The sequence below is a fragment of the Lampetra planeri genome, chromosome 53 (genome assembly GCF_965212315.1).
Source record: "Lampetra planeri chromosome 53, kcLamPlan1.2.h2, whole genome shotgun sequence".
NCBI classification, from domain to species: Eukaryota; Metazoa; Chordata; class Hyperoartia; order Petromyzontiformes; family Petromyzontidae; genus Lampetra; species Lampetra planeri.
The window spans coordinates 6,826,189-6,897,138 of record NC_136159.1 but is presented as its reverse complement, the minus strand read 5'-3'; the positions used below and the strand labels follow the sequence as shown (position 1 = coordinate 6,897,138).

Here is a 70,950-nt window from a genome sequence, read left to right as displayed (position 1 = left end):
ACGATTTGATTCTCAAGAACAGTGTCATTAACACACTCTGTTGTGTGTGGCATTCATAGTGGTTGAAAACACGTTTCGACAATTAGACCAATAAAAAAGAGTGCAAAGGATTAAAGGGAAAACGGTGCAGCCCTTACGATTGCTCACCCCCCTCTCGTCACTGCTTGCGCGAGAGCCTCCACCGGGGAGCTCTAGACTAGGGGTGTCAAACTCAATTGGACAGCGGGGCAGGTTTGGATTCAAATGCACCTCCAGCGGGCCACAGAGTTTGGCCTATGAAAAGTAAAAGCATAGTGAAACGGGTCTTAACTTCTTCTTGGTTCTTTCGGTAAAGTCACGTAGAAGGGAAGTAATAAAATAATAAAAATGAAACATAATAAATATATTATTTTATTGTTTTATTTTTATTAAAAAATAATACAAATAAAACATAATACGTCACGTAGAAGGGAAGTAATAAAATAATAAATATAAAGCATAATAAATATATTATTTTATTATGTTTTATTTTTATTATTTTTAAATATTTTTCTCATTTTTTAATAAAAATAAAAACATAATAAATAATATATTTATTATGTTTTATTTTTATTATTTTATTACTTCCCTTCTACGTGACTTTACCGAAAGAACCGAGAAGATGAATCCCTGCAGTCACGAAAGCTTTAAATCGGGTCTTAACTTACCGATTCAAAATATGACCAGCGCGTGAAAAGAGAACCGACTTATTTTTGTTTAGCGGCAATGGTGTGCCAAATCTCCCGTTGCATTGCCCGATTTAAATTCAGGTTGAATTTAGGTAGAGGTTAAAAAATATATATATACGTTAAAAGTCGTAAAAAATTTTTACACGTGGCGGGCCAAAGGGGACCTGGTCCGGCCCGTGGGCCAGTACGTTTGATGTATTCTCTCCGCCTGATGAAGACCACTTGTGTTGCCCGCAAAACGTCGTGGGTTTTTTGCTTTTATTATTTTCAATTGAATATTTTCAATTTGTAATTTTATTATTTAAAATTTTCTATCTACGTGACTTTACCGAAAGAACCAAGAATATATTCGATACCCCTGGTATCGACGGTGTCTGGCCCAGTCTGCCACGCTAGTCAAACGTCCCAGAAGAGGGGAATGTGTCCAAACTTTGCTGCATGGTACGGAGATGGGTTGAATCGGCTGTACGTATGTTGTACGTACATTGAACTCCTTTGGCACAGTATGTAGCCATCCGTGCTAAACTATTCAACCATCTTAAAACTAAACTATTTTACATTTTACCAGGTAAAGGCCCACTGAGCTATATAGCTCTTTTTCAGAAGCGAACTGGCCACAAATGATAGCTCAACTAAGTGGCTTATCATGTGGAAATTTATAGCTGCCAAATACTCTAAATGCATTTTTTCTAAATGTGGAGGGATACATCGGTGGACCTGGAGAAAAATCCAAGCAACCACGGGGAGAAAACGCAAACTCCAAATATACATCTTCTTAGGTTTTTTCGGTAAAGTCACGTAGGTAAAACATCAAAATGAATGAAAATAAAATAAAATCAAAAATCACGACGTTTCGGAGGCAACACAAGTCTCCGTCATCAGGTGGGACCGTCACAGCCAGATTAGCTGCATCAAGTGAGGCAATGATTCAAGATGTAATCCCTTAAAAGCGAGTTGAGGGGGGGAGGAGAGGGAGGGGGGAGCTCATCAGACTATGGTAGCCAATGAATGGAACGTATCGGGAGGGAGGGGGGGCGAGGCCAAAAGGGTGGGCGACGGCGTGCAAGCGATTGTGCGCAAGCGGCTAATTACTGCACACGCCAACACAATGGAGCGATTATGCGCAAGCGGCCAACTGCCGCACACGCCAACACAATGGGCAGAGAGGGGGAGGGAAGCTCTAATACACATGATAGACAAAAGAACGAAAATGCCCATGTTAATACCAATGCTGGCTGAACAATGAAGAGAGTACTGTTAAAAAATAACTGGGGATGTTAACACTCGGTAAAGTAAAGTAAAATAGTGCCTGTCAGATAAGATGGTCCAAAAAATTGTAATTAAGTCTTTTTTGCGTGGTTGATAACATCTTTCCAATGATTACTAAGTTTGTACCCATCATCACGGTTGAAATTATGTCTGTGTTTGTATATTTGTATGGCTTCGTGTACAAACCTTTGATGGTAGCCGGGAGGTTTGCAGAGAACCTTGGTCTCGGAAAAGACAATTTCATGAGAGCCCACCGAGTTGTAGCAATGATCGGCAACGGCAGAAGAATCAGTTCTGCCGTGTTTCAGATCTGACTTGTGCTCGCGGACACGATCAGAAACATGACGTTTCGTTTCTCCAAAGAGTGATCAACAGCAGGCATCAGGGTCGGGATCGAACCCACGACCTCCTGTACACCAGGCGAGGTAGTTAACATCTCGCCACCACAGCGCCCGGAGATGCGGCTGTGTTGTCCACCCAGCGGTGTAAACTGGGCACTGAAGATCCAAGGATTTAAGGAATGTGCACCCCTGTGAACCGCCCCGCCCAAAAAAGTGCGTCGGTTTATGAAAGATTTAAAAACTTTCAAATTGTGTTTTAAATGCACCCATAGTTCCACCTTCATTATTCACAAAATAACTCACCTTACACGCAGGGGACCGTGGTCGAGACAACCAGTCCCTGGAGGAATGGGTCGCGGGAATTTTCCCCGACGTCACGCGGAATGAAAGTTCGCTCACCCGCTCATGAATGCCCCACTCGCGGCATGGAAACGACCCGATGCGTGGCTTCTCGTCAGGCACCGACTCTTTACATTCGTGCCGTCATGCAGGGTACCAGCACAACAGCTGGGAGCACGGTGTAGTGGCTTAACAGTCTGACCAGGAACGTCCAAACAGTTATTGTTTGGACGTTTCTTAATCAAAAACAATGCCAGTCGAGAGGTCAACTCCATCCCTTCAGAGGAAGATTAATGTGTGGGTGTTGAATTTCTTTCGCACCGTACGTAGCCAACTGCGCTAATCGGAGGTGCGGTGAAGTCAACAGTGGGCCGTCCTACGGAAGGTGCGATCCCTGCGAAATTAATGTGGAGTTTCCGTTCATGGCTTAGATTCGTCGACGGAGGAAGAGCACTGCACTGCACTCACGTGAGAGCAGTCGTTTCACTTGAACACTAACCCAGGACTCAAACCCAGGTCTTGGTCGTGTGCTGGTGCAGCGGACCCTGGAAGGGTTAAAGTCCTCCACGATGTCGACAGTAGAAATGGGACAATGAGTTGATCAACCCGATTATTCGATTATAATTCGTTATCGACCACTCGTGTGTGGCCTCTATAAAAATGGTCGCCGCCACGCCCCTCCCAGTCACCTCCCGTCCAGCCTGACACAGGCGGCAGCAGAAGCAGAGACGTTTCGTGCGGAAATATTTCCGTGATATCCAAGCAAACGAGTAATCGATCACCCGACCGGCGATAACGATTACTTGAATAATTGGGAGGATTCCGGTTGTATCGTACGAACTTCAACACCCGGTTTTGAATTGTCCTGGCAATCGTTAACCTCGTCGATGCTATCCTCGCTCCCAAAGAACTCGTCGCCATCCCACGCGGGGGAGGTGGGGCCTCGCTGGATGACGTTGTTGCTGCCCACTTGAACGTTCTGCACGCCGGTGATGTTGATGATGTTGATGTTCTGCGCTCCTCCGACACTCGCGTTTTGGGACGGAGAGCCCACGGGTGGAAAGTTGACCTGCAGTCGCGGCACAGAGAGAGAGAAAGGGGAGGTCAAAGAGTGATCAATGTGACCAATTGCACATCAGATCAATGCAAGAGTGGATCAATGTGATCAATTCAAAAGCAAATCTATACAGGAGTGGATTAATCAATGCCCTATGTGTAACTTTTTTGTGCATATGACCCAATCACCTCCCGCACCTCCGATTAGCACAATTGGCTACATCCAGTGCGAAAGAAGTTCAAAGTACAGGGACTCCTTACAGACAAATTAGGTTCCAGAGGTCTGTTCGGAAGTCGATTTGTTCGTAAGTACAACTTTACTCCTTGTTGTACGGCATGTAGCCTAAACCCGGGGAACGGCTTTAAAACTTGTATACTCTCCTGCAGATGTAGATGCCACCACCGCCATTTATTGCACGGCCGTTGAACTTACGACAGGTTTGTTCGAATCTCTGAAATTTCGTGAGTCGAATGTTGGTAAGTAGAGGAGTCCCTGTACATACATACCTCGGAATGCATTTGACCTGCGCTGAAGTCAGAAGCTAGGCAGGGTTGAGCCTGGGCCGCACCACCTTGCAGCCAGTAGAATGATTGGTATGCAAGAGAAGGGGCGATTCTGACAGGCACCGCCTCGCTGCCCGATAGGTTTGGGTGTATGCGTGCGCCTCCACCAAACCCAGAGGGAGCAGAATGAGTAATAGCAGCCAAGAACAAAATTTGCCAAAATCGAATAATTACCCAAAAATTTGTGGATTGAGGAAAAAAGATAACCATCGCAACGTTGCCACCCTACCGGCAGAATTTACTTATCAAACACAGGCCTGCATTGGTGACAGCCTTGCGCTGTAATATCGCCGCGGGTAACAACGCAGTGAACGGAACATGATGAACCCAACCTGCACGGTGTGTCCCTCCAAGTTCATGTTGCCGATACAGCCGCCGCCAGCGCCGCCGCCGCTGCCCTCAGCAGCACACCCGTGGTTCAATCCGCCCGGTGGTGGCGACCGACCGCCCTCCTGCGCTTCCATCCCGCCGAACCCATGAGCCTCTGGGCCACCGTCTTCCGGTTGGTGAGCGGCTACCGGAGGCATTGCGAGCAGAGCGGCCTCCAAATCCCACTGCTGCTGCTGCTGCCGCTGCTGCTGCTGCCGCTGCTGCTGCTGCCGCTGCTGCTGCTGCTGCCGCTGCTGCCGCTCTTTGATGACGCGAGCCCTCAACTCGCTCCTCAGGCGCTGCTTCTCCGCCTCCCACACCCTCTTCTGCTTGCTAACCTTCTTGCTGTTCAAGGTGAGGCACGCCTTCTTCGCGAAGGTTTTAAGCGCCATGTCCAGGGGGTTGATGGCCTGCAGAGCGAAGGGTATCTGGTTCTTCAGAAGGCGTTGCGTGCGCGGCAGCAGCGGGATGACCGTGTTGTACTTGTGTGTCTTGTTGATGGAGTTCATGAGCGTGGCGTGCGTGGTGAACTGCATCCAGGTGTGCACGAAATTGGAGGTCATCAACAGCAAGGTGTAGGCCGAGTTGTCAACCGCCTTTTCCACGCTCCCGATTTGATGCTCGCCGCCCACCTGGAGGTCCTCAAAGGTGGCGCCAGGCTTGATGTCGAGATTTTCCAGCTCAACCTTCACCTGCTCCGCGATATCGTTGTCTTCAGCGTCGTGCAGGATCACAAATGTGTAGAATTCCTCCTCCTCCTCGTCCACCTCCACCTCATCCTCCCCGTGCCCGTCGTTTGTTGGTTCTCCTCCCTGCGGGCTCACAGGGGAATTCACCAAACTGCCGGACAAACCCCCCGAAACTGGTGTCGCTGGCGTTGGCGGTGGCGATGGCGTCGCGCCGGGTGACGACGCCTTGCCCCGCAAAGGCTGCAGCACGATCGTGGGGCTCAAGTTGAGGTTGCCCATCTGCGAGACGAGTGAGGAGCCATCTTTGCCAGAATCGAAGACGGGACCCGTGGGTGAGAAGGAGCCCAGCGTCTCGTGCTGAATGCTGTGCCCGTCCGAAGCGTGGCGTCTGTCTGGTGCGCAGTGGTAACGGTTTGACTTCATGCTGTCGTAATTGCCCAGCGGGGGGTTTCCACCATAGGATCGGGCGGAGCCGAAGGATGGTGACGCAGCCTGATCATAGCACGAAGATTGACGCGCATAGTTGCAAATGATGGGCTCGTCAGGCACCGCATCCGGCGACAAGGAACTGTCGCCCTGCAGTGAGGGTTGGACACCCCTATACTGCCCAGGGTCAATGCTAGAACGTCGCATCCCATTCGATGGATGAGAGGCGTGCGACATTACGGCTGCAGGATGCTGAGAGGGCTGTGGTAAGACGTTACACACCAGAGTATTCTGCTGAACAGGCTGCTGTGGCTGTTGCTGCTGCTGTGGATGCCGTTGCTGCTGTTGCTCCTGCGGATGCTGTTCCTGCTGTGGATGCCGGTGCTGCTGCTGCTGATTGCAACCCAGTGCCACAGTGGGCAGGCTCTCGGTGCTGAACTTTATGTCGAGCGAATTTGGAAGGCAGCTTGCGGGCATCGTCTTCAGCGCCTGGGGCCTGCTGCCGCCGCTGCCATCGCTGCCAGCAGCGGAGCAGTCTTGCATCACTGGGTCCGCCTCGCGGTCGCTGCTCGCACGCACGTCAGTCGCAATCGACGGCCCCCTCCTTGGGTCACTGTATTGGAGCGCGGCCAGGCCGGACCTCAGCGGCCCGATGCTCTCTTGGGAGGAGCTGCCCTCGAGAGGGGCGCTGGGGTTTCGCTCAAAGTCCTGCAGGTACCTCATGATGAGTGTGCAGTCCCCTTCGAAGTGGGGAGCTGGGGAAGAGCGGAGACCCTGGTTCTGCACGTGATTAAGTGCATCGATCAGGAAGCGCCACTGGCCCGCTGGATGTTCCATTCCTCGCAAATGTGCTCGCATTTGCCTGAGATATCCGTCGCTCACACTTTTGAGGTAAGACAAGATTTTGGGGGTTGCGTCCGTCTCCATCGCCCCGTCGAGTCACCGCCGCCAAGACCCCTCTTTGAAAGTAATTATCCCTAAGATCCACGCTGGCTGGTGGGTTTACTCGATCACTGCGTGCATGCCCTCATCGTGTAAATATTCGGCCAGGGCTCCCCCCGTAAGTGCATGTGCGATAACGAAACTGATGTCGTAGAGACGGCGACACCAACGGTGTGTGAATCGGAAAGGAACTTGTGCAATGGGGTGAAGAAAGCCGATTCCAACAACGCTTGGGAGTGACGGAGGCAACGGTCAGTCAGCCGCCCTACCAAACGCACAGACGCAAAGAAAACCACACAACACTTTAGCGACCAAGTGATGTTATGTTAGCGAGCATCTATTCAGGCCAGCACGAAGAATGGTCCAACAACCTCAGAACAGTTTGGAAAGTCCTTCATCCAGCAATTTTGTTTCATACTTTTTGTCCCATGGCATCAAATTATGCGCGGACTCAATTAATTGCGATAGATGAACAATCAGCATCAACCGTGATTAATCCAACGAGGAATTGTCTTCCACAAGGCCTTGGCATCTCTTACGGCCTTGCGATGCAGCAATCTATCTCGCCTCCTGCAGACAAGCCGTTTCCCTCCATCTCTGTGGTGGATTAAACTGAGGCATATCCTTTCCCTGGGCTGCCACTCTGTGGTTAGTCTCGACTACAGGCCACGTGTCGCCATAACGTGTCCGTCCCACTCAACGTTAACTTAACAATCAATACGATGTCATTAACAGTGGGTTTTTTTTTACTCTGGACTTTGATGGCTAAATGAAAACAACTATTTGGTGGTGGTGCTCCTGCTGCATTGGCAATGATGCACAAGGACACATTAACAAACTCAACACAATCATTCATAATAACAAGTGTGTGGTATTAAAAGGGAAACAAACGAGAGGCTTGAGAAGTGGAGTAGAGAAGTAGAGTAAATAAGGAACAGTCATCCTTATCCACTCTACCTCCATAGCTTTTAGGTAATATGAAGGGTCATTGCCTGAAATGTCACCAATTATATATTTTTTCATCTTTAAGGCCACACCATTATTGAAGACTGTTACGTTGTTTTTAGCCAAATTTGAACTCTACTACCATCAGAGAAACCATTAACTTGAGAACGCAAGAAGCCAGTCAATAAAGTTGGTTGGAGTTCAGCAGAATTCTGCCTCGCGCATTCCCCGTGGATGTCATGCATTTCCCTGTGATTCTCACCCATTACCCGTGGGTCCCACACATTTACCCGTCGGTGCCACGCGCTATCCGCGAGTCTCACATTATATCTGTGGAGCTCACCCCTTGCTCATGAGTCTTAAGCGTTATCCGCGAGTTTCACCCATTACCCCGTGAATCTCACCCATTTCTACCCGTGGGTCCCACGCATTACCCCCGAGTCTCACGCGTTCCGTGTGGATCTCACGCATACCCCGTGATTCTCACCCATTACCCCTGGGTGTCACCCATTTACCCGTGGGTGTCACCCATGCCACGCGTTATCCGTGAGTCTCACCCATCACCCCGTGGATCTCATCCAATACCCGTGGGTCCCACGCGTTATCCGTGGGTATCACGAATTCTCCGTGAGTCTCACGGCGGCAGTAGCCGACTTACCACGAACTTCGACGATTCCTGCCTCTCCACGGTGACAAACCACCAAGTGGCTGTTTCGAAAAACAAAAGTCGGTTTATTTTTCGCCGCGTTTAAACCTCGACACAGCGATCTCTTAAGTTAGATCCCCCTTCCCTACCCCCGCCCTCCCAATCAGCTTGTAGCACACGCTCTTAAGTACATTTTGTATCATTTTAAAGGCGTCTTAAAGATCGTAACTTTAGCGAACTGTACCTTATGGGGGGGGGGGGGCAGTCTTCCGGGTCTCACCACGACCCTCCTTTGTACACGTCACTGGAGTTGCGTTGCGATTAAAGGCCGCGCTGATACGGACTAACTCTCGTCTGCGCGTGTAGATGTTTACATCTTGACGCGTTTTATTTAAAGTTAAAATTGTTGTGATAACCGCTACCCCCACTCTTAACTCCCGGCAAAAATTTAGTTTTGGACTTAGAATCGATTCGCCGGGGGAATCGGTACTTCCGCGTTCTCTACCGAATCGATTCGCCGGCGGGGGAGGGTGGATCGTCGTCTCCGCCTGCTCTACCGAATCGATTCACAGTGGGATCGTTGCTCCCCTGACCTAGCGAATCGATTCCCGGGGGTATGGCAGTGTTGCCATTGCAAAGGTTATCACCTCCGAGCCTCTAAAATGTTATGCTATTTAATTTAATTAAACTTTCTATAAAAGGGATTTTTTTTAATATGTGTGTCTGTGCGAAATGTTTAAAATACTTCCCGACATGCAACAAACTTGGAATGTGGCATGTGGGTTGCTTCCAGACTGTACACAATGCAAAAAGTATAAAAATAGACTTTTGTATTACTGGTAGGAACTTCCTGGTTCCACCAGCCCACAGGGGATTATTGTGTCCGTCCGTCGTGCATCCAAAAATGGGAGGGGTGGGGCTGGGTGGAGAGGGGATGGTGGGGAGGGTGGGGAGGGGCTGGGTGGGGGGTGGGAGGTGTGGGGCTGGGCTGGGTGGAGAGGGGAGGGTGGGGAGGGGCTGGGTGGGGAGGGGCTGGTCACCCCGTGGCGCCCTTATAAAACTCAACGTTTAACCTACTCACGCCGGCTTGTGCCCGCCTTCACAGTCGGGCATATTTGCGGAATACACCACGCCGCCGTTGACCCTGGCCATTGACCGAGCAACCCAACGTTCCTACCAGCTCCCTCCGCAGGAATGTGATTTTGGGGGGGGAGGGGGGGTTGGCGCAATAATGCATATATTTTGCACGCAAGTGAGCGGTGACGTCACATCTGTGATGTCACCCGCATGCGGCAGCGTCACGCAGTGTGCCTGCTGACGTCACGCATCCCCCCCCCCCAAACCCTCCGCGTAGACCGTGTATTAATCCAAGACAAGAATTCAAGTCTCGGGCGAAGCCGGGAAGTAGAGCTAGTGTTATTATATAATAAGCCAAACAACACCCCTCCTCCTTCACATGCATATCTGTCCGTCCACATAAAATATATATAAACGGCATGTTTACTTTCTTTACATCCAATCAGCCAAACGTGCTGTTGTGGTGCCACGACCGCAGAGCAATGCCGCAAGCGCCGCGACTCCCTCCCGGCCCCCGCAATAAACACGCCACCCGCATGCAGCGCACCCATGTAGTGTCCTGGCGGGGAGTTGCCTGGTACATTAGGTTTTAATCCGAAGAGCTCCTAGGTGGAGAGTCCCACTGTTTCCCGGTGCCAGGAGATTGGCCGACCCCCACAGGACAGGTTACATTGCGGCAGAGGTGGGACAAAGTCATTGTTATGCAAGTCCAAGTCGAGTCGCAAGTCATCAAATTCATGACTCGAGTCTGACTCGAGTCCAAGTCACATGACTCGAGTCCACATCTCATAGGTGGGACAAAGTCATTGTTATGCAAGTCCAAGTCGAGTCGCAAGTCATCAAATTCATGACTCGAGTCTGACTCGAGTCCAAGTCACATGACTCGAGTCCACATCTCATAGGTGGGACAAAGTCATTGTTATGCAAGTCCAAGTCGAGTCGCAAGTCATCAAATTCATGACTCGAGTCTGACTCGAGTCCAAGTCACATGACTCGAGTCCACACCTCTGCATTGCGGTGCCCCTAAATTGGCTTAAAATTGTATGGGCGCAAAAAGAAGAGGTTCCCTGGGCCAACCGCAATGAGTTACTCACAACATTGGGGGGAGGACGGAGGGTGGAATATTAGGTGTAAAGAGCAAAACCGAAGGCTCAAACTACTGGGCACGGGAGAACAATGGGTAAGGGGCAGAAAGAGCAAAAAAAAAGAAGGCACGAACTAAAAAAAACGATGGGTGGAGGCGTAACGGATGCTCCAGATGAGGGCGGGGCATCAGTTGTAAATCAAAAGGTAGGCGCGTGATTGGCCGCGCAACGCAACACCCCACCCCCCGGGCCTTTGAAGTTTAGAGGATAAAGGTGGGAGCCCCGGGACAATTGGGTCAGTTGTTTTCAACCTCCGGGCGATCCAGACCCACTCCCGGCCGTCCTGCCTAGAGCCGCTCGCAGAGCCGCTCGCAAAGCGGCTCGCAGCATTCGTGTGATGCCAGCGAGTGCTGCTACGAGGCAGTGATAGGCGAGGTTTTCACTCGTCCTTCTCCCTCCGACTCTCACAGCATCGGTGCGACGCCATGAGTACAGCTACGAGGTACGTGGTAGAACATTTGTGTAACTGGGTTCATAGGCAGAGTTACGCTAGGCTCACCTTGCGAAATATCCCTCCTCCGGGTAATGCGTTTTGGCGCAATTAATAAACTTTAGTTCAGAATATCGGTGTAGTGTGATTTCTGTGTGTGTGGGCAGAGCCTCGGTGTAGCGTCTGTGATCTGTGTGGCGCATCTGCGTGGAGAGACGGTGTGCCCGGCGTGAGAGTGAGCGCGGGGCTGCAGAGTGGCGGCGCGGGGTTGGTGTGTGAGGTGCGCATCTATTACCATCTATACGACCGCCACTGGTTACGCGGGTTTTCGCGCGGTGTGTATTAAACGTGCTCCTGCTGCGCCGTGTGAGTGATTAAGGTGGGGGTCAGAGTGCGCTAAATCCACTCCCCACCGTTTGCGCGTAGATTGCCATCTCTACAGCCTATGGTTTACGCGGGGTTTCGCGCGTGTGTAAGACGCACGTCTGCAACGTGGGGGTGCTGTGAGTGATTTGAGCGTGCGTGTGAGACGCGTGCACTGCAGTACACAGAGCCGCCGTCGTTAACGCGCGCTTGCGCTCGCTTGCGCATTTACATAGCGAGCTTTACGCAGCACATTCACACAGTAGAAATAGCGTTAACGGTGAGGCGTGCCCCATAGCCCTGTCCCAGCCGTTCCCCCCCATCAGCCTTAATCCGCTGTACAGCGGATTAAGGCTTATGAGGGGGGGGGGGTAGGTGTGCATATTCATACAGCCGCCGTTTCTTTTCAGTTTACATTAGCATTTGCATTGCGGGCACGCGGATTAGGGCTTAACCACCAGGAGAGGCACGTGCATATTCATACTGATATTTTTTGCGCTAGCCTTTGTGTGCAATGAGCGCCTGCAGGGGCGCGTGCGTGCACGCAGCCACCTCTGTATTAGTGGTGGTGTACGTGTGCGTGGGGGGGATAACCCCGGGCGGTGGTGAGCCAGCCGAGTAGCGATGTCCCTCGTAGAGGGCGCTGGCGTGGGGGGGCAGATTACCCGATCCGCGGGGACACGGCGAGAGACGGCCGAAGAGGAGAAGGGGGGAGTGGAGGGGGTGGACGTCGGCCCCCACACCGTTGAAAATGCAAAACATCCAGCAGCTTTGGTTCAATATTAGGAAAAATTGGGCCGGTTTCGACATTGCGCGTCTCATCAGCAGTCAGGCTTTCTTGAATCAATTGCTGGTGAACTGCCAGATGTTTTAGAGGTAAGGACCCCCTCTCTGTTGGATATGGGTCCGAGTTCAACACGAAACTATCAGAATTTGAATATTTAATTTACTAGCCTTTTGACCGTCCGCAACGTGATATTCATTGCATCCATTCGTGTGCAATTTATAAGGCTGCGGTGACACAGACTTATTTGATTTAAAGATTATAATCTCTTGTTCATCATGACGTCCTTTTAACTTCGATGTCTCAATAGCATTACGGAGATCATGTGACGTGAGGAGTCTGCCTTTCTAGTGAAGGTTGTAAGTTGACGCTGAGGAGGGGGGAGGAGGCGCCTCGCCCCCCCATGTGGAGTGACGTCAGTCGCTAATTATTATTAATGCGGGAGGGGGGGGGTGTCCATTTGAAGGATGTCACCTTACAATGATTATTAATGAGGGGGCTGTTCGATGTGGAGTGACGTCACCTGCACATCATTATTAATGAGGGGTGCTGGTCGATGTGGAGGGACGTCACAAGCGTCAAGGACAGACATTCCTGGGTGATTATAGTAGGTATAACTGCAGGATGAATCCGATGAGCTATAAAACAGGTGGACTTCTCCACAATTCTGGCTGTCGCCTGATGAAGCTAGTTATAATTACTGGCGAAACGTCGTACTCAGATTGTAAATGTTGTGGCTTGGCTCTCCAACACACCGGTGTGCTATACTAGTGACGAATTGGCACGTTCTGTTTACATGACAGCCCTTACTAGTTGGCTGTGTCAGGTGGAGGTGAGTTTAATGACAAATTTATATATTTACATGCTCTAACCAAAAAAAAAACCTCTATTATGGATGATATTGGTCGCAAAAGCCTACGCGTTAAACCAGATATAAAGCTCTTTGGTTCACAGATGCCTGGTCAGGGCATGGTTTAGTCCGCGGCAAGGTAAGGTAAAAGGTAAAAACGAGCCTACCTTTATCCTACATTTTACCTTACCACAATACAATCACTCTACCCTTACCTTTTACCCTTTAGCAAGGTAAGGGAAAAGGTCAAAGTTAAAAAGCAACGAGCCTACCTTTACCCTACTTTTTACCCTTATCCCATACAAATTACCCGATTACAGGGTAATTACTGGGATACTACACATGAAAAAGGTTTATAACAGGTAAATGCAAGATAGAGCACTTTATTCGGATAGAATACTCTCGAATCGGGCGTTGAGGCTGTCGATGACACCGTCCTCCATAACCTCCTCGTCCCAGTCGTCTTGCGATGACGATCTCATCAACAACCTGTTCAAGTTCGGCATTGCCGTCGTTCTCGGACGAACGACGGGCAATAAGATCCTGCGCTGCTCCAGCCCGGTTAGACGGGACCTTCAGGCAGCCGGCCGCGATCCAAGAGCACAAGCACATGGACTGGATGAACAGCGTCGACGACAGCGATTGGCGAACCCATGTGAACTCCCGCCCAGCTCCACTATTCTTTCGTTTGCAGGGAGTTGACGTCGCCGGCGCTCCCAAGTAGCCGCAGGCCATCTTGGAGTGGGCAGGGAGCAGCACTTTGTGGGGAGACCACCACTGCATTACACCAATGAAGGCGCTGGCGGTCATGACGCCCATGCTCAGAAAACGATCGACTTCATTGCCGTCATCGATGGAGCTGCCAACGTTGCTGAATATGGTGCTGAACAGCGACCCCTCCTCCATATGGGCAGCGACTGCCGTCGGCAGGATCGCGAACATGTCCGAGTAGTGATGCTGCAGGACGGAGCAGATCGTGGTCTTCAGTGTAGCTAGCTCGTCTTGGTTTGTCGTTTTCGGCAGCTGTGGATTCAAGTAGAATGCCACAATGGCGGGTTCCTGATCCAGGAAGTCGCAGTACCGTACCAGCTCGGCCTTCATCCCCGTCGCAGTCAAGAACTCATCGATCGCTCTAAGAGCGGCTTCACCGCGATCGCAATGATGGATCAGGTGCTCCATCGTCACCCGCACAAGATCCAATGTTGACTTGCGGTCCGCCGACAACGAGGTCATGACCTGGCGCAGCATTCACAGGACTGCTGTCATGCCCTCGATGTTTGCCCACTGCAGTTCAGAGAAAGCATCGATGCCGATCACATCCTGGAAGCGCGCCATGATAATGTCCAATGAGACACGCTTTTTGATGGCGTCGTCGCTTCTTGAGGTGGGCTTTTCACCCCGACATGTTCGTGTGGGAGGAAAACCACTTGCAGCAGTGCACGCACTGCCGCTTTCCTTGCTGCACACAGGGATCACCCTCCATTCAATCGTGCGTGTGCTCCCACGGGAATGCATGCCACTGCCTCTTTCGATTGCTGTTCGCAGCGACTCCAGAAATGCTGTTGCTGGCATCCTTGAGCTCATCCTCTACCTCAAGAACGTGGTCCGTCTCTATCTGGTCCGACATGAATGATTACAATTTAAAATGGAGGCCACGGACTGTGCCACGGAGCTTTTAGCGAGCGGTAAACGGGGTATTTACCGGTTAATACTTCGCGCTACCTTTACCCTATCGGGTAATTCTTCCACGCTGCCTTTACCCTACCATTTACCTTACCCCTTGACATGGTCGATACCTTTACCCTTTACCCTTTTACTCGGTTAAAAGGGTAAATTACCTTACCTTGCCGAGGCCTAGCATGGGTTGAGAACGTTAGAACAACAAACAGTGCAAAAACGCGACGGTAGTGCCAAGTACAACAAAGGTTAACAAAATCACCCAACGCATACAAATGCACGAACAACGCCTGGGAGTGACGGAGGCAAACAGTTTCCTTCCAGTCAGTCAGCCGCCATACCAAACACACAGACGCAAAGGGAACCACGCGCACGACTTTATAGAGACCAGGTGATGTTATATTAGCGAGTACCTATTAAGGCCAGCACGAAGTATGGGCCAACAACCTCAGAACGGTTTGGGAAGCCCACTTGAGGTGTTAACTTATTTTTTCAGAAGCGGCTTGGCCAAAAATGACAGGTCAACAAACTGGCCCATCACTTGGACATTTATAGTAGCAAAATAATCTAATCTCAATGCGAGTTTCTCAATGTGGAGGGGGGAAAAGCCGAAGGAGCCGGAGAAAAAAATCCATGCAATCACTGGGAGAGAGACACGCAAACTCCAAATCTACAGCAGGCATCAGGATCGGGATCGAACCACCAACCTCCTGCATACCAGGCGAGGTAGATAACATCACACCATCATGGTGGCCCTTAAATAAATAACAATAAACATAAATACAGAGTCATAACTTTCGTCGTTCATTTAGACAAACAGGACGAAGCTCTTTTTTTCTTACAGATGTCCAGTATGGGCGGGTCAGCGAGTTACAACAGAGAACATAACAACACAAGGATGGATGTGAGTGTTAAAGTGTAGAAAATGGTAAAAGCAGGTGACAAAAGGTAAAATAAGTAATTAAATATTTACAGTTTAACAAGTGATCTAACCCAAAAAAACCTGTACTAGCAGGAAGTACCCAACTTTGCCCGGGGGGGAAATATATTTCAAAACTTATCTTCTCTTAAAATGTTTTAACAAATACATACACAAATACTAATCTATTGTGATATCCCGGCGTTCCATTTGTCTGTCCATTTGTCTGTCAACAAACTTATAAGAGGCTTGCAGAAGTCCTAAATCAAAAAGTAATAGAAAGTGGGGGGTAAATAGTTAATCTAAAATGTGTCTACAGTAGTATCTACTGACTCTACAGCAGTGTCTATGTGGGGGCTAACGCCCCCCTCCTCCTCCTCTCCCCCCTCCTCCTCCACCCCTTCCCGTCAGGCTGCCACCGATCGAGTGATCGGCCTCCCCGCACATGGCTAGTGGCTGGCTCCCCACCGCCTGGGGTTATCCCACACACTCCCCACGTACACCACCACGAATGCGGAGGTGGCTGCGTGCACGCGCGTACCCGTGCAGGTTGCTCACCACGGCTCTCGCTAAAAATAGCTGCATGAATATGCACGCACCCCTCCCCCCCCTTATGGATCGTCCTTAATCCGCCGCGGCGGCTGTAGCGTAAGCACGCACACGGGCACAGGCACGCGGGCAAAACGACGGCCGTATTGATGACAATTTACGCACGCCCCACCGTTCGTCGCTACGTAAACACACTGCGTAAAACGCGTTGTGTAAACACGCACGCGAATGGGTTTTAACTCACCCCTCCCTCGTCCTATTAATCACGCGGCTCCACGGACACGGGAGCCGTTAATGAATTACTACCCGCGCTGCCTCACACACACGCTCGAATTACACACTACACCGACACTTTCCCCACATCCACAGAAATCACACCACACGGATCCTCTGTGCTAAAGTTTATTAATGGCGCCAATACGCATTACCCGGAGTAGGAATATTTCGCGAGGAGAGCCTAGCGTAACTCTGCCTATGAACCTAGTTACACAAACGTTCTACCACATACCCTGTAGCTGTACTCACGGCGTCGCACGGGCGCTGTGAGAGTCGGAGGGAGAAGGATGAGCGAAACACTTGCTTATCACTGCCTCGTAGCAGCACTTACGGGCATCACACGAATGCTGCGAGCGGCTCGAGGAGGTAGGACGGCCGGGAGTGGGTCTGGATCGCCCGGAGGTTGAAGACAACTCCCCTCACCGTCCCGGGGCACCTATCTTTCTTCTCTCAACTTCAAAGGCCCAGGGTTACGTCATACCGCGCAGCCAATTGGGCGCTTACCCGTGCCCCCCGTCATCATCCACCTCCATCGTCTCTACCGTGTCCTAATCCCCTCACTTCAAAGGCACAAGGTGGCATTGTACTGCGCAGCCAATCGCGTGCTCACCTGCGCTGTCTACATGGAGGGCCACGGGGTCTGCTGCTGCTCTTCTAGCCTAATATCCCACCCTCCGCCTCCGCCTCTCCCAGTGTCATGAGTAACTCATTGCGGTTGGCCCAGCGAACCTTTTCGTTCTGCACCCATACAATCTTAAGTCAATTTAGGGGCACCGCAATGTCACCTGTCCTGTGAGGGTCGGCCAATCTCCTGGCACCGGGAAACCGTGGGACTCTCCCTCTAGGGGCTCTTCGGATTAAAACCCGATGTGCCAGGCAAACCCCCCCCCCTCCGTCAGGACACGACGTGGGTGCACTTTGTGTGGGTGTGTGTTTAGTGTGGGGGCCGGGAGGGGAGTGCGGCATTTGCGGAGTTGCTCCGTGGTCGTGGCACCACATCCACTCACTGTAGTAGTATCTACTGACTGTAATAGTATCTATTGATTATAGTAGTATCTATTAGCTATAGTAGTATCTACTGCCTGTATAATAGTATATGTTGACTCTATAGCAGTATTTGCAGACTCTGTAGCAGTATCTGCTGACTCTATAGTCGTATCTACTGACTGCAGCAGTATATACTGACTGTAGTGGTGTCTCCTGACTGTAGTAGTATGTACTAACTATAGTAGAAACTACTGACTTTATTGTAGTATCTCCTGACTGCAGCAGTAGCTCCTGACTCTACAGTAGTATCTACTGACTCTACAGTAGTTTCTACTAACTCTATAGTAGTATCTACTAACTCTACAGTAGTATCTACCGATTCTAAAATATAATCTACTAACTCTACATGAGTATCTACCGACTCTACAGTCGTATGTGGTGACTATAGTAGTATCTACTTACTATAGTAGTATCTATGACCATAGTAGTATCTACTGAATAAACTGTAGTATCTACCGACTCTATAGTAGTATCGACTAACTGTATGGTAGTATCCACTGACTATAGTAGTAACTACTAACTCTATAGTAGTATCTGCTGACTCTACAGTAGTATCTGCTGACTCTATAGCAGTGTAGTGACATAGCGCTGACTGTTGTACAGCAGCTGCAACTGCAGGTGGGCACTTAGCGCACACGTTGCTGAGCATATACACGGTGTGTGTGCCAGCAGGGCAGAGGAACTGGGGCAAGGGTCATGGCAGACCTCGTGGGGAAGCCCCTGGAACCCTCTGGTGGGTTCGAGAAGGGAGGCGCAGCTAGGGCCGAGCCAAGCCGCGCCAAAGGGAATATAAGCAGCGGAGAGTGAGAGCTCCTGGCTGCCGGTCGTCGCTGTCGTCATCGCCGCCCTCATTGCTGCCCGCCTTCGCCCGATCATTACGCTTCCGAACAGTAGTTGGCTGTCCCGGTCAATGCCGTCAGTGCAATGCGGACAGGGTCGTGTCTGGGACGGGTCGTGCGGCAGCGTGGTCGTGATTGAAAGGGGGCCCGAGTGGTGGCGTGAACTCAACAACAATAAAAGGGGAGGACGGTGCCTCCTGCGACCACCTCGTCTCTGAGTGTGTGTGCGACGCACGCCATCCGTACACACACACAAGCCTCGAGAAAGAGAACGAAGAAGAGACGCACCGATACTACAGCAGTATCTACGGACTCTACAGTGCCATTTATGGGCTCTCCAGTAGTATCCACCGACTCTACAGTTGTATATACCGACTCTACAGTAGTATATATTGAATCTATAGTAGCATATATTGACTCTATAGTAGTATCCACTGACTATAGTAGTATTAACTTTATAGTAGTATCTTCTGCTATAGAGTTAGTAGAAATGTTGAATGTGTCCGAGGAATGTCAGTGAGTGGCACGTTGCGGCGACTAAGCACACGGGTACACAACATTAAACGCTTTACCAACGCCGCTTTGGCTGGATGTGTCGATGTGTGATTTCTGTCGTTTGTGGTCTTAGTAACCTGAAGGGCGGAGGCATGGGCATAAGTGGTTTTGATTGGTGGAGGGAGCGCAATGCGAGCATCACCGCATTGATTTTCCATAAAAATCCCAAATGTAGGACACTCTTGGAAAAGTCTTAAACTTCAGTGAGGCTTTCCTGTCTAAATGAACGCTATTGCCTGCATATTGTTGATACATTTATCAACAACCCAGTTTATGGTCAAACAAGGTATGGTCAAACAATCACCATGGCCGACACGGCGTGGGGTGCCTTTATTCAGCGGTGGAATGACAAGAGGGCTGTAAGTTATCATTTTAGAGTGTCAGTGAACAGGATCACTAATTAAAACATAACAAAAAAAACGTTGGCAATGTTTCAACTCAAAACACACCATATTAAGTTGATCTGATTGACAATTATTATTTGAATGTAAATTCCTCCCTCTTAAAAAAAAAACACCACTCAAATGCAATGCGTGTGCATTAACAACATATGCTCTGGATTGACTTAAAACACATATTTTTATTTATCGGTTGTCGTTATACAAACTTAATATCGATTTCCACTTTTATGTCGTCTTCCTACAAGTGCTGCACAATTATGATGATCATGATAGACAGTATTCACAATTAATCAAAAAGTCACATACATTATAAAGAGTACAGCACTGTATATATAGTATATGTACAAATCGCATCATGATTAACGATGGTCACTTCATCAGAGCGTGCAAAACTGAGTACCGCAGAGGCTCGCCGATGAAGAGTCGTCACATCGCAGGCCAACACACTTCAAGGTATCAAGTTGAATTCCCTCTGCTGTTTACACTGAGCCCTCACACACTACTGCGCTTTATCCGCCTGATTCTCTCTCTCCTTTTGTTATCACTGTTGCTAAGCACAGGAACGAAACACCAAGCGACCAGTAACAAACATCAATACTGATGATGCCACATATACAGGGAGTCATCTGCATAAGAACTAGTTAGGTTCCAGAGGTCTGTTCGTACGTCGATTTTTTTGTAAGTCCAACTTTACTCCTGTCGATTCCAAACATGTCGTAAAGCATGTACACTAAACACGAGGAATGGCTTTACAAGTTGTATAATCTCCTTTAGATGTAGATGCCACTGGTTCTTCACGTTCTGCAGATGTAGATGCCACCACCGCCATCTATTGCAAGCAGGTGAACTTACGACTCGGTCCGAACAGGCAACTGGACATGCGGACAGGTTTGTTCGTATCTCTGAAAGTTCGTAAGTAGCGGAGTCCCTGTATACAAATTAAAACGTTTCTTGAACCGAGCGAGGTGACTGTAGGTGCTTGGGGAGAGAGAGGCCAGCAGTGATTTCCAATGAGAAAGGGAAGTGATTTGACGTGCGGTGTGGTGGATTAGATCAAACAGGCAGTCTGGCAAGCAGTCCTCACCACGGCTGGAGGATTCATTTCCGTGAGCATCGCTCGACTACCTGTCGTTGTTGCTAATACAGTCTTGCACGACCTTCCCCCACACAGGAAGCTCTCTGGCACCAACCATCGGCAAGTCCACTCGCCTTTGGCTCCTCCTGAGCAACTGGGTCCTCATATTTCTCCAGTACTTGAACTGTGGCATCGCAGGGCCGGGCAGGATTAACGGACAGCATGGGGGAGGAGGCCTTCAGCCAGCGGCGATGATAATACTAAGTGAGCGAAGTTCAGCGGCCGTGTCCAATGTCCCGTGTAAAATGTTGTGGCTGTCACAGGTGTACTCGGAATCTGTGACGTTCGTGACCATTTTACCGACTCGGAGCAACTATTTGATTTTGTATGGCTTCTGAATGCAATCACATCACATAATCATTTACAAAGGCATGGGGGCGAGGGAAGGGGATCAGGGCAGGGAAACACATGAATGAGAAAATCGTCCCCGTGGCACGGCCTGAGAAGAACCAACAACGAGCCCCAGGGGATAGGTGGAGCACCTGGAGTAGTTGGCCTAGCGAAGGCAGCTGGAGCCCCGGGGGCAGCTGGAGCAGCTGGAACAGCTGGAGCCTTGGGGACAGCTGGAGCAGCTAGAACAGCTGAATAAGTTGGAGCGTGCTGGACCAGCTGGCCTAGCTGGAGCCCCGAGAACAACTGGAGCGGCTGGAACAGCTCCCATGAGTTCCCGTGCACCACCTCGTCCGGGCCAGCTGTCGAGTATTAGAATGACTCCCTCGTTGTTTATGAACTTGCTATCCGTGATTTTGGCTGCATGCGAATCGCGTATGGAACTCTGCACGACTACTGGCATCGTGAGAAAGAAAGTGATGATGAGATAAAGTGATTTAAGGTCATTCATGAAAAAAATATATACGTTTTTTTCGGCAAAAATCATTATCCACCAAATTTGCTATTAACGAGCATCTCCGGTACGTATGCCTCGCGAATAACGAGGGAATATTGTCTTAGAGTATTATAAATCAACAGTAGGGTTTGACTAAATGTCATTATCAGGTTTCCTCTATAGAGCCTGTTCATCTGACCACCTTCTCCTTTGTTCCCGAATTCTGGGTTTGGAGAATATATTTTTTACTTGACTCTCAAACCTTGTACTTACTTGATCCAGGGAAGCCAATGCTCTCAGTGCTATAGGCAAATCACGCTTAGGGAGTGCATTCTCTCTGGGATAGAGTGGAATAACCGTGTTATGCTTGTTCGGCGTTTGGATGGAATTCATGAGGGTGACGTGCGTTACGAACTCATTCCACTTGCTACGGAAGTTATTGGTCAAGAGTAGGATGATGAAGACAGATTTATTGATGGCGTTGTCCAAGCAAGAAAAATGCGTGAACCCCCCCACTTGAAACTCGTCTTCGTACACAGCGCCGCCAGTTACCCCGAATCGTTCGAGATCATTTTTCACTTGCCTGGCTGCATCGCCGTCGTCTTCGTGGTGCAGAATCACAAACGAGCAGAAGTCGTCTTCGTCATTCTGCCCCTCTTCTACGCGAGGAGCGCGATGGCTGTCACTCCGGTCTTCCTGTACCACTGGAAACTTTTCGGTCTCTTTGCCAGCGGTCCCGCTCCAGGGTTCACTTCTCAGCTGCAGGTTTCCGATCTCCGTCGCCAGCTTTTCCACACGCCACGACCCCACCATCGGACCGGCTTGTCCGGATTGACCAACACCTTGCCGATTGGCGTGAATGTCAATGAAGGACTGATGGGGCATCTTTGGTATTGCTCCCGAATGGCCTCTAACGTTTCCCTCGCCCTGGCCAGTTACAGCACCGTCGACAAACTCCCGAGTCTCGGAGACAACGCCGCGCGACATCCGAATGCTCAGCGGGCTGGGCATGCTGGGGATGTGCCTCCCAGCTGCCAGTGCATCTTCATCTGCTCTTGCTATAAGGCTCCTAGCATCTGTGTGTGTGTGTGCAGGCAAATGTGGGGAGCAGTGGCACAGTGGTTAGCGCATTGTGCTATGAACCTGGCCACTCGAGTTCGACTCCCGCTCACGACCAATATAACAGTGACGATTATCTGAACCGGTCTTGGGCCTCCCTTAGGTCAACTTAGAATCAAATGATAACTGGTGTTGTGTGTAAACATCGCCACTCTGCGGCCGGATGTGGTGCTGGCCACTCACCCTCTCGAATGCCATGCTGGCCTTCATAGGTGCTCGCTAATAGCGCTTGCCCCAAAAGTCTGTTCCGGCTAAACAGGGGGTCTTTGTTTAACAGTGTGATTCTTACATTCAAGTTGAACTGTCAAGTGTTTGCCTTATTTCCAGCTACTGGATCCAAATTCATAAACTTCAAATGGCTGTCAATGACATGACATAAAGGTCCAGACTCCTAATTCCAAGGACAACCTTGACTCAAATTTCGATTTAAAGCTTTCGTGACTGCAGGGATTAATCTTCTTGGTTCTTTCGGTAAAGTCACGTAGAATTGACAGACCTGTTCTTCACCTGAGGAAGGCTGCTTGCGTTGTGGCCGAAACGTCGTGAGAATTATTTTATTATGTTTTATTTTATTATTTTATTATTTCCATTCAACCTTGACTCAATTACACTCGTTAAATAAACACGCACGTGTCCTGTGCTAAACATCTTAAGCTTAAACCTGACTTCAGTCTCGGCAAAACCAACCAACTACACGTTATTTCATAACCCTGTCCTTTGATTTAACTTATAAACCACTTGCTGGTACTTCATGCCCAAAACAATATAACTTTCATGACAAATATTCACAATCGTAATATCATATACACTACCGTAAAGACTAACGACCGCTTGTGTTGCGATAGAAACGTCGTGATATATTATTTTTTGTTTTATTTTATTTTTCTACCTACGTGACCTTACCGAGAGAACCAAAGAGTATGGATTCCTGCAGTCACGAAAGCTTCAAATCAAGATTACTGATATTTGATTAAGCTCCCTGCTTAGCTTCCGAGATTTGAAGATATTGTGTATATTCTGGCAGATTTGGACATACGCACAACCTAATTACCACTTTATCAATACATTTTCAACACATTTAGATAGTGTGAAATAGCAACTAATTTATAATGGCATGCTCAAGTATAAAATAATTGTGCCTCAAAGCATGATGGCAATCTGCTATGCAGATGCAGTTCTGGCCAACAGGAGGCACGTAGGGCATTATGGATATCTCCCATGATGCTTTGCAATTAAAGTTTGTCCCTGAAATAATAAGTGGATATACTGTGTCCCACAAATAATGGGGATTTTTGGGAATCCCTGAAAACGTAGCTAAATCGTTTTTTGTCCACTTAAATTGCACCCACAAAGCTCAACAATTGAACTTGAAAAGCAATTCTGACTTGTTGTTAGCTGTGTCTCTCATCTTTGCAAGCCATCCAAGTTTAGTACTGCCCTGTGGAATAACTCAAGTAGTGGTGCAATGTACATTCTAGAGTTAGCTGAGTTTTGTTTCAGTGGTGACTTTTAACTTTCTTTTATATAGCGATTTTCAAGTGTTGTAATATTTATTTTAAAAGCTGTAAAATAACAATACAAGGTGTAAATGGGATAGATTTTAGTTTTCGTGGAAATAACTGGTTTTCATATTCTTGGTTCTTTCGGTAAATCCACGTAGAAGGGAAACAATAAAATAATAAAAATATAAATCAATAAAATTCTCACGACGTTTGGACTGCAACACAAGCAATCATCATCAGGTGTGAAATCCACAGCAAGAATTTTTTTTAAAAAGGGGCGGTATAAAATATTATTGGTTTTGTTAAGAATAAGTATTTATCAGAGTACTCCGCATCAGAATTAGCTAAATAATTTGAGTACACGCTGTATCCTAGTATCTGCCGAGAATATTGTGTTGTGGCTTTCCTGGATAAACAATTGGCAATATCTTCCAAAAAACAAATTATTTATTGAAAGAGTTTACGTACCGACATCTTTGAGCCATTGTTTGACTCGTGGGTAATGGTCTTCCACTCTCTGCAGGGCCTTGAGCATCTGAACCTGAGTTTCAATTCCACCATCGTACAGCCAGTTCAACACATCATTCGTGGCCTGAGTCTTGTTTGTACTTGTCGCGTCCTTAAACTTGTTGTATATATTTCGAGTGATGTAACCGTTTCGATCCAGCTCATCTATAAATCTATCTGGTGCATAACCAATCCAATCCTTTAGGTGAGGTCGATAATGACGGATAAGCGTATCAATGTCCTTCTGTGTCATACCACAGTGATAGAAAAACAAAGAGAACATGTAAACAACCTTGCAATGCCCTGCATGAGTACAGTATAACTAAAGTCACATTAAAATGTGACTTCTTTTTAAAATAGAGCATCCAAATGAAACCGCATCCCAACACACTTGTATAGAAACGAGCATATTTATTTTAAAGACAGAAAGAGGAGATCAGGCGCAAGGAAACATTGTAAGGTATACATCTGGACTTAAACAGTGGCTGTGAGTTGACAGCAAGGGTGGTTGGGGGAAGTGAGTTTCAGACAATGGGGACAGCTGAGAAGAATGAGCGACCTCCCACTGTGCCGAGATTGAATAGGGGCTTTGACAAACTGTAGCCCTTGCTTTGTAGGTGCATACCTATATTTTCAGACAAGAGTTTGAAGCGTTGTTAACCAAAAATAAAAGCGTTGAGTCACAGTCGTGTAGCTTTTATGTGGCATCATAGTGCCCCTTGAGTGACATCACTGGAGTGATACTGCTGTGCATTTTAACCATCGGTATCTACGTTACCGCGTTAAATGCATTGTGGGAGCCAGAGCTACTGTTATGGCACAGCACGCAGTGCATTATGGGAGGCCGACTTTCGGGCAATGAGTCAACTCATGCTAGGAATTGTAAAATGCTGTATATAAATAGTAGTGCTTAATGCATAATGCAATTCAAAAATGCAAATTGTCAGTTATATTTACAGGATCAGGCTTAAAGTCACGTGCTTCTGTGGATCCGTGTTGCTTTGGTAACAAAGTAAGAGTTACTGCAACCCAAAGTCGTTTCCTTAGGTTGCATTTTATCCTCAGAAATGCAACTCTAAAGAATTGACTACATCCATCACATGGAGAAAACGTTGGACATCGTGCCAAAGAGCACACGGTACGCAACCTTAAAACACAACAGTGAGAGCTATACAGCACAGTCACGAAAACCTACGCTGTTGTGTTTGTGGTATTTTATTTAAACACTTAGTTAAAACACAATCTCGGTCGTTGGTATTTAGTGCACATTTCTGCTGGCCACCTTAAACGAGAGGTGGAAATTGCCACGTTCTGCTGGAGTCCAGTCTTTCCGTGAAACAATCATTGTTGTTGTCTTACAAAAATTGGTACAAGTTTTATGGACCCTGGAGAAATGATGTGCTGCTGTGAAGCAAGATACCTCAGTGGAAGTTCGGAGATCTTCAACACCAGCCATCTTCAGAGGTCACCTGATTTACTGTGTGTGGTCTCTTCCCTGTGTTTTTTCTGTGAAAAAAATTACTGACCATCATTTCTCCATGAGATGAAAATCATCATAGACAATAAGACACGGTTACCTGAATAGCACAATGGAACACGGTTTTTGTCTAAACATAAGGTCAATGTCTAAGTCAGGGGTGGGGAACGTCCAGCCCGCGGGCCGTATCAGGCCCGCGAAATCATTTGGGTTCGGCCCTGCCAAGGCAACCGCAGGCGGGACTCGAAATTCGATAAATCTAGGAGCAAACCTGGAAAAGCAGTTGCGAGTAGCAGCAACATCATCAATACCAGCAGCTAACATCACACGCCTCGCCAAAGAGAAGCAGTTCCAGCCATCGCATTAGGGGTGAGTTAATAAAATGTTTGACCAAATATAACAGGCAAATTTTTAAGTTGATAGTTTTGTATGGCCCGCGAATGATGTTATATAAATATCCAAATGGCCCTTGGCAGGAAAAAGGTTCCCTGCCCCTGGACTCTTAAGTAGACACAAGTGTATTGCATATACAATTACGGTACATGTGTGCAGTGGACCAAGACCAAGATGTTATTATTCAAACGATTGGCAAACTTTTCTTAATAACTTGTCATTGAACGGACACAAAATGTCCAATGCCCGTCATATGTGAATGCACATTTTACGGGATATCTTTTGGTTCGTTAGTTAATCCTCTTTTCATCCAGCAGTAGATTTACAAAGGGCTGTACATCATTACTGGCATTCTATGTACACAGTACTTGAAACAAATATTGAACGAACTTTATACAATCATAATATAGACACAAAGTGTACTGGTTAGAATCTATACATATCGCGATGGAGCAAGAGCATTGTACATTATTCTTTGGTTCTTTCGGTAAAGTCACGTATAAAGATAAAATAATAAATTATTATTTTATAATAAATTATTATTTTACAGAAAGGACCAAAGAATAATTCCTGCAGTCACGAAAGCTCCAAAATTTGCATTGTACATATATTAAACGAGTACTTTTACTCTAATTACGTTATATAAATGGTATATATATATTACATTATACCACAGTTGTACATAACCATCATCCACGTTCAATCCACTGCTGGATAAAGGTCGCCCAAAGCCACCACCATCTCTCGTCCCTGCGATGTTAATTTTCCACTGAAGTATGGCTAGCAGGGCTTTCACCCAGCAGTGGATCGACCATGACAATACGAACAGACCCCCAGACGTAAGACATCCGTGTCCGTGCAGATGTAAAAAAAACGTAGCTGCAACAATGACACGTACTCCCTTGGTTATAATACACGAATGTACGCGCAGACCTTGGTCAATCTACTGCTGGATAGGTTCACTGACCCCCACTCGACAAATCTTGTCATTGGGGTCGTTTGACCATCCCTGTTCACACAAACATTTCCAGCAATTAGTTAATATTTCTCATCATTATTAGCCACTGCTGTTAAGAATGCACGTAAGGACACGCGTACGAGCAACAGACTGACGTTCGTCGCGGAAGAGGTTAATACCTGATAATAATACCTTATAAGTCCCTGTGACAATTACATCGTTCTAGTCATGTAACGTATCCTCGATATATAATTAAAAGTTAAACAAAAGATGTTTAGACCATAGCCGTTGTCACGTCACAGAAATACAGCGAAAAAAACCAAGAACACCGGGAAACGCAAAGTGAAACTAGAATACCTCAATGGTTACTTTTGAGGTTCAGGAAGAGGAAATGTAAAATAAAGGACGTGACGTTTGTCATGTGCTTTGTGAAAACTAATGTATTTCAAAAGACGGTACAAGATTTGAAAAATAGACAGGATTTTTGTTTTTACAGCCAACATCATAGCCATAATCATCATCATCAGCCGTGATCTCCCCACAGCTTGATAAATAACAGAAGGGACGTGAGTTGGACGTTTGAAAGCCCTCCCAAGCCATCAGAGAAGTGTATTTTTTTTTACCAGGTAAAGCCCACTGAGCTATGTAGATTCTTTTCACAAGCGACCTGGCGATCACAAATGATAGCTCAACGTATCGTGTGGTAATGTATAGCAGCCAGATACTCTAAGTGCATGTTTCTAAATGTGGAAGAAGAAGGGGGTGGGGGGGGGAAACTGAGGACTCCGAAAATAAAATCTATGCGACGCACGGGAAGAACAATGCAAGCTTCAAATATACAGCCGGTGTCAGGGTCGGGAACGAATCCATGGCCTCCTGCATATCCTGATACACACTCGGGGATACGACGCTCATCCCCAAACTTTTATAAAACGGGTTGCCTTTCGAGGTTGACTCCTTTGCCTGACGACGACCGCTTGTGTTGCGATCGAAACGTCGTGATATTTTTTATTCCCTTTTTTTCATCTGCGTGACTTTACCGAAATAACCATTCGAGGGAGTTGACATACCGCCACCCTCTCTCTTAGATATGGGTCCCTAGTTTAACACGTAGACTTTCGCGACCAATATTATTCATAATAAACGTTTTTGGGTTCGATCACGTTATTTATAAATGTGTCGTAACCCTCCACCACCCAACACGGCCAATCAGTAAAAAGTGTGTCACGTTGACAAAAGACAAATAGTTCACTACTTTAGCCCACCGGTGTGTTGAAGAGTGAATCCACAACATTTACAAAAATTGCCCGATGATGCTCGATGTAATTGTCGTACTAAAAAATTGTAAATGTTGTGGATGCACTCTTCAACACACCGGTGGGCTAAAGTAGTGAACTATTTGTCTTTTGTCAACGTGACACTTTTTTTACTGATTGGCCGTGTCGGGTGGTGGAGGTATACGACACATTAAAATAACGCGATTGAACCCAAACACGTTTATTATGAATATCGGTCCCTAGTTCACGATGTGTCAATGCGATGGGCAGCAGAGGGCAGAGCAGCATTGTACTCTGCCCCACTACACGCATCGACCTGAGTGGTGAAGTATGGTCAAATATCCCACACGACCAGCATGGCGTGGGTAGCTCATCATCCAGCAGTGGCTTTACAAAAGGACTGCTCCTGCACAACACTGTAATGTGCCGATACAATTGATCACGGGAAAGCATTCAATTTAAACGGAGCTGGGATTAGCATCCACATCGTCTGTTAACATCTGTGGAATCACTCTTTTGTCGTCAATTATTATTTGGCTTATTATCATTGGATATGATTACTTTGAGTTCGGCACAAGTGTAGAGGAGTGAAATGGGGACGTGACGTCAGGTGTGCCGTTCAGTGCGATGACGTCACGTCTCCTAGAGTACTTAAGGGAGACCCCGTGACGAAAGCGGGGTCACTGTGGGAACGGGGAATGGTAGAAGGGTAGAGAGAGAACCAGGGGTAGAGGGATCAAGAGGTGAGTCTGAAGAGAAGCCGGTAGTAGCCGTAGAGGTGCTTCTCTCTCCAGTCGGTGGAGTTGGCAGAGTCCCCGATCCGACACGAGAGAGAGAGACCGGAGCTAGCCGGGCTGGGACCAGACAGCGCAGGGTCGTGTGGTGGGACTCAGTGTAGGACCCCTAACCCCTGGGAAGTTGTATACCCTGGTGTGTGTTATTGTTATATCCTTGATAAACCTTTGGCGGAAGCCTCTCAACTTTCCTGCGTCTCCGAGTGCGTCCGTGGGTACTTCTCAACACACGTGTTACATGAGAGGGTCATTGCCAGTAAGATCGGTTGAAGGAAGTCTTACTACTGATCAGATGCTGTAAGTGGGGACATTGGCCCAGAGGATTTACCGAAAGAACCGAGAATATGAATCCCTGCAGTCACGAAAGCTTTAAATCAAAATCTGAATAGATGCTGCTTAGAATTGTGCACTCCCAGAAGCAAAGGGCATTGTGGCTGCTGGACTTACGTGAAAAATAGTTCTATTTGCAGAGATGGATATGTGAGGGAGACTTTAGTGCGGTTATTTTCGTTTGTTCTCTCTCTATGTATCTCTGTGATATCTGTCTGCTTATATGTCTGTATATGTCTCTGGTTCTGTGTGTTATCTCTCTCTCAAATTTAGCATTCTCAGGAAGAACGTAATAAACCAGGTAGGGTGTTGACTGTTATGTTATCCGACTCTCTGTTGTATTACATTTCTAGGTATACTAGATTTCTGTTTCTATTTCATTTATAACCTGATGATGATTGCTTGTGTTGCAATCGAAACGTCGTATGCTAGTATCTAATGTATTATTTTATCTTTATACGTGACTTTACCGAAAGAACCAAAGAGTGTTTTCGATTTTATTAATAAACCCACGGAATCACGCACATATCGTACACCCACTAGTGAGGTCAATGATATAATTTTTTATTTATTTCGCTGTTATAAATGTCAATCCGATAAGCCACTTCGTTGAAGCTGTCATTTGTGGCCAGGTCGCTTCTGAAAAAGAAACTAAGAGCTCAATGGGCTTTACATGGTAAGGGGCCGTCCATAAATGACGTCACGCACCTAGGAGGGGGGAGGGGTCAGACATTTGTGACGATGTGTGACGAGGGGGGGGGTTAGAAATGTGACGTCACATCAAAATGCGCAACTTTAAATAAATATAGACAACACGTTCTACTTAATTAAATCTACTTTTGAAAAAAATGTTCTCCTACAACATCAGAGTGCAGCGCCACATTAAATACGCACTACAATGACAATAGTTTAAAGCGATTTGAAGCATGTTTTATTTTGGGGGGGGGGGGGGTCAAAAATAGTCCAAAATCGCGTGACGTCATTTATGGACGGCCCATAGACAAACAAACAAATATATATATTGATTTAAAGCTTTCGTGACGGCAGGGATTCATATTCTTGGTTCTTTCGGTAAAGTCACGTAGAAGGGAAATAATAAAATAATACAAATATAAAACAATAAAACATTTCTTATTTTCACACCTGATGATGCTCGCTTGTGTTGCAGTCGAAACGTCGTGAGAATTATTATTGTTTTATGTTTGTATTATTTTATTATTTCCCTTCTACGTGACTTTACCGAAAGAACCAAGAATATAAATATATATCGTTTTATTTGTATATCTTTTAAGTGATATGTTTACTTTTTCCTATACTGTGCATTCCTATCGTGTTTTTGCACTATTTGTTGTTGTAACGCTCTGACCTGCCCCTACTGGCCACCTGTGGAAAAAAGGGGAGCTTTATAGCTCTTCGGATTCCTCCAGTCTCAATAAATATTCTGCTTGTGAATTTAAACAAAATCCCGAGTTTAAATCGATTCGACTCATCGCGTTAATCGATACACGATTCGCTCAACAATCGCGAATCGGTTAAAAAACCACGCCCCTCACCCCACCCCCCCAATAACGGACGATACCCCCCCCTCTCTCCTTCACCCACCCACAAAACATCGCGAGACTTGGCGATGTCATAACGGGAATAACCAACCACGATCTCGCGATAACACCACCAACCCACCCCCACCATCGCAATAACAAACAGCCGAGCGCGAGGAGGCCCCTCCTCCTTATCTATCAGAATCGAATCCGCCCCCTCTTTAGATATCGCAGTGCTGATGCGCTCCGCCTTGTCCGTTCCCGGGCTCACCCATTGGCCCGCGCGGTTCGCCTCGCACCAATCGGGGGTGGGCGGGGGCGGGGCAAGGGCGAAGGTGGCCGGGGCGAGAGCGGAGGTGGGCGGGGCGAGGGGGAGGTGGGCGGGGCGAGGGCGGAGGTGGGCGGGGCGAGGGGGGAAGCCTCCCATGTGCGGTGGGAAATTGAAACCCCTCCCTCCCAACGTTCTCCGTTAACGCGAGCAGCCACCACCACCACCGTTTTGCCAGTGGGGGGAGTTGTTGTTGGTGGTTGTGGTTGGTTGTGGCGGCGGTGGTGGTGTTCCTCCTCTTCCCCCCTCCACCCCCGAGTGCTGCTTCCACACAGGGGGCTTGGCCGAGGCTTCTTTTTACAAAGTCGCCCCGGCTAAACTGCGCTCGACGTCGCTGTTTTCGTAGCGCGCCGCGGCGATTTAAGGCGGAGCGACGGCTACGTTGGCCGCGGGGTTTCGGGGGGGTTGGGGGTGTGGGTGGGTGTGGGGTTTTTTTTTGTGGGTTTTTATATTTAAAAAAAACATTTTTGTTTTTCTATCCCTCGACGTACGGCGCCTTTTGTTTCGCATTTTTCCGCTTGGAAGCACGGCGAAGGGCCCAGGTGAGGCTTCGTTCAGGCGAGCGGGAGGATTTGCACACAAAACGAGCCGCGTTCTTCGCTAACACGATTTCGCGTAACATCTTTTTTGAAAATTGTTAATACCTTTTATTTTTTACACCACTCCCCTTCCTACCAACAACACACCCACCGAACAAATATATGATCACAACCCGAAGGATATCGTGAGATGGGCGAACCACGGGGCGTGTTGGATGTTTCTCATCCAGCAGTGAATTGAACATGAGCCCGATACGCGATGCTGGCGATAACGTGTTTTACTAATCAATTAAAGTCGCTGGCGATGCTCAAAGCGTGTTTTCTACAGCTGTATGAGCCCGTGGGTGACATTCCACATTCGTATGACGGGTGCAAGTGCATCCACTGTTGACTTTTCACAAAGTGATACTCATTTTAGTGACCTGTTTAAGGATAATAGTGATGATGGTGGTGATGATTTAACCTCACTACTGCCAGTTAAACGGGAAATCCAAAGGTTTGCGAGTGGAACGCCTTAACCACCGCACCATAGGATTATATACAGCCCATCATGCTGTACGAGTCGATAAAGTGAGTAACCCTTTGTCAGAAGTTGCGACCAAAACGTTGATATTTGCACACAGTGCATCATCACAGCCACGAAGGGATGATCATTATCAGCTGTGTGTACACAATCATTACCGTCACCATCAGCCCGCAGTCGTCATCCCTCGCGGCCCTGCCATGCAACTATCCTAACAGCTGCACGAAAGCTGATTTACATCACAAGCACCAATAATTATCAGTGATGGTTAATCCACTGCTGTATGAAGGCCTCTGCATACTATCCTTGCTGCTGCTAAGACGTAATTTTCAGACGAGTTAACATTTTCTGAACGTGTAAATGTGGTATTTCATGGTACTGAAACCAGGCCTATGTATGTGTACGTAATTGACGGGTGCAGTGTGATTTTGTGAGCAACACACATTGACATGTCTCTCTCTTTTGCAACAGATGTGTGAGGCCGGCACGTAAAAGCAGCAGCAGCAGCAATGGCTTGTGCTCTCTTTGAACCTCTAAAGGAGGACTCGAGTTTCAGATGGTACGTACCGTGCACATTCACATTGCTGCTGTCTGACGCCTGCGTTAGTTTCAGTGACCAAGGTAGTTCAAGTTCATTTATTAGGTATAGCCCTGTAAGCCATTCGGCTCTTGAATCGGGTGCAACCGCAACAAACAAAAAACAAAAACATGAACAAAAAACATCTTAAAGTGAATATGTGACTAAGTGCAAACAGAAAATCCAAGAAAAGACAGCAAAATATTGCAGAAAAAAAAATCACCGTACACCAACGCTGTGTGCAAAAATCCCAGTGGGATGCAAAGTTGAGCTTATCTGATCACTAGGTTTGTAGTTAACCTGAGCGAATTTCTGCTACAAAATAATGACGTCCATCTACTCAATGATCTGTCGCGGGAGCACATAACGCTTAACCCACGTGAATGATGATGCCTAATTCGACCTAACAGTCCGCTACACTTCTGTAATTTCACAAGGAAATTTCACAATGAAATTACAGTGCATCAGGAGAAATCAAACCCAGCGAACGAAGTGATATTGAACCATGTAAACAAACTGAAGGATTAGCACACTGACAAAATAAGTAAGACGGCTTTTTTTTTTAAAGAGGCATCGTTCAGCTTTTAGACGATGAGCCATGACATTTGTTTGTGACCTCTGTGCTTCTGTGCCTGACAGGGAGGAGCCGCTACTCGAAGGATATGGCTCCGCCAAAGGCAAGGGGAAGATGGTCAATTTCCATGCGGACGTCCATCAGTCGATGAAAGGTAGCACATGCGTGTGTGTTGGTTGCTTGGGTCATGTAGCCTGGTTGGGTCATGTAGCCTCAGCATGCCTAAACAACTTTTGTTCGGCCGGATCGAGGGGGCTAAACGGGCACGGCACGGGCTAGAGAAGAGATGGAGTGATGTGGTACAGGAGGACGTGGAGCTGAGTGGACTTGCCGATGACTGGTACCAGCGGTGTCAAGATCGGCCTCTGTGGAGAAAGCTCGTGAAGGACGCTACTGGGCAGTTGGAGGCAGCTGCCCTCCAGCAACAACGGAGGGCGGAGGAGTGATACTCACAACAACGAGCGGAGCGCCGGGTGGCTAAAGCACAACAAGTTGGCACAGTACGGGGCATAGGTGGTGTATCAGCCAGTCGTCTCAGGCAACCTATGGCACCTGGGTCTGTCCCGTGACCTATCAGCGGGCGTTCGACACTTCACGTGGCCTTAACGTCCACATAACCTGATGCAGCGTTGCAGAGACTATCGTTTGTGCATCGTTTGCCCTTGTGAGACTACCAAACTTTCTGGGCTGCAAGCTGACCACGAGATGGCAGCGAAGCAAGCAGGTTAGAAGAGTAACTGGTGTGGACCTCTGAGCGTTATCCCCTGAAACGCTCACTGGGGTTTTGTCCGTGTATTCTGGTTTGCTGTGATTTAAAGGGAGCAACACATTAATTAAACAATCTTATGATTTCAGAAGATTACTTGTACAGCCCTTTCATCAATCTACTGCTGGACGAGGTCATGGGGTTTATTTGTACTTGGTCACGCTGGACATGGAAGCATGGAAATAGAATTACTGCCCTCTAATGCCCACAGCACAGCCCCAGATCACATGACACCTGTTTTACGCGTGATTATGGGCCATTTGAGCACTATCCTGGTTCCAGTATTGCTTACCTTAAGTTTGTCAATAACATTGCATGAAAACGAAATGTATGTAATCGGTGACATTCCAGGCAATGGTCCTTTTACAGCAAATAGAGAGGCCTGAGAGTTGGGAGCTTCAGATAAACTAAACAATTTTTACTTTACCAGGTAAGGCCCACTGAACTATACAACTCATTTTCAGAAGCGACCTGGATATCACAAATTATAGCTCAACGAAGTGGCTTATGTGGAAATGTATAGCAGCCAAATACGCTAAACTTATATTGTTAAATGTGGATGGAAAACAACCTGAGGGCTGGGAGAAAATTCTGCACGACCATTGGGAGAGAGACACGCAAACTCCAAGTATACAGGTGTCATGGTCGGAAATGAACTCGCACCCTCCTATATACCAGGCGAGGTAGTTAGCATCTCGCCACCATGGCACCCCTGTTGGGATTCGGTGTTTTATTGTTGTTGATGATTTTGTCATAGGTTTCAATATCTTAGTATTGTGATTTAAACACTGGTTGTGTGAACAGGGGTATGGAATATAATGTATGTATCGTTCCCCACAGGCAAAAGGTTCTTGTGCACAGCTGACGGCAACTGTGATGAAGCGTTCGACAGCATAGAACTCCTCATGGGGCATATGCGGGTTCACCATCGGCCCACGCGGTTTTTCAGGTAAGGCCCGGTGAAGCATATGTGTGGTGGTGTTGGTACCTAGCTATGTGCATGTCGGTGTGTGTGCGTGCATATTTACATGCGACTTTAATGAGTACCTGTTGCGGAGCATAAACATCAGCACTGGGGAGACCAGGCCAACCCGGCGTGGTGCTGGCCGCACACACCACCTCCTCGTGTGCCGCGCTGGACTTAATTGGTAGCTTGCGAACAGCACTTGCCCCAATGACATAGGGGGATCTTTTTCTTTGCACGTTTATGTGTTTGTGCTGTTGCTGTGTACTTGTTTGCAGGTGCAAGTCTGTCGGCATGTTTGCTGTTGGTGTGTGCATATCTTGTTTGTATGTATGCATCTATTTTTAAATCTATTATCTCATTAATAAAGCTTCACACTTATGTCAGAACAACTTATTTTCCAGTTTCGTCTTTAATGGCATTTTCCCACAGTCTGAGCCAAGAGTGGGCCCTTTGCCTCGTGTCTTAATTTGCTCCCACAGAGACGCTGTGTCAGAGTACCTGTCCTAGCTGTATGGGAGTGTCATCTCCTACAAGCGCCTACCCGTGTGCTTGTTTGATATGTCGCGCAGGTGCGAGAAGTGCGAGCAGAAGTTCAACACAAACCGCTCTCTCTTCAAGCACCTGCATGTGTGCCTCAACCACGACGAGCCGGGTTCAGTGTTCGGGAGACGCAGCACGCGTGCCACGACCGGCACGACTGCTGCCCCTCCCGCCAGCATTCTGGCCGCCCCCACCAGCGTAATGGCGGCCCTCCCCGTCACTGCGGCCGCCGCTGGCGCGGACGTCGCGGCTGTCCCTTGTGGTGCCGAGGGCAACCCTCTCGGCACCACGATCGACCCCTCCGCCGACATCACGGCCACTGCCGCCGACGTCGCGACCGCCCCTCCTGTCGCCGATACCGCCGCCGCTCCTGTCGCTGTCGCGGCCGCCCCTCGCGGTGCCGTGGCCGCCCTTCCTTCTGACGTGACGGTCGCCCCCCCTGACGCGGCATCAGAGGAGAGGCGAGCGGTGGATAAGATGCCTGAACTGACGTGCGAGCGCGCCGGTGCCCCGCCGACTCTACCGCCGCCGCCACCACCGTCGCCGCCGCTGGGACTCCCTAGCAGCCTTCCGATGCCAAAGCTGAAATCCAGCGAGCAACACGAGATGCCGCACCTGAAGCTAGGCCCCGGTCGCGCGTCCAACGCCAGGCGCAAGCGTAAACGGCGCATTGGCCGCCAGGGCGGCACGGTCGAAGCGCCGGCGGAGGAAGCGCCATCGCCGGTGGCCGTGCTGTTACGGCCGGAGGTGAGCGCCGCCCCCACGCTGAAACGTGTGCTGCCGAGTGAGGACGCCATGGAGAACTCGCAGGGACCGGCGTCGGCCGTGTCGGATGGGAGCACGGAGGGCGCCAGTGCCGTTCGGCACCTTGCTCCACCGCGCCTGAGCCGCAGCAGCGATGAAAGCGGGGAAGACGGCGCCCCGGCGCGGACCAGCTTGTCTAAGCGCAAGAGTAAGAAAGTTGGCGGCAATGGCAGCAAATCGACCGTGACTACAGCTGGCTCTGTTGCCCCTCCTCCGGCTCCGCCCCACGGAGGTGAGGAGAGCGGCGATGACGGTGTGATCACCGCGGTTTCAAAAGTTGGAAAGAAGAAGGGGGCGGGGCGAATGGGTGACCTGATTTTGCCTGCCGGTGCCCCGCATCTCGACTCCTCCTGTCGGCCGAGCCTCGGAGAAGCGGAGAGCGGCACGGGCGTGGCGGCTCGAACCAGCGCTCCCAAAGGGAAGAAAAAAGCTACCTCGGCTCACCCCGACACGAGGAGCACTGCCCACGGTGGCGGGGCGGACGGTGGCGACGGCGGGACGGCCCAGGCGGGACCGCCGAAGCGACGAAGGAAGGCAGTCGGCCGAGGCAGCGAGACGCGGAGTCGGGTGGTGGCGGCGGGGAAAGGGGCGGGGAAAGCGTCGACAAAGACGCTGTTGCTCAAGTTGAGGACGGACAGGGCGGCCGGGGAGGAAACGCGGTGGATCCGAGAAGAAGAAGCTCGCGGTGGCGACGGATCCTCCTGCCCTGGCCCCGCTTTGCCGCCACTGTTGGCGTCGCAGGAGCGGGGGGCGGCGGCGGTGGCGCGAGACGACGCCAGCGACAGAGGCTGCGGGGCCTTGGCTATGGCCTCGGGCGACACGGGAGCCAGCGGGACGGAGTCGCCGGTGGCAGACTGTGATGACAGGACACCCCCTCCTCCAGCATCTTCACCGCCGCCGCCACCACCGCCGCCGGTGAGAGGGAGGAAGGGGAAGGCGGTGGCACCGGTGATGGGGGGGAGCGGTGGCGCGTCTGAAATCCGCGCCGGCGTGGAGGCGGAGGCGCCGGCGCCGGCCTTGGCGTCGGACCAGGATGAGACGCCACTGACGCCGAGAGTAGCGAGCCTCCTGCCGCCGGCGCACCACAGCCACCCGGGCTGGCAGGCGGGCTCCGCTCGCTGGAAGGCGGCGGGTGAGTGTACGCGGAGCGCAGCGCCACTCTGTCGATCCGCTTGTGGATGACCGGCTTCCCCCACCCCCTCCCCTCCCAACGCCATGAGTAGTGTGGTGTTGTTTGCTATTTCTTCTTTACCACGCTGGTCAGTGCCGGTTTGTCTTGGGGCACACACCCCCTTCTCTCTCCCCCTTCCGCTGACCAGTGTGGTGAAGTATGGTCAATTAACCCCCATAACTAACAAGGCCTGGGGAAGCCTTCATCCAGCAGGGGATTGACAATTGGCTGTAAATTACTGGGAGCAATTAATGTACGCCCTGCAAGGCATTTGTACTCTGGTGATGTCGCTTGAGGTTGGCTTTGAGGTTACATCTTGTCAGAAATTCACAAGAGTTTATTTTTTAAACTGTGCAACTTCAAAACTTGTCCTGGTCGAATGCTGGCACGTAGGTTAGTTGTGCATGTACAACTCTTCATCAACCTAGTGCTGGATGAGAGCCTCCCCAGGCCGTGGGAGTTATTTGTCCATACTTAGTTACGCTGGTCAGTGCAGATTGGTGAAGTTGGCTATCATTCAAGTAGGAGCAAAGAAGAACCGTCACAACTGTCGTCTACCGCCCACCACATAGCCTCGCAGCCTATAACCCACGGTGCATGGTGGTCATCCAATTGAGCACTATTCCAAGCTCATACCTGCCTAGCTTGTGTTGATCTCACGGGATCGGGTGCATTACAGGCGAGTGAAGTTGTGAGGGTGTATAAATATGTGTGTGCATGACCATTTCCTGTGTCTTTGAGTTTGATTCCTGGACATGGCTGACATCAATGGCGAATGATATCCGAACCAGTTCTTGGTCTTCCCTCGGCCTACTCAGCTTTAAATGAGTATCTGGTACTGTGCATAAACAGTACTGGGGAGACAAAGGCAGTTGCGCGTGGTGCTGGCCACCCATGCCCTCGTCTGCCTCGCCGGCCGTTATAGGCGCTGCTCGCTAACTGCACTTTCTCCGACAGTCCGTTAAAGGCTACACAGTGCTGGGAGCCCCCAGCAAGTGAGGAGCAACTAACGTTTGCAATGGCACGAGCACAGCTAATCTACAACCCGGATGGATAATGCACCTATGGGTTACCGGAAGTTAACCGCGTTTCCGCCCTCCCCCACCGTGTGCCACCCCCCCCTCCCCCTCACAGGCCTGTCCAGTAAGCGCCGGGTGTCGTGGCAACACACGCGTGGCCTCTACACGTGCACCAACTGCTCCTTCAGCAGCCTGTGCCGCCAGGAGGCGACGCGCCACGTCTACGAGCACAGCCGCTAGCGCCCGACGCGCCAACAGCGGTAGGGAAAGCTGTGAAGGGACCGGTTTCTCCCCCTCACTACACCCACCCCCCCACATTACTAATATAATGAGCCAAGAATGTGTGTGTCCCGCGCGTGACGTCACTCCACATGAGGCCCACCCCCCCGCGTGATGTCACTCCACATGATTTTTACACTAACGTAGAGGAAGGTTGAGCTGAATTAAATAATTTATTGCGCAAAGTCGCTTCAAGTATGACGTTTCTTTACAGAAAGTGACGGTGAAAAATAAATATACGCAGCACAGTGCTACATCCGTGCGTGACGTCACTGCAAAAGAGCCCCCCCCCCCCCTTCATTAATATTCATGCCGGCGTGGAAATTTACACTAACGCACAAGAAGGTCGCGCACTCCACATGCCACACCCCTCCACAATAACCATCAACGGGTGACGTAACTCCACATGGGGAAACCCCTCCCCCCTAATTAATAATCATGAGATGAACTATTTTTCTATTGAATATTTCAGATTTCCTGCAATATACACCCGTCCTTGGACCGGGCAAAAAAGCTAGTAGCATATTGATAACATTCCTTTAAATTTTTTACCCTATCTGCTGTGATTGTAATACATAACTTTTAATTTTGTTTTTTTTACAGGAACTCAATTCGTACCTTGGGACAAGACTACTGGGCATTAGATGCTGTCATCAGAAATGGTTCCTTCACACGACAGATCGCCTCTCACCAAACGCCTCGAAAGTACAACTTTCATTCTCACTTCTCCATTCGGAGGATCGTAACCTTATCGTGGTGGTGGGGTTTGTGTGTTCCAAGGACCCTCGGAGCTATGTCGCCTGGAGTCTTATACTCCTGGTAGGGTCTTAGCGAACAGGTCTTGGGGGAGGTTCCAGACATAACGGTCCAAAATACAAAAATCAAGAGAATCGCGCCGGGACAACAGATAACGGGATACACCGCTGGAGCTAGGCCTGGGGGTGGTATTCGCCCGCAAGCACCTGGTGGCTGGGTGACCCATGTAGCCTGGTCGGGCCCAGCCCAAAATGGCTATGTGGTGTTGTCCTGTGGGCGCACCATCCGCATAACGAAGGGTGAGGGGCGGGTGCGATGCCAGTATAGCAGGGAGAGGGATGGTCTCAGAGGGACTAGACCTTGGCGATGGACACTGACTATTGGGACGTGAAATGTCACTGGGGGGGGAGGATCCAGAGCTACCATTGGAACCTCATTTGCCAGTAAAAAATATGATAATTGGTTTTTTACCCTTCTATCTGGAAACAAAACTGACGCCTTTTGGCGTCATCTGGTCCAACCCATGTGAGACTAGGCTCTAAGGAAAGCTGTCTTGGGTGTGGACCAATCAACTTCAAGGACAGTGCACATGGTCAGAGTTATGTTTTTTGTTTGCATTATGACTGCAGGTATTGTGGTCCATGCAAACATGACTCCTTGTAAAAAAAAGGTGTCAGTTTTGTTGCCAGATAGAAGGGTAAAAAACCAATTATCGATCCAGAGCTAGTTGAGGGGGTGGTCTCTTATTCCGGAGTAACCCCTGGTGAGAGGCCCTGGGTGGGTGTGGGGATACTCAGAAGTCCCCAGCTGGGTGCTGTTCAGCTGGAGTTTGTCCAAGTGGATGAGAATGTCACCTCAATGAGACTTTGGGTCTCAGAAAAAAAACTCTTGATTGTTGTCTGTGCTTATGCACCAAACAGCAATTCAGAGTATTCGACCTTGGAGATGGTGGGTCGAGTGCTCGACAGAGTGCCGCATACCGACTCCATAGTTTTACGAGGCGACTTCAATGCTCACGTGGGAAAGATAGAGATACCTGGAGAGGCGTGATTGGGAGGAATGGGCCCCCCTGATCCGAACCCAAACGGTGAGATGTTATCGGAATTCTGTACTAGTCACGGAATGTCAATAACAAAACACCATGTTCGAACACAAGGATGCTCAAAAGTATACTTGGTATCAGAACACCTTGGGCCAAAGGTCAATGATTGACTTTCTAGTTGTATCATCGGACCTAAGGCCGCATGTTCTGGACACTTGGGTGAAGAGAGGGGTAGATCTGTCAACTGATCACCACCTGGTGGTAAGTTGGAGCCGACGCTTGGGGCACAGACCAGATAGACGTGGAAGGCCCAAGCGAATAGTGCGAGTTTTCCGGAAATGTCTGGCGGAAGACGCAGTGCAGAAAAATGTCAACTTCCACCTCCGGGAAAACTTCTCCTGCGCTCCAGGGAAGGTTGTGGACACTTGAGTCCAAGTGAACGATGTTCAGGACCTCGATTGTAAATGCAGCTGTGAAAAGCTGTGGTGTGAAAAGCTGTGGTCTGAAGGCAGTTGGTGCCTCTCATGGCGGAAACCCTAGGACATGCTGGTGGACACCAGTGGTGAGGGAAGCTGTCAAGTTGGAGGAAAAAGGTCTCCCGACTCGATTGAGAGGTACTGGCTTGCCAAGAGCGCGGCAGGAGTCACTGAAGCGAAAGCCCGGGCGTGGGAGGAGTTTGGAGAGGACATGGAGAGGGACTATCGGGCATTCTCAAAGATATTCTGGTAAACCAACCAACGCCTTAGGAGTGGTCGACGGGACGTGGCCCAGGCTAGCGTAACATTGACCTCAACTAGGGAGATAGTTGAGAGGTGGCAGGAACACTTTGATGAGCTCCTTAACCCAGTGGACATGCTCTCCTTTCAGGAGGCAGCCCTGTAAACAGCTGGGGGTGTCGGATCCATCACTGTTGCTGAAGTCGCTGTGGCGGTCGAAGGCCTTCGTAGCGCCAAAGCTGCTGGGGTGGACGAGATTCTCCCAGAGTTGTTGAAAGCGCTGGGCAGTGTAGGAGTGTCGTGGTTAACACGCCTCTTCAATGTATGGTAGGTGGGTATAGTACCTCTGGACTGGCAAACTGGGGTCGTGGTTGCCATTTTAAAAAAGGGGGACCAGAGGATTTGCTCCAACTACAGAGGAATCACACTCCTCAGCGTCCCAGGTAAAACCTATGCCAGAGTGGTGGAGAGGAGGCTCCACCCGGTGGTCGAGTCTCAGATTCGGGAGGAACAATGCGGATTCCGTCATGGTCGTGGAACAATGGACCAGCTCTTTTCCCTCTTACAGATATTTGAGTGGTCATGGGAATATGCTTCTCCACCCTACCTCTGCTTTGTAGACTTGGAAAAGCATATGACCGTGTTCCCCGCAATGTCTTGTGGGAGGTGCTGCGGGAGTATGATGTACCGGTGCCGCTTTTGTGCGCTATCTGGTCTCTGTATTCCCGGAGTGAGAGCTGTGTTCGTATTTTGGTGTCCAGTTACGGGGGCATGGAGGTGGCATCGCTGCTTTTTGCAGATGACGTCCTCTTTTGCTGCCAAGTGCGTGGAGGCTGGGATGACGATCAGCACCTCCAAATCTGGATTGTTCTCTCCAGGTGAGGGGGGAACAGCTGCCCTTAGTGGAGGCATTTAAGTACCTCGGGGTCTCTTTCGTGAGTGATGATCAGTGGGAGCGGGAGATCGGCCAGCGGATCGGTGCGGCGTCCGCAGTGTTGCGGGCACTGTACCGTTCCGTGGTAGTGAAGCGTGAGCTGAGTTCTCGAACGAAGCTTCGGTTTACAGGTCGATCTACATTTTCACCCTCGCCTTGGGTCATGAGCTTTCGGTAATGACCAAAAGGATGAGATCACGGGGGGGTACAAGGGGCCAAACTGAGGTATCTCCGCTGGGTTGCCGGGCTCACTCCGTGATCGGATGAGGAGCTTGGCCATCCGGGAGAGATTCACAGTTGAGCCGCTGCTTCTCCGGATTGAGAGGAGCCAGTTGAGGTGGTGTGGACACCCCCCCCCCCCCCCCGGTAGACTCCCCCTGAAACTCTACCGGGCATGTCTGGGCGAAGACCCCGGGGCCAGCTCAGGACACGCTGGCGAGACTATGTCGCTCGACTGGCCTGGGAATGCCTGGGAATTCCCCAGACAGAGCTGGAGTCTGGCACCAGGGAAAGGGAGATCCGGACCGTCCTACTCAACATGCTGCTGCCCACGACCCTGACCAGGACAAGCGGATTGAGAAATGAACGAACGTCTCCATTAACAAGAGACTAAAGTGAACGGGGCAGTGACTGCGCGCGATGGATCGTCTTGCAACGGTAGGCGCTCCTGCGCCAACTCAGAACAGCTCCGTAATACATTTGGGTAAAAACGTCACAAAAGCATGAAATATTTCATCGCTAGTTTTAAACTCGTACAAAATTAAGTGTTGCGGCCAAACATGCCCGGAAATATTTGTTGTACTTTAATCCGTTTTGCTTGCGAACACCAAAAGTTAAAAAGACAACTAGAAATAAAAAGGTGAAGCACGAGAGCTTGCTCGACTGCTTGGGGCTGGTTAGCCAGTTGGGGTTAGTGGTAGGGTTAGAATCTGGTTGGCTAGTTTGGTTAGGGTTAGTGTTTGGCTTTTGTGGTTAGGGATAATCATTGATTGGCTATTGTGGTGAGGTGTAGGGTTGATGTGGGCTTTTTAAGATCAGGGGTCAGGCTCTAGGGTCTGGTGGGCTAGTGTGGTTGTGGGTAGTGCTAGGGTCTGATTGCCTAGTCAATTGGACATCTGTTTTACCATCACTGAGTGACTAAAGTTGATAATGTTTTCCTTTTTTTAATGTACAACTTTCCCGTGTGGAATGCTTGGAAAGTTGCACAAATTTAGCAACCTCATTAAGAATCAATATTTGTAAAACCATCCAAATAATCTTATCTGGTGCTATATTAAGAGTAATTATATGTTTGCAATATTAATTATTCATGGCATAAGGTGGTGGTTTGACCATGGACTGTACAGGAAAATTATTGCACCATTACCACCTTCCCAGCATGGATGAAAAAGTCGTATTGTCTTAGTACATCCCAACACCACGGTAATTTACGAGAATTTCTCTAATCAAGCATGGACAATTTATTTGTCTCTCAATCACAGCTGTAATTGGCTGACGTGTACGTTGTTGAGTTGAAAGCCACTTCGTTCAGTTACTATTGATTGGCCACATCTATAAAGTGTCAAAAAATTTTACGTCCGAAAACCGTGGAACTGCCCATGGGAAAACTTGACCTGTGCTTTGTGCCCACCTGAGTGGACAGAAATCGGTGAAATGGCTCGGCAGTGGGGGAAAACTGCTCGCAGGCAGAGCAAACCAGCCACCTCGACACAAGGCCAACCCTAACAAACGAGCCAACCAGCCGCTTGGCATTAACTCTGTCCCTGACCCGATCCCTAACACCGCAATGCTCCATAAAACATTTTCGCTGTGCTCACGGTTCCCCCCATTGAATGCCTCGTGGTGATTGGCCCTCTCCAGTGTCGGTGGTAACAGTGGACGGTAGTTTGAGTCATCGTTATCATGGTTCCCATTCTGTTAGGAGTGTATCGACGCATCTGTTCATCGGTTACAATCTACTCTCACGCAATTACATAAGCTCATGGGTTGCATATTTTGGCTCGTGGAATTCAAACAGAACTGTACAAATTATATCACTGAACTGCAGTAAACGATACGATTCATATTGTAAAAATGAGACGAAACTCGGCACTCGCATTGAATCAGCTACCCTGGATAGTCACAGTATTGCATCACTATGGGGTGGTCGTGAGGTTAATCGGGTACATGCCTCCCCCTCTTGGCAAGTGTGCGTGAGAATGTGTCGAACCACACACTCCACTCGTAGCATCCCCTCTATGCATATTACACATTTGTTGAATAACATCTAATATGGCTTGCTAGTTATAGGAATGGATGTAAATTGTCATAAATCGTTCATTTTCATAGCTTCCACCTGTGCCGATTTGCTGAAGCATCACCCATATTTTTGGCCATATCAGTTATTTATTTTCTATCCATCCTCCGTGTCGGAGGAATGGTGGCTGTGAATCAATCTTAGGCGCAGCGACTCTCAAATCCAACTTTCATTCCGAGTCTCGGGCACCCTTCGAGTTATTCGGCTTTGGTCGATGACATCCTTTTACTTTCGCTTTTATCTCGGATGTTGTGCTCCGTCACAAATGTACGCACATGGAAGCGAAGCCGATTTTGATGTTTTTAAATTTGGCAGCTATTAACTCTCTGCCGTATTCCAAAAAAATTCTTCAATTGTGTTTTGATGTAGAATACAGGACGAGTGGGTAGGACGTTGCGATTATGAATTTTGATTCTCCAAGCTTGCGCTACACGCATCGAATTGCGTGTGTGCATGTAAGAATCGATAATTGTTTTTTTACCCTTTTATCTGGCAACAAAACTGACACCTTTTTTTACAAGGAGTCATGTTTGCATAGACCACAATACCTGCAGTCATAATGCAAACAAAAAACATAACTCTAATAATGTACGCCTTTTGGCGTCATCTGGTCCAACACCATGTGAGACTAGGCTCTAAGGAAAGCTGTCTCGGGTGTGGACCAATCAACTTCAAGGACAGTGCATACATTATCAGAGTTATGTTTTTTGTTTGCATTATGACTGCAGGTATTGTGGTCTATGCAAACATGACTCATTGTAAAAAAAGGTGTCAGTTTTGTTGCCAGATAAAAGGGTAAAAAACCAATTCTCATATTTTTTACTGGCAAATGAGGTTCCAATGGTGTAAGAATCGATGTTTTACCATTGTGTGGAGTTTGCGTAAAGCCTCCAGCCACTAGGGGGCGCCACCCATTAATCGCAATGCTACATATCTATATTGTAGTTTAAAAAAAACCAATACAGTAAGCTTTGTGCAATATAACAAAAAATAACACATTTTCCAGGAAGGGGAGAACTCAACAATATTCGCACAGCGCGCAGTTTGTGTGCACATTCATAGACATGGGGAGGCGGTTTTTCTCGTTATTTTTACACGGGCATTTGTGTAAAACTTAACCCAATTACCCTCTGTTTTATGAAGTTCATTTGTAAGGGGTTGTTTTATTACAGCTCTCAAGTTGAATGTATTTACTAGAGGAATAGATATATTTTCTTACCTTTTTTTTCTGGAATGCCGTTGTAACCTGCTTTTTGTTCCTTTTTGAGTATTTTTGTTGTTTTTAAACATGCATTCAAAGTGTGCTGTTCATACCCATACCACCCAATGTACAGTTCTGTGTAGAAATCATAATAATGCTGAATGATGTGTATAGATATTTGTCGGTCCATTGCTGGATGAAGTCCTCCCCACGCCTGCGTCGTTCATGGGGGGGGCGGTACGATCATGCTTCACCATGCTGGTCGGTGAGAGGGGAGGCTGAGGACCAGTTCATATATATAAATTGCCACCTATGTTCGCCGTGGCTGGGGAAACGAACTCAGGTCGCCGGGTTAACTGTGCAGCGCGTTAACCGCTGCGCTGCCGTGCCACGCCACGTTTCTGTATAGTGACACTAACATGGACCCTAATCGTCATCCGGGAAGAAAAGATGATAATTTTTTAAAATGGCTATATAAAATGAAATTCAACTGTTTGTATTGAACAATAGATTCAAGAGAAGAAAAAATACTTTTTACAAAAAAGTTGAAAAAAATTAAAAATAATGTACAGTATTTATATACATTTTTAAGGCTGATGTACATTTTATTTAAGAGGTTAGTGTTTGCGTTTTGACTTTGTATTCACGCGGTGCTGGAGTCTGTGGGAGCAGTCTAAATGTTTTGATAACTGAGTATTATTTGCTTATACACTGTTTTCAGCTGTTCAGATATCAACATAGAACATATAAGACGAGAGGTGGTGCCTGTTGAAGGCAGTACAGCAAGTAGGTTCTTAAAGGTTGTGCGGTGGGGGGCCCTAAGTGTTCTTCCTCGCATGCGTGGGTTTTCTTCCGGACACTCGCGCTTTCGCACCACGAAGAAATGCCAACGTTTTGTCCACGTTACCGTAATGGCCAGGAAACTGGCAAAGTCCCCCGTGGGAATGAGTGAACTCTGCGTGCATTTAACAGTTGCGTACGATAAGCACAAACATGCAATGCATAAACACAGCTCAATTTGACGCGTAGGTTTTCGCGACTAATATTATTCGTAAAGGTTTTTTTTTTTGGGTTGGATCGCAAATTTCTGGAAAAATCCAGCATCATCTGGCAAAATGGCCCAATGATGTTGGATGTAATTACGAGCGAAATGTCGCGGTACTCATTGTAAATGTGGATTTACTCCAACACACCGGTGGGCTAAACTAGTAACTAATTGGCACGTTTACGAGACAAACCTTTCTGGTTGGCTGTGGCGGGTTAACTACATATTTATACTTACGCGATCTAAGCCAAAAAACCTTATGAACAGTAAGAACTCTGCTGTATTTTATGACGGTGCTTCTATCGGCTGTTGCATCACTCCACGGGGGTAGGTCTCGATTCACCGATGGCGGTTGTATATTCAGAAGAGTTTTGCACGAGACAATACTTCGGAACCTTTTCTCACCCCGTTCAATGAATTAAACCTTTGAGTTGTGTTTATTAGAGCCCAAACATTTTCAAATTGATTTGTTGGACTTTCCAAGTTGCGAGCAACAAAAAACCTGCATCTTGTAACAAATTTCAGCTCTAGCCCTGCAACATTATAAAACAAATTCTGTCAAAGTCACGATCGCCAGTGTGTAGCGGATGAATTACCTGAAAGTTTTGACTGCTGTCATGTTCGTGACGATTACGGTGGTGTATAAAACGCAAGTTATGGACGAGTGAGTTGCGTGTGTAGGATGAGAGTTGAGTGCGAGCGAGTGTACAGCGGATGTGTGTATTGTATACGTTGTTAACCCGCCGGGCATGCGTACTTTTCCCAACGCGGTTGTGAATCACATTAAACTGGCGTCTGTTAAATAACGTGAAGCTGGCCATTCATTCATTTCGGGTTTGTGGGTCACGGTGGGGTAGTGCTGTTTTATCCGACCCTTGCCAAATCTACTGCTGGATGAAATTCTGGCCCGGTGCGTCTCCTCCCCCGCGCTCGTCTTGAGCCGTGCCATTCGGCCTCCTCTGTCCATCTTCGTGGTGGGGACTTCTTCCCGGCGTCCTCTCCCACTCCGTTCTTTCTCCATGCATTGCATTCTTGACTCCTCTTCCCGTGGTGCACCCTGGGTAAGACTGAGCAACCCACGCGTCATTTGAATGTTTGTCCGGCCGTCCCTCCCAGCCAGAGAAAAACGTTTCATCTTCTATAGAGCCCTGTCTCGCAGCTTTCTCTTGCCTTATCTGTACTGGATATCCCAAATTATCTCTGTCTCACCGTCTGTTTCTCCATTCCTCCATATTCCTCTTTCCTTCCACTAGGTCACCCACTTCTCCCCCATCTCGCTCAGCTGTGTAGACCGGTACGGCACACAAGGGGTTAGGTGGCCAACACCACACCTGGCTGCCTTTGTCTCTCCAGTGGCAACACTTATACATAACACAGCTTTGATTATACTGATAGGAACCTCCTGGTGACACCAGCCCACAGGGATTGTGTCCGTCCGTCGTGCAGGGAGGGGCTGGGTGGGGAGGGTGGGCCTGGGTGGGAGGGGAGGGGCTGGGTGGAGAGGGGAGGGTGGGGCTGGGTGGGGAGGGGCTGGTCACCCCGTGGTGCCCTTATATAACTCAACGTTTAACCTACTCACGCCGGCTTGTGCCCACCCTCAGTCGGCCATATTTGCGGAATACACCACGCCGCCGTTGACCCTGGCCATTGACCGAGCAACCCAACGTTCCTACCAGCTCCCTCCGCAGGAATGTGTTAAGACATACCCACAATATCCGATTTTAATTACGGTGGCCACCTGTCCGGGTTTGACCAGAACAGTTTGAAAATTTGGCATGTGTTTGGGCGGCAGGAGTTGATTCATACAGAGATCTGGTGCCGGCATTGCTGTGTTGAACTTTATTACGGGAACCTGCACGGCATGGGGATGCAGCTCAACACCAAAGAATCATTGCTGTGCGCACTCAGCTTCAGGACTACAATGCATTTTTTTGGTTCACTTTTGATGGGTCCACTGTCCAAAAACAAACCTTGTTACATGTGGGGGATGTGGTGTACCCGTTCCAACTATATTGAGGGACATGTTATTGTATTCACAGCAAGATGAGCCATTTACAGTAACGTTATTTTCACCTTAAACATTTGTTTATTGCGTTTCTTCTAACCACAGACTTGCACAGACTCTATTGCACCGATGTGCTTGCAAAAAAAAAGATCAACGCAAAAAGTACTGCAGGATTAGACTATTGTTGCTTCCTGGATGGGTGACCACCATGCAAAACAGGTGTTATAGGCTGCTTTGGAGCTATGTGGTGGGCAGCAGGATACTTTTTGCTGCACTTCGAAGCTCTCGCGTCGATGCCACCTGCGTTCACCGTACTTCAGCGTGGCAAAGTACGGTCAAATACTCGCCACGACCCACACAGGCATGGGGAAGGCCCTCATCCAGCAGTGGTCTGACAAATGGGCTGCACGTGTGCCGTGTAGAGGTTTCTCCCTGCAACAAGCCGATGGGTGGCGATTTTTTGTTAACATTTTCAGCGTAAAACTGCTGCGTGACATAACTGTTAATTCTGCGGGCGTCATGGGAGTCGAAAACGTGACGCGAAACCGAAACGTGACGCAAGCACCGAATGAACACGTGCTTCAAAAACAGCGCAAGGCCTTCATGCAAGAAACCATGACTTAATTATTTTTTCCTAACGGGGGAAAAAAAAAAAAAACCCAACCTGCGCTCAGCTTATAGGGGCGCAGCATGAAACACCGCAAAATGTCCAACTTCGATCACCGTGGGTGCTTTGCGAAGGTTCAAAGCAGCACTTGCTCAACCTCACAACAGATCAAACTTTGCTTCTACATCATTCCCACCTTTGTGTGCGAAACAATGAAAATCAGAGATCTTCGTTCAACGCGAGGGGAGCCGCAGAAACGGCAAAGCAAATTTAGGGCCTACTTGAGATTTTTTTTTTCTGACATTTGTCTCGAGGCCCAATCAGGAACTGGTTTGTCTATTGTGTAAAGAATCCCATCCGGTCCTTCATTCTGCTGTATAAAGAGCCGATCATAACTGGTCCGTGTCTAAAGACCACGTAACAGATAGATCTGTACCCTCTCGAGAGGATTTGTTCATCATCTGAAGACCTCATTATTTACTGGCCTTTCTATCGATCATCTGGTCAACCTTGTTAGAGAACGGGTGAGATTATTTTCAACAAAATAACAAGAAAAAAAACATTCTGATGCCAACGTTAAAACGAATGCAAAACAAATCAGTAGGTTAACTACGCCTAATCAAATGGCTGCATATCGTACAATCGAGTGACAAAAACAAACAGCGTGCCGTAAATTCAAAAGTGTGGGAGGCAGGAAAGCAAAATGTCAATGACGGAATACCAAGCAGGTGTGCGTGTACGCAGCAGAGGGATGCAAGTGCAAAATATACGAAACGACATCAATGGCAGATACCATCTCCTCGAGAGATCATAATAGGTCAGAAAAATATCCAGTGCAAGGATTGCGACAATAAAGAGAGTTACGCCAGGAGCAGCGACGTATCGATTTCACCTGCCCTGCGATTCGATGAATCGTTGCGATTCACAGGTCACGATTCAATGCGGGAGAACAGGTTCTTTGTAAAACGTCGTGGTGAACAGAGGTTACCGGGCCACCGCAGACACCGCGTGAAAACCGGCGATCCACAAGCTCCATCGCGTGATCATTGTTGTCCTTACAGGACGAATGGGTGCATCGCGCTGCGTCTGCACCGAACAGCCCTCGTCGCGTGGAATAATTGTATCTCGCGCAGCAGCTTTGACCAAACCGTTTCAAATGCTGGACGTGCCTCGAGTCGGGTTACAAATGAACCTCTCCCAAACCAGCTTTTGACGAGGAACAGTTTTGTGAAGCGGCTTGCACCGTCCTCCTTTGCGCCAACCAGGCTTCCCCGCCTTCACCGACCCGAGCTGACCAGCGGGAGGGGAGGGGGGGGGAAGTGCGGTCAAATAACCCCGACGACCCGCACTGTATGAGGGCAAGGCCGTCATCCAGCAGTGGATCATCGCACGGGCTGTACACGCGCAACGGGGGCTGTACGGGTAGGACTACACTACTGGTGTGGTGTGTGTGCACTGCAGTGAGGAAGGTAGGCGCCTCATCGCATTGTGGGTCTCGTGTGTCGGAGGAGAGGGGCGGTGGGGAGGGGCGGTGGGGAGTGGGGCGGTGGGGAGAGGGGCGGTGGGGAGGGGTAGGGAAGAGGGAGGGGGATGATGCTCCGAACTGATCAGGGTTTCACGGGCAGCTGAGCTGTGATATCGACCCGGCAGATCGGGCATTTCCTGTTGGTGACGAGCCACTGGTCGACGCACGTTTGGTGGAAGAGATGCATGCAGGGCAGCCTCCTGTACCACCAGGGAGGGGCAGAATGAGGCATGGGGGGGGCACACAGCAGAGATTTCCCCGGTCATTGAATATCTGAGGTCGCATATTCATCCTGACCAACTGACCGCCCACACCCAGTGCAGTTTTTGTGATGCACCTTTCATGTTCCATCCATGTTCACACATCAGACTTTTTCACAGAGCAACCTGTACAATCAGTCCGCGGCGAGCGGGATAAGCGGCGCTGTGCTGTGCCAAAATATATAAAGGAAGAGCAAGCAACGGCAATTCACAAACCTCACATCCTCCTCGTCCTCCAGCTCGCACAGACAGATGGTGCATTTCTCATCATCGCTCTCTTCGGCGTCTGGCCTCTTGTCCTCTTTACGAGGCCTCAGCTGTGAGGCGGGGGTGGGGGGGTTATTTTGGAAGTGGGGGTGGTGAAACTAGATTACCGGCCTTTGCTTGAACTTGCACAAGTCATGTAATGAATCACCATACCCGACTTGATCATGATTCTACGCATGTCTGGCCAGGGCAAGATTATCAGTCCGTTGTGTGTGTGTTGTCTTTGGAGCATGTGTGTGTTGTCTTTGGAGCGTGTGTGTGGCGCTAGCATGGTTGGCAACGTGCGGTGCAAAAGAAGTTCAACTTGCATACATACAAGTGTGTGTGGTGTGCGTGTGTGGTGTGTGGTGTGTGTGTGTGTGGTGCGCGCATGTGGTGGTACCTGAAAAACCTTTCACAATTCTTTAACAGCTGTCAATACTACTACACCAGGGCATTAATTCATTAAATTATAAGGATTCAGCGTGATGGGATTACAGTACATTTGTAGGGGTGTTGCGGGAGAGGAAGCGGATAAACACACAGGGGTGTCTACACCCACACACAGGGGTGTCTACATCCACGTCCACAACGGTTAACCCTGGGGGGCTGTGGGCGGTCGCTGGGATCCCCCATAGCCCCACCCCTCGGGGGAAATTAGTATAAAAGGCGGGGAGCCAGAGGGCTCGTGGTCGAGTATACAAGCTGAACCAGTGAAGACGGAAGACCGGCAGATAGGCCCTGGAACTCCCCTGGCTCGCTGTCCTTCTCAGGGCCGGGCAGGGCAAGCCAGAGGCGCGGCCCTTAGAGCCTCAGAGCCGATGCTCTTGTAAGAGCCGGTCTGGTCGGCTGGGTGCCGTGATCCGTGCTTAACCAGAGCTGGATCAGACAGCCTCCCCTAGCACTCTTAGCGGAGGACCTGGGAGCAGACCAGCCGGGGATAGTGCTAGGGGTCTTCGCTGTTCAGGACGGGTGAAGGGGCCGTTACCCCTTCAAGTGTTGTATCTTTGAAATAAACGTTGTGCCTCAACTACGTCGTCCGTGTCACGAGTGAACCCACTACACATTTAAGGAGCATTGCATTTCAACCATTACAGAGCAGTACAAATATCTATTAGCAGGAATTGAACTGCTGCCTCTGTGCAAACTGGCTCGTTGGCAAGCGTTCTGACCACCGGGCGAAGCAGCAGCAGCCGCCACGCGCTTGTACCTTCTTGTACTTGTGCGCGCACGTGTACCACTCGATCGTGCTCTGAGAAGCCCCGTGCAGGATGAACTGGAAGTCAAAATTCATCAGGTCCTGCAAAACAGAACCGAAGCAGCAGCAGCAGCATCATCATCATCAACGTCTCGCGGCCATCAAACTTTTTTTTACACGGTGGAAAAAATATGTTGAACTTCTTTCACGCCATACATAGCTAACTGTGCTAATCGGAGAAGCAGTTCAGTGGGCCACAACAAGATCAACTCTGAGTGTCCTGGCGGGCAACTATGACGGCACGTGGCGACGTGCTGCCCATGGCGTCCATACGTGTGACCGCCGTGTTACGCACCGCTCTCGTCTCCACAGATGTCGCATTGTTCTCTCTTGTTAACCGCTCACAACACTCTCATTTCTATCTCTTGTTCATGGAACCAAGCGGTATCTCTATTTAACACGCAGGCTTTCACGACCAACATTACTCATAATAAAGTTGTTTGGGTTCTGTCAATTGCGTGATTAAGCAGGTGCTTAAACTGTTGATGTTTTAGGTTTGCTCTCCAACACACAGGTGTGCTGAAGTAGTAACGAATTGGCACGTTTTGTTCACGTGACAAACCCTTACTGATTGGCTGTGTCGGGTGCAAGTAGGGTTTACGACACATTTACATTAACGAGATCTAACCCAACTACAAATACCGTATTAAGAGATCGGCATGTCTCTATACGTGAACCACATCTCTGTGCGGGCCAAACCTCTTGGTGGGCCACTCCTGAGACCCTCCGAGAGCCAGACGCAGGCCATGGCCGCCACTTACAAGAACCTCGGTCAACGCGAGCGACATTATTCGTGCGAGCGAATTCCCCAACCCTGCAGATCTACTGCACGGTGTCAATGGATGGTAGTACAGCAAATAGGTTGCCGACCTATCTGTACAACATAGTTTTGAGCCTTACCTCTTCATAAACGAGGGTTTGCTTCGGAGAGTCCTTTTTAAAAAAATTATTCAAATGCTTAAAAAATGTCATACGATGTATGCTGAACTTCTTTTGCACAGTACGTAGCCCACCGTGCTAATCGGAGGTGCGGGAGAGCTGATCATATACCTCCGATGACAAACACGTGTAGCAAAGATTTGCAAATCCAAGTGTATACATTTGTCTTCATCCTAGAAAAAGTTAAACCCCTTCTCCCCCCCAAACTCATCAACACAATTTCCGATGTCCTCACCTCCAGCTCCGGCCTTGGCACGGTGAGAATCTCCGCCATAAATACCCGGGGCAAACCGAGCTACACACCCAGGAGACACACGGGGGTTACACAGGGGACACACAGAGACACAGCGGACACAAGGGGGATTCATATAGGCCAGGGGTCGGCAACCTACGGCTCCGGAGCCGCATGCGGCTCTTTACGGGCTGCTTCTTGACGATATGTACGTATGTACATAGATGCATTGCGGCTCTTGAAATACTGAATTTTGTACCGAATTGGAAAGAAATGGCTCTTCTTGTTATTTTGGTTGCCGACCCCTGATATAGGCGATTGGTGACCGGGTAGAAACCATAAATTCATGAGACTTGAGAACCCGGCTGAAGCAATATGTAGGTGATATCAAATCACTAAACATGAGAGCCCAATGTATTCACGACTAAGTCTAGGTGAGTCTGTGTGTGTCTATGTTCATCTATTGGTGTGTCTCTGAGCCTCTATGTCAGTCATTGGTTACCCTCCGAGACGATGAACTCGCTATACTAGAGAAACCCGGTTTAATCAAGGCCGGATGAAACCCAACATTTGAAACCAGAATCTCAGCGGTGCCAACACAGTAAGTCAAACTCAAGTTTTATATCGCGCCATTCACACAAGGCCTCACAGCGCTTTATAACACAACCCCTGTAAAAACCATGAACACTAAAACTAAGAGTACAAAGACTGATATGCAAGAGAAAATACATGCGTTTTCAGACGAGCCTTAAAAACCTCGACTGATGGAGCGTCCCGAATGAACTGGGATAAGACAATCTACAAATGAGGCGCCTGACTACTGAAACCTCTATCACCCATTGAACGCAGATTTGTCCTTGGTACGCTTAGATGCCTGGGTTTGGTGGATCGAAATTGCCAGACAGGGGCATGTGGTTTCCCTGACCTATGAGCGACAAGAACATTCCCCCCCCCCACTCAGCTGCCCGTGACGAAATGCCAGGTGGTAACTGGCATTCTCTACTCGTCGATGCTTAATGCAAAGGGCTTCGAGATGCTTTTTTTGATGTGGCGCGCGCTGTAATACATAATGCAGTCTGTGGACATTAAAAAAATGTGCTTTAAACCCTATTTATACACTTCCACTTATGAAATTTGTTATATTATTGGATCTTTTGGTAAAGTCACGTAGAAGGGAAATAATACAGTAATAAAAATAAAACATGTTTTACCGAAAGATCCAAGAATATGAATCCCTGCAGTCACGAAAGCTTTAAATCGAAATTTTAGTTAATTTAGTAAATGGATTCTTAAAATGTATTTATATCATTTTCATGCCCAGTGTGTGGGTGCTGCTGCTGCATCCTGTACAGCGCTTTGAGATCCTTAATAAAAAGCGCTATATAATTATTTCGATTTAAAGCTTTCGTGACTGCAGGGATTCATCTTGGTTCTTTCGGTAAAGTCACGTAGAAGGGAAGTAATAAAATAATAAAAATAAAACATAATAAAATAATTCTCACGACGTTTCGGCTACAACGCAAGCAGCCGTCTTCGGCTACAACGCAAGCAGCCGTCTTCACCTGATTATTATTAATAAATACTCTTTGGTTCTTTCGGTAAACTCACGTAGGCAGAAAGATAATCGTAGATCATGACGTTTCGATCGCCACACAAGCAACCACTCCCACCTGAAGACGCTTGCTTGCGTGGCGATCGAAACGTCGTGATCTATTATTTTTCTTCTACCTACGTGACTTTACCAAAAGAACCAAAGAGTATGGATTCCTGCAGTCACGAAAGCTTCAAATCAAGATTCTTATTTATAAAGTTGGACACCCGACGAAATCACCGGTAAGCCATCTGCCCATATATGGTAGGAAGCAGGCGTTGCCATTGCCCCTAGCGGTGTGTCTCTGCCAATATATGGTCTTGTGGAACCCGACTTGGAGGTGTCTATTGTATCGATTCTGGACAGTCGAACGACATCCACGTTAGAGTATCGATCCCTCGAGGTTTAATCACTGCGTGTATTCATTTCCAAGCGATCCCACGCATCGAGCAATCCCATTGGTTGCTATAGCGTCGTGTGAAACGCCACCCCCCTTTTTTTTGATTGGCCAATATCTGCGTAATCGTTGGCCATTCGCTCGCACAGCGCCGTACGAATGTTTATCGACTGACCATGGGCGAGGGGTGGGAGGAGGAGCTCCCGAGCGTGGAGTGCTGGACCCGGACGGGGGAGGGACGTGTGGAGCGCAGCAGCGAGTGGGGCGGCAGCGGCAGGACGGTGCGCGGGACGGCGTGATGGAAGTCGGCCTCGCCGCGAGACCTGCGGTTTGTCATCGTCGTCGTCGCAACCCGTCGTCAAAATCATCGTCGTCAGTCATTGCTTGCAGCAGCAGTTGGCTTACATTATCGTTATTAAGGTCATCATCCTCAAAGTTATAAGCATTACCACTTCTTACAACTTCACCACCACCACCACCACCTGCAATCCGAACATTGTCGCAACCACCGCAAGCCACCGTCATCATCGCCACCATCACCATCGCCAACATCACAACTGAATCGGCAGCAAAACGAGCACTGCCACCTACAATTTTACCACCACCAACTACCAACAACAACCGCCATTCGCCACTAAGTGGTGGTAACGTCACCACGACGCTTGTGCCAGGCTATGTGCACCCGCATTGCCACCACCATCCCCACCAACTTCAAAGACAAAGATCCCCCTTATAGCCTTAACAGACGTTTGGGGCAAGTGCTGTTAAGTGAGCACCTATCTATGAAGGCCAGCAAGACGCACGAGGGGGAGGGTGGCCAGCACCACGCCCGACCGCCTTTGTCTCCCCATTAGGCAATGTTTACCCACCGCACCAGGCACTCATTTGAGTCGAACTAGGGGCAGCCCAGAACCGGTTCAGATAACCGTCACCGGTTTTGGCCGCGAACGAAAATCGAACTCGGGCCGCCGGGTTCGTAGCGCAGCGTGCCGAACCGCCGCTGCTGCCACTGCCTACCGCCACTGCCTACCGCCACCGGCACCGAAGCGTCACCTGGAGTCGTCTCGAGTGGCCTGCGCGTCGTCCCCACGGTGCGCGGCGCTCGTGCGGGGGAACGCGCGGTACCGCGGCGCGGACAGCGGTGGCTCCCGGTCGCGATCCCTGCGGAAGCCAGACAGTGGTGAACGGTCACACGGCAACGATGACATTAAGCGGCGGTGATGTCACCCGTGCCGCTTCGTGCCAGGCTAGGTACACTCTTGAGGGCACGCGAAGTGTCGAAGGCTCACTGGCAGGTCACGGGACAAACCCAGGTGTTGTGGATTAACGGACTGAGATGACTGGAAGATGTACCACCTGTGTTATTCACTGTGCCACATACACGCACACAAGACACTAACACCCATGCACACATGTACACAACAAAAAAAATAACAGCCACCACGGTCCGGCACCAAGTGGCAAAGATGTCACCATGGCACTTGTGCCAGGCTAGGTGCACAGAAAAACACACGCACACATCCACACGTACACAAAGACATTTACCCGCACAGGGACATGCATCCACACGCAGACAAAGATTTTACACGCAGGCTTTCAATACAACCTTAATATGATGAAGAAAAGCCTATTATCACCAACCTCTAAATAGAGTCACCTTATTACAGGAATGTAGCCTACCAATCACAACGAGCAATCAATTCGAACTACCAAGCCGGTTCACATCATGCGTGGCTGTTCTGATGACATCATGGCACCTACTTAAAGGACCTGGATCACGAGCTAAGCCTGACGATGCCGTTAAAAGTCACCTCCAGCGCAACTGTCAAAATGTTCATCTTCTTGGTTCTTTCGGTAAAGTCACGTAGAAGGGAAATAATAAAATAATAAAACATAATAAAATACAATTCTCACGACGTTTCGGCCACAACGCAAGCAGCCGTCCTCAGGTGAAGAACAGGTCTGTCGGGAAAACATTCAGACGCTGTCTTCCCGACAGACCTGTTCTTCACCTGAGGACGGCTGCTTGCGTTGTGGCCGAAACGTCGTGAGAATCATTTAAATGGTTTATTTTTATTATTTTATTATTTACCGTCTACGTGACTTTACCGAAAGAACCAAGAAGATGAATCCCTGCAGTCACGAAAGCTTTAAATCGAAATTTGTCAAAATGCTGCTTGTCTCTCGACATTCCTGTTTGCCGAAAAGCCCAAATCCGTCGGCATATTTTTGCCCTTGGCGTGACAACTTGATTTGATTGGCTCTGTCCAACTCCCCGCCCCCGTGTGTCCTACATACGGGTAAACCATACGGTTTACCTGTATTCTTGTACAGGCAAATCGAGTTCAGGTCCATACGGCGTACAGCCGTTTAAATACGGGAAAACATTTTTTGTTTGTGTTTCTGCCTTGTGATGGGGACTTTTATAGGATGACCATTGAGATTTTTAAGGGCATGGAGTGACCAATAAGGTCTGAATTGGTCTATAATAAGGTAGTTACTGATAAAGCGGTTGAAAGGTATGTACATAGACCATTGGCGATTGTTTCTCCCTTATCAAAAAAAGGTAGACACGTTAATTAGCTCCGACTTACAGCCGGAATTGGTTGACCTACGGTGCTGTTGTTGTAGCAGCAGCAGTGGTTGCAATGGCAGGCACGGCCAGCTACCACCACAGCTCACAATGGAGGTGGCTACACTCTCACTGCTATCACAGCAGCAGCTGCAGTCACGACCATGGTCTCCACCACTCAAAGTGACCAAGCTCTCAACAACGCTAGCGCGCAAGCATCCACGTACCCGACACCATCGCCATCATCGTTGGGCTGCTGTTGCTGCTGCTGCTGCTGGCGGACGTAGTACGGCACCGGCACGCCGCCGTTCGCCACGAAGATGGGTTGTCCATACGAGACGTGCGAAGACAGCCGTGCATCGGCTGCCCCGTGCCCTCTCATCGAAGTGTGGTGCGCGAAGGCCTGGCCATCCCCTCCACTCCTCTGCTGCTCCTGATGCTGCTGCTGCTGGATGTGGCCGTGGTGATGGTGGCGGTGGTGGTGGTGGTGATGGTGGTGGTACAAGGATGCCATGTGTGGGTAGAAATGGGCTCGTGGCAGGGCGAGATCATAGCTGCCACCCAGAACCTGCGACTCGGACTGCATGTACTGCGGGAGGCGCCCACCAATCGGTTCATAGCTCGAGCTGGTCGTCCTTGCCCCGTCCGCACCGTCACGTTCGAAGGGCGGCTGGCGTTCCGAGGCCTCCCCAGCGCTGGTCAATTCCACCGGTGCTCCCAGCGCCGCACTCCTCACCAACGCGGATAGCACCATCAGCGGCGGCGGTGGTGGCGGCAGCGGCGGTGGTGGCGGCGGCGGCGGTGGCGGCGGCGGCATTGACAGGAAAACATCAGATGGCTCGGCTGAGCGACGGCGGAATGGGTAGCCAATCGCCGGGGAGCGTGGCAAACGCTGGCAGGCATTGGCCCAATCCGCCGGCCCAGCCACCCCCGTGGTCGACGGCCAGCGGAAGCCGCAGCGCCGCTTGGGCGTAGAGTTGAGCAGCGTCGACGAACCCACATCATCGCCGGCGCCGTTTGCCCGCGCGTGTGGCTCCGCCCGCAGCTCCTGAGGCAGGGGCGGGAAGTCGAAGTGCGAGCCGTCGCCCTCGCCCGGGAATTGAATCTCATCCAAGCCAGGCACCGGGGTCGGAGGCCGGGCGCAGCCTACCGCCGATGCCGACGACTCCGCGGCGCCATCGGTGCCGGGCGGCACATCGGTGGCCACTGCCAGCGCCGCCTTCGTTGCTTCCCAGCAGCGGTGGAGCCGCTCGACGCGGTTCGCCATCAACTGGCGGGTGGCCGCTACCAACACCGCAACATCAGCGGCAGCAGCAGCACCGGTCCCTGCAACTGCGTCCGACGCTTGCGTGGACGCGGCCGAAGCGGCAGCGCCGTCAACGACCACGTCGTCATCCTCGTCCTCGTCATCGTCGTTTTCATCGTCGTCCTCCTCGCCGTTTGCGTCGAAGAGGAAGAAGGGATCGGGGGTCGAGGATCGACGCGCTGCCGCGAGCCGGCGCCGCTGCTGGTGATCTCCGGCGGTCACCGCGCGCCTGATGGCGCAGTTCGCTTGGTGACAGCAGCGCCCCAGCAGTTGCTGCTGCCGCCGGCGGCCCCGCGGCGAGGCGGGCGAGGCGGGCGAGGCGGGCGAGGTGGGCGAAGCGGGCGAGGCAGGAAGCGAGAAGAATTCCGGCGGCTGAGCGGGCACCTGGTTTGCTGCTGCCGCAGTCACGCTTGTCGTGGTGACAGGCGTTGCGGTCGCGGTATCGTCGTCAAGGCGGCGAGTCTCGCCGGCCCCGTCGACAGCTTCCGCCGGGGATGACCGCCCACGAGCGGAGGTAGCGGCGCAGCCGCCCGGCGGGGTTGGAGGGCACGAGAAGCACGGGCAGACGCGGCGATGCGACGGGGAGACGCACAGGGAGGGGAGACGCGCGCATGCGCTGCCTGCAAGCGGGAGTCGCAAACGAAGCGTCAGGGGAGGAACAGCCAAGCACTTCACTTGTACGCGTACACGGGCAGGGGCGAACACGGTTCGAGACTGTGCGCCATACGGCCCACAGCCATTTGAGGCCTGCCCCTTCGTAGCAGCCCACAAACCACAATCATCCAAGACTGCGAAAACCTTATTGACAGACATCACCCAGCCTACAGCAGAATTGCTCATGGCGTTAGCGATGGGTGGCGGTAATGGCGGTGACGATGGTGACGGTGGTGAGGAGGGGGTGGTGCAATTGTTAGCGGCGGTGGCTAAGACGGCGGGTGCTGATTATGGCGGTGATGGTGACGGCAGTCGCAATGGTGGCGGTGGTAATACTCACAGTGGGCGACACGCCGCATGGCTGTGCCTGAAGGCGTAGAGAGGCCGGCCGGTCCCCACGCCTGGCTGAACAAGCTGCGGCGCAGGAGTGGAGAGGGGCACTCGGACGACAGCGCCGGCTGAGCGGGTGTGGCTCCGTCGGGCGGCAACGCGGTCAGCCCCTCCGAGGAGACCGGGTCAGCTGGGGCTCGGTCCAGGCTCGAGCGACGACTGGGACTATCCGTCATATCCTGAAAATGTGAACAAAAGCGGTTAAGATACAAGCTGGAATTATCATTGTAGCCGAGCATCAGCCGTGGACAATCAACTGTTGAATGAAGGCCTTCCGAGTTGTAGCCATCTCTCTGGAGCCTGTCATGAATAAAACCACATCTCCAGACGCTGCACGAAGTAGTTGGATGTGCATCTCGGAAAAACAAAGAGGTGTATGTGTAAAAAATATAAAATACGGAGAAGAGATGACGCAGTCAGGCAGAGGGGAAGAGGAAGGCCTTCCGCCTACAGACAGGGGCACCAAGTCAACAGCTTTGGTGGAAGGGGGCTAGCATTCCAGACTGTGTGGGCAGCAGAAAAGCTTTGGTTGCCGGAGCAGCGTCGAGTGAATGGAGCGGAGTGGAGCGAGATGGGAGAGTCATTGGACGATGTTGAGGATTAGTTAGGGTGATCTGGGCATCGTTGCAGGATCGTATTGGGAGCGATTAACAGGTTATGTGGTTTCGTTTACAGGTGGGGATGAGAGAAGGGATATGGGGAGAGGCTCTAGAGGAGAGAGCTACATGTGATGAAGCATGTATGGGGGAAGAGAACTAGAACAGAAATATCGGTTGGGCTGGCTTCGACATAACATATCTTCTGCAAACGTTTAAAATATTTTCTTTTTGACCTGTAAGCAGTGCAATACAAGTAGATTTCGTATAATATTCTTTCAGGCTGAGAAATGTAATTCATCGCTTCATTATTTACCTGTTTTATCAATCTTGAAGAGTAATTTATTAGCCGCCCAACCTACCCGATCCCTTTGCTTTCATCACGTCCACCCACAAGCGAACCTGATTGGCGCCGACGCTGCTGCAGGCCGCGTTGCGGAGGCGCCCGACAGCACCACCGGAGCCCGTGGGCGGGCCCGGCTGACCCCCGAGACCCAGCACGGAGTATCCGTTAAACCCCATGGTGCCGTCCAAGGGCTGCATCGCGGCGAAGGGAGCGGGGGCAATGGGCGGCACCAACAGCAAGGGTGGCAGAGACGTCGGCAGTGGCGAGCGCCAGGCGCCGGCCCCCACGCCGCCCCGGTGGTGGTGGTAGTGGTGGCCGCCGCCACCGACGCCGCCCAGCGCGTTGAAGTACGGGTGGCTCCGGTGAGCCACAGTCGGCTGCGTTTGTGCGGCGCCGGTGGTTGCGGCGGCAACCCACAACTCGCAGCACGGTGGTGGCGGCGGCGGCGGTGGCGGTTGCGACGGCGGTTGCAACTGCGGCGGCGGTTGCAATTGCGGCGGCGGTTGCGGCGGTAGCCGCTGCGGTGCGGCCACCGCCGGAATCTCCGGTACCAGCAACGGCTGACGCAGCCATGATGCCAGCGTGGAGGAAGGGTGGCGCTGCGCGTTGTGGTGGTGCGTGTGGTGGTGGTGGTGAGAGTGGTGGTGGTGCGTGTGGTGGTGGTGATGGTGCGAGTGGTGGTGGTGCGAGTGGTGGTGGCGTAGGCGCGAGTGCGGGAGCGGGCCGCCCAGGCCCGAGCGGGCGTTCAACCACTGGGGGGAGCAGTCGTGCGTGCGATTGAGCGGGGATGGCGGCGTGTGCGGCGGCGGCGCGTGCGGCTGGGAGTGCGACGGGGAGGCATTCGGGGTGGAGTCGTGGGAGGAGTCCGCGCAACATTGACCGGCGCTCGGAGATTCGGCCTCATCTGCAAACGCAAGGGGGGACAGGGTGTCACCCTGGTCGGTGGCTACTCAGCCTGTCATTTTAATTAGAGCCGGGACGATGAGTCGATAAACAAAATCATAACGGAATGCTGGCCGCTCCAAAACCTTGTCTTCCGAAGGCTGGAAACCCCTGTATATAATACACTCCCGAGGGTGATGCGCCTGGTGATGGCAGGACCTAGCCTCTCCACCCCTTCACCAATTAACAGAGCAGGGTGGTGAAGTATGGCCAAACAACCCCCATGACTGAAAAATATGTGTAGAGGTCTTCATCCATCAATGGATTGGTAAAGGGCTGTGAATGAGAGTTTATTTTTTATTTTTTACGATGATCGTGACAACTTCTGTGATTCATTAATACTTCTGAATCGGTGGTGAAAATTCCACTTTCACGCATCAAGCGTAGCAGCTTCTTAGAGGGTGGTGTTCATTTTATCGACCATACAGGGATAACGACGACTCGCTTGACCCATAGCTTGGGGTCACATCCCAGGCCACTATGACTACCACTATGACCACCACCAGTCAGTCAGGTCATCGCTAAAAAAACAACCAACATCATACCAAACCATCATCGACAACAACATAAGCACCACCAACACCATCCGCGCTACCACCAACACTTCCATCATCTGCACCACCAACACCAGCACTCCAAACATCACAGTGTCCACCATGATCATGTCACCGATGACAAAGACCCCCCCCCCCCGTACACCCTGAAACAGATTGTTGGGGCAAGCGCTGTTAGCGAGCACCAATTAAGGCTGCCAAGATACACGAGGGGGTGGGTGGCCAGCACCACGCCCGGCTGCCTTTGTCTCCCCAGTGGCGATTATTTTTACACACCGCACCAGGTACTCAATGAGGCCGAATCATGTCACCACCACCAGCAACACCAACAGTACGGGCAGCATGACAACCATATCCTCCACCAACATCATCACAACACCCCCAACCACCACCACAATACCACTTTACCGACAACACTGCCACCACTATCAACACTATCCCGCACCTCCCATTAGCACGGTTGGCTACGTACAGTGCGAAAGAAGTTCAACATATATACAAAACGATGCCCATATTACCTGAAACATTGTTGGGGCAAGTTTTGTTGGTGGTGATGTTAACACGCTGTACCAGGCACTCATTTAAGGCCAAGTAAACCTGGGGGAGGGCCTGGGGTCGGTCAGATACACGTCACTGATGTTGGCCACATCTTCACCACCAACCAAAAAATACCACTTCTGCAATCCAATCCCCACCAACACCACCACCTCCTCCTCCTCCTCACCGCCACATGGTCGATGGAGAGGTCCCCCCGTGGCTCCGCCGGGAGGGGAGAGAACATCGTTGGGGCATGGAGCCCAGGGCAGGCTGTGCCCCACCATGTCTCCATTGGCACTGCTGCTCCCCCTGCTCCTCCTGCTGCTCCCACCACCAAAATAAAACAACAAATCCTCAGTGACAGCATCATTGACAATGGGAGCTCACAAGAAAGTCATCGGGGCTCATGGTGGTGTGTTTATTTGGTCTTGAAATAATAAATGCAGGGGATGGCTCTTAATCATTACCACAACCACCAAAAAGAGGCCAATACCACCACCAACAACAATACCATGGTGGTGCTGATCCCGTGATACTGGTGGTGGTGATGGTTGTGTTATTGGTGCAGTTGGCAGTTGTGGTTACGTTAATATTGTGTGTTAATGACAAACGTAGCGAATTTGTTGCATACTTATACACCAATTGGCTGAAACCTTCTACGTATATATTTGAACCACCATTGCGATACGTTTGTGTTGCTGTGAACGTAACACAGTTGAAATTGTACAAGGCTTCCCAAGAAGCACACTTCCCACCCAGCCTGTTAATAAAAATAACGCGAAAGTTGGAACTTACCCGGACGATACTTCTCCGCCGTCGGCAAAACTTTCCGTGCGATCCAGAAACGGCTCATTGAGACTGGGAATGGAGTCAAACCCGTTATCCTCCGATGCGGCGAGCTCCCCACCATCCGCCGCAAACAGGCTGCACGGCATGCCGTGATTTGCCGGCGAGGAAGCCGCGCTCCGACTGGCGCAAATTGCGCAGTCGCCCGATTGGTCGGACGTCTCGGGGCCGGGTGGGAGCAGCAGCAACTCGTCTTCAGAGTTTGCGAGTGCCAGTTGGTCTGCGCGAGAGAGCGAGGATGTGGAAACTTGACTACCCAGTTAATTATTTAGCAACATCTATTTTAAAAATGTAAACGTTGGTTAGTGCATCAAAAGACAATATTATTATTAAACACCTTTGCCCAGAAAAGCCTCTATGAGCCTATTGACTGTTGTTTGGAGGGTCCTACCAAGCGTTCACAGCAGGGGGTGATCATTGCTATGCATACTTCAATTGAGTAATGTTAGCACGGTTGGCTATGTGCAGTGCAAAAGAAGTTCAAGATACATATAAGTGGCAGGTAATTTATCTAATTTGGCACGAGCACACAATGGCCTAATCTTGCAAAAAACGTCACGAGAACTCTTAACATCCACTGTGATGCAGACGGCACCAATTTTTACGGATGCTAAACCTGCGGTGTTAACCAGGGTGACTGCCAGATTCGAACCGTGAACATCTACAGGAAGCGGCGAGCGTGTTACCGCTAGGCCGTGTCATCGGCCATTGCTCGTTCAACCGGGCAGATGCTCCGACTAGTGATGGTGAGCGACTCACAATGACTATGACAGTGGTTTTATTTTTGCGCTGTACATTCTTTGTGAGAGAGTACTATTAAGGGCTGTTGAACCTAGCCTATTACCTCATTAAAATGTTATTGAAAATTATAGCTATATTTAAGGTTTTGAAAATCCCCAATTAAGTTTATCATTTTGCAAGAGGTGTTTGCAGTTTCATTGATCTTTTATCATATTTAACATCTTCTTGGTTCAGGTGGAGAGCAGGTCTGTCGAGTAGACGGCTGCTTGCGTTGTGGCCGAAACGTCGTGAGAATTATTTGATTATGTTTTATTTTTACTATTTTATTATTTCCATTCTACGTGACTTTACCGAAAGAACCAAGAAGATGAATCCCTGCAGTCACGAAAGCTTTAAATCGAAACATATTTAACATATTATGTTGTTTTAACCAGGTCTTGCTTGATGAGACACTTAAGAGTAAATTGGTGCTCACCTGCTTATAAACGAACTGTATGAGTGAATGAACTATAATGAGGCTCTCACCTAGTTAAAAATACAGTTCAGGCGTGTAGGCATGGTTATATGGCAGTTGATTAAAGAGTCAAGTAGCAATTAGAGATTCTGTGGCAACCCAGAGTCTCACTGCAACCAACACAAACAGGTGCAAAGTGATGGAAAATATTGTGACCTACAACCCACAGGAGTGGTGCAACAACTCCAATGCGACAAGGCCACGGACCTTTCCAAAAAGACGAACGCAAAATATAACGTGCAGCCACCTCGCTCGCGATGCTCCCACGAGCACCCGTCGCTGCCGCCCGAAGCCGTGTGGAAGGCGTCCTCCTCCTCATCCTCCTCGTCCTCCTCGTCATCATCAGAGAGCAGCCTATCCCGTGCGCCCTCCCTCCGGTACACCCACAGCGTCGCCTGGTCACCGGCGCTGCCCCTGCGACCACCCCCGCCGCTCACTTCCTCGCTCGCTCCCGCTCCCTGCAACCGCGCCTGGGACAGCCCCAGGTCGCTGCGGCTCCTGCCCCAGCCGCGCGTCACGGCCGCCCAGCTGGCGTCGTCGTCGTCGTTATCGTCATCGCCAGCGCAGACGCCGCTGCTGCTTACGCAGTGCTCGGTTGACGATGCGTCTCCATCTCGGCAACCAGTACTGCCAGGATCATCAATTATGGTCCAAACTGGCCTTGCTTCTACTGCCGCTGCCGCCGATTCTGCCAACGTTACTCCGTCGGCCCCTTGCTCCCAGTGCCCGCCCCACACTCCGGCACTGGTGTACAAGTGGCCATCTTCATAAATAATTTCATCTTCACTGCTGCTGCTGCTGCTACTGCTGGTGTCACTAGTAGTGTCGCTGCTGCTGCTGGTGTTGTTGGCACTAGTACCGCTGCCGCCACCACCACCGCCACCGCCACCGCCCGCAGGCTCATTGCGCACACTCAATACCTCTTCCAGCTTGCGCCTCAGTGCCAGGTATCGCTCCATGTGGCTGGGGCGCTCCTCCTGGCCCCAGCTCTCTCCTCGTCCAGCTGCTATGGGGAGCCCCCACCAGACAGAAAAATATCACAACAGCACAATACACGATGCAACAATGCAATGTATTTCAGTATGACACTATACGATACTCTCTGGTTCTTTCGGTCAAGTCACGTAGGTGACTTTATTTAACTTTATACCTACGTGATTTTAACGAAAGAACCAGAGAATATATATTACTGCAGTCACGAAAGCTTCAAGTCTACACTATACGATGTGATACAACAGTGTAATGTACTTCAGTGTGATGCGATACAATGTAATGATTAGTGTAGTTTGTTTAAATCAGATGAAAACTTAAGATACCAGGTTAAAAGCACAATTAATTTGCGTGATGATATACATTTTTACGCAACTTTGTGTTCACAATGTTCTGAATGATCACAACAAGACTGACAAAGCATAACCACTTACAACCTTGCCTGGAAAGTAAAAAAAACACAAATGCAAAACGTATGTTAATTTTGCTTAGAAAAATGCATTAACACTGTAAAATGTATCAGCGATTACGTAGCTGTTTGGCGATAAAACACAGCTGTCACATGTCATGTACATGCCTCGCTCCCCAATGACATCTCTGTGTGTGACATCACACATCCTGCACTCTGTGACGTCTCGTCGTACGGTTTGGAAGGTAACTTTTTATCACCAATTAAATACCTCTCAGAACAAAGTAATGCTGGAAAACGTTACAGAACGCATTATGTACGATGTTTCTTTCTTGTTAGCCAGTTTATTTGCATACTTGTTTGTTCGTCTGCAGTTATATGGGCACCGAATCACTGACTTTTGACAAGTTAAAATTGGACAATCCATCATGAAAATAAAACATTTTACTTATTTTTTCGCAAGCATAGTTCATCCTTAAAAAGGATATGGCCACAATCAGGAATTAACTGTATGGGCTGTGAATTGGCATAACCTTAGAAACATGCGTTTCGAGTATTTGGCTGTTATAAATTTCCAGGTGATAAGCCACTTCGTTGAGCTATCAATTTGTGGCCAGGTCACTTCTGAAAAAGAGCTACAGAGCTCAGTGCGCCTTACCTGGTAAAATAAAAAATAGTTAAGTTTTTTAGTTTAGTTTTTACCTGTGGTGGAGGTCTTGTCACGGCGGTCCCTTGACCTCATGTCGACACCGCCCGCTCGCATCGCTGCCTCATGGCTCGCAGCTCCATCGGCCGCGGCATCGCAAGCGCGGCACCCGAATCTGGACCCTGGGATAAACCCGGTCTCTTCGGCAGCCTCACTTCCACGGGAAGCCACCGCCCTGTCGCAGCTTCCATCCCCACCACCACAACCGTCACCGATACCGCCACCACTGTTGCCACCGCCATCATCGCCAGCACCGTTATGGTAACTGAGACGATGGCATGGGGGAGGTGGAAGATTGGGAAGAGGAGGAGGTGGTGGTGGAAGCTCCGCTGAGGTTAGATGATCAGGGTCAACTTCGTCCGGAATTTGAACCACAAACGGGAGTGGTGGAGGAGATGGTGGTGGGGACAGCTCGCAGAAGCCAGGGCACGAAATCACCGTGCTTGGTGGTGCAGAGCACATTGTGAGACCAGCCCTGAAAGGAAGATAACTTTATTTTAATGGTGATCTATGGCATTAGGACCACAATGCACTTCTTCAGGAACTACTGGTGGTTTATTTTCATTATGCGCAAAGGCTGAGTGCCTTTTACACGTTGTTGTGTTGCTGAAATATATATGGTTTTCCGGCCTGCACTATTTTTCTTTAAAAATTGCGTTCATCTCGTCATTTATAGATTTGATTGTTGGAGGTACAGTAGTGGAAAATAATTACGCCTTGCAAACTAGAGTTTATACGTATACATTCATTAATCGCCATTATCATATGCAATAATCATCATCATCCCATATATCATATACCATATACTGCATCATACAAAGGACTATCCTCAACTTTCCGATGTCATACCTGTCAACCCCTTATAAGTCCCTACCTTAATCCAGACAAATTCGGACCCTATTGGCCACCCCGTGCTCTTAGAAATGTCAACGTTCATCCTATAAAGCCGGTATTGAAACGGCTGTACGCTGTATGGACCTGTCAACTCAATTTCCCCGAACAAGAATACGGTTAAACCGTATGGGTTGACAGGTACGAGGTTTTCACGGTTGGCTACGTATGGTGCGAAAGAAGTTCAACATCCGTACAACTCATCATAATCATCTATGACCATACACCTCATCCTACACATTCATCAATATCATTCCATATCCGATGACTTTGCAATCATCACTATATTATGCACTCCTCTCACCATGTTCCTACGTAGCATTATTGCGCAAATACCGATCTCATGAGAATCATTCGCCCTTTCGTGCAAACCATTTTGACTACACTTTAGGGCCAAAAAAACCCATTTCCAATCCCCCTTTACACCGTCTCCAATGCAAACGTCACGAATAAACGATGCACGAGTTTCCCTTGCCCCGGTGGGCGAGAACTCGCGCTAAGGGAAGCCGTTTGAGAACCGGGGCGACCGCACCTCTCCCGGCGGCAGGCCGCTTAGGCAACAGCGAGGCTTTCCCAACCCACCTTAGGCCTCGACCGTCATTCCCGCATAAAAAAAAAATTAAAACACTAAAAAAAACTCAAACTCGCGACGCACGGCTAGTTGCCTCCTCTAGCGCCGACATGCAACCGCACGCGCGCGTGTACAATTTGGTTAGCGAACGCATACAATTACACGATAATTATACACGAATTATGGACATCGGCCTTACCCACCTCCTCCTACCGAGGCTGTTTACTCGTCGCATGACGTCACGCCACAGCCGTAATCCTATTGGTCCTCGCAGATCCCCCGGCTCCGCCTTTATACCCCCCCCACCCTCACATACAACACTGAGTGTTGTATGTGAGAATCAGAATAAAATAATAATACATGAAAATAACTGAATTGATGCACTCAGTGATTTAATTTAGTTATTTTCATTTATTATTTTTTTTACCTACGTGACTTTTTCCGAAAAAACCTAAGAGCATGAATCCTAATAAAATAAAATAATAATAAATGTAAATAACTACATTGATGCACTCAGTGATTTAATGTAGTTATTTTCATTTATTATTTTTATAATTTTTGCCTACGTGACTTTACCGAAAAAACCTAAGAGCATGAATCATAATAAAATAAAATAATAATAAATGAAAATAACTAAATTGATGCACTCAGTGATTTAATTTAATAAAATAAAAGAATAAATGAAAATAACTACATTGATGCACTCGGTGATTTAATTTAGTTATTTTCATTTATTATTTTTTACCTACGTGACTTTACCGAAAAAACCGTAGAGTATGAATCCTTGCAGTCACGAAAGCTTCAAATTTAGAACGCTGAGCGTCACTCAAGTCAACGCAAATCTCAGAAATCACAAGTTGTTATTCATTTACACTGGAGGAATCCTACATTAGATTTGTACCTCCAAATTAAGCATTACTGTACTTGATTATTATTTTGTAACACGTGCCATCAGCCACACCGTGGGTCATCCTGGGAGTGCATCAATAATCATAACAGCAACGTTCGTTCTAAAACAAGTTACAATTCCGGTCCGGTGTGAACATTTCCGCGTCTGTCATCAGTAGAGGTCAGACTCTGCTTGAACTCAGAATCAGAATACGTGTTTCTTCTTGAAGCATTGCCTCACTTGATGCAGCTAATTCGGCTGTGACGGTCCCACCTGATGACGGAGACTTGTGTTGCCT

General features: G+C 49.4%; 3 protein-coding genes and 1 long non-coding RNA gene across 12 annotated transcripts in view; 1 reads left to right on the top strand and 3 right to left on the bottom strand.

The window, feature by feature from the left end:
* Positions 1-8,813, bottom strand: part of LOC144734765 (uncharacterized) — an 11,690-nt gene extending 2,877 nt beyond the window's left edge. The window contains exons 1-3 of one of the 2 annotated variants that reach the window (XM_078617127.1): positions 8,538-8,813; positions 4,609-6,967; positions 1-3,725 (exon numbers count right to left, since the gene is read on the bottom strand). The exon at positions 1-3,725 is cut by the window's left edge and continues 2,877 nt beyond it. In XM_078617127.1, coding sequence (XP_078473253.1) covers positions 3,456-3,725; positions 4,609-6,687 — 2,349 coding nt within the window. In that variant the 5' untranslated portion in view covers positions 6,688-6,967; positions 8,538-8,813 and the 3' untranslated portion in view covers positions 1-3,455. The other variant, XM_078617125.1, reaches the window with a different exon arrangement.
* A 10,551-nt stretch (positions 8,814-19,364) lies between these two features.
* On the bottom strand, positions 19,365-27,505 carry LOC144734816 (uncharacterized). 3 transcript variants are annotated; one of them, XR_013588549.1, is made up of 4 exons: positions 27,480-27,505; positions 25,715-25,800; positions 24,256-24,538; positions 19,365-22,242 (listed from the first exon to the last, which is right to left on the bottom strand). It is a non-coding gene; the product is annotated as an uncharacterized LOC144734816 (long non-coding RNA). The 3 variants fall into 3 exon arrangements; XR_013588548.1 differs by lacking the exon at positions 27,480-27,505 and adding an exon at positions 27,302-27,472; XR_013588547.1 differs by lacking the exon at positions 27,480-27,505 and adding an exon at positions 27,315-27,472.
* A 4,319-nt stretch (positions 27,506-31,824) lies between these two features.
* LOC144734759 (uncharacterized) lies at positions 31,825-47,944 on the top strand. 2 transcript variants are annotated; one of them, XM_078617121.1, is made up of 7 exons: positions 31,825-31,931; positions 32,923-33,010; positions 33,668-33,756; positions 35,209-35,317; positions 35,905-37,594; positions 38,985-39,129; positions 39,752-47,944. In XM_078617121.1, the coding sequence occupies exons 2-7, from the start codon at positions 32,961-32,963 to the stop codon at positions 39,790-39,792; spliced, it is 2,124 nt and encodes a 707-aa protein (XP_078473247.1). In that variant the 5' UTR covers positions 31,825-31,931; positions 32,923-32,960; the 3' UTR covers positions 39,793-47,944. The 2 variants fall into 2 exon arrangements, with proteins under 2 accessions (XP_078473247.1, XP_078473246.1); XM_078617120.1 differs by having other exon boundaries at positions 35,905-37,811.
* A 1,010-nt stretch (positions 47,945-48,954) lies between these two features.
* Positions 48,955-70,015, bottom strand: LOC144734744 (uncharacterized). 5 transcript variants are annotated; one of them, XM_078617096.1, is made up of 14 exons: positions 69,967-70,015; positions 68,298-68,776; positions 66,444-67,202; positions 64,891-65,161; positions 64,283-64,416; positions 62,119-62,966; positions 61,071-61,299; positions 58,998-60,696; positions 57,252-57,359; positions 56,374-56,521; positions 54,214-54,273; positions 52,992-53,081; positions 51,752-51,852; positions 48,955-51,475 (listed from the first exon to the last, which is right to left on the bottom strand). In XM_078617096.1, exons 1-14 carry the CDS (start codon positions 69,996-69,998, stop codon positions 51,358-51,360), a joined length of 5,076 nt encoding a protein of 1,691 aa, XP_078473222.1. In that variant the 5' UTR covers positions 69,999-70,015; the 3' UTR covers positions 48,955-51,357. The 5 variants fall into 5 exon arrangements, with proteins under 5 accessions (XP_078473222.1, XP_078473223.1, XP_078473225.1 ...); XM_078617097.1 differs by having other exon boundaries at positions 66,444-67,199; XM_078617099.1 differs by having other exon boundaries at positions 69,963-70,014.
* Between the last annotated feature and the right edge of the window lie 935 nt (positions 70,016-70,950).

What these genes read in the sequence shown, in the direction of transcription:
- LOC144734759 (XM_078617120.1), top strand. Translation starts at nt 32,961, where the DNA reads ATGGCTTGTGCTCTCTTTGAACCTCTAAAGGAGGACTCGAGTTTCAGA. An exon ending in CGTCCATCAGTCGATGAAAG is followed by an intron (nt 33,757 to 35,208) that starts GTAGCACATGCG and finishes CGTTCCCCACAG; the next exon opens with GCAAAAGGTTCTTGTGCACA. An exon ending in CGCTCGCTGGAAGGCGGCGG is followed by an intron (nt 37,812 to 38,984) that starts GTGAGTGTACGC and finishes TCCCCCTCACAG; the next exon opens with GCCTGTCCAGTAAGCGCCGG.
- LOC144734744 (XM_078617096.1), bottom strand. Translation starts at nt 69,998, where the DNA reads ATGCGACGAGTAAACAGCCTCGGTAGGAGGAG. An exon ending in TGACAAGACCTCCACCACAG is followed by an intron (nt 67,203 to 68,297) that starts GTAAAAACTAAA and finishes GGCTCCCCATAG; the next exon opens with CAGCTGGACGAGGAGAGAGC. An exon ending in GCAGCGTCGGCGCCAATCAG is followed by an intron (nt 61,300 to 62,118) that starts GTTCGCTTGTGG and finishes TCACATTTTCAG; the next exon opens with GATATGACGGATAGTCCCAG.